The 61534-nt window shown below is 46.5% G+C and overlaps 1 protein-coding gene across 1 annotated transcript; it reads left to right on the forward strand.

The window, feature by feature from the left end:
* The first annotated feature begins 11830 nt into the window (after window positions 1-11830).
* SCNN1G (sodium channel epithelial 1 subunit gamma) lies at window positions 11831-37717 on the forward strand. Its single transcript, XM_045542781.1, has 13 exons — window positions 11831-11919; window positions 14607-14953; window positions 16739-17048; window positions 18697-18887; window positions 19884-19987; window positions 22607-22770; window positions 32371-32469; window positions 34057-34174; window positions 34753-34831; window positions 34942-34999; window positions 35226-35287; window positions 36511-36586; window positions 36835-37717. The coding sequence occupies exons 2-13, from the start codon at window positions 14637-14639 to the stop codon at window positions 37213-37215; spliced, it is 1959 nt and encodes a 652-aa protein (XP_045398737.1). The 5' UTR covers window positions 11831-11919; window positions 14607-14636; the 3' UTR covers window positions 37216-37717.
* Window positions 37718-61534: the final 23817 nt, after the last annotated feature.

Here is a 61534-nt window from a genome sequence, read left to right on the forward strand (position 1 = left end):
GGTTTGAGATATATATTATTTATTGCATTAAAATGGTATCCATTTATTCCTACTTCAGAAAGAGTTATTATCATAAATGGATCTTGAATTTTATCAAATGCCTTCTGGGCGTCAGCAGAGAGGAGCATCTGCTTTTTTCTCCTTTGGCCTCTATATCCATCACAGGTTCTTGGTTGCAAACAACAGAAACTATTTTTACTAACTTAAGCAGAAAAGACGTTCATTGGAAGGAAATCGACAGCTCATAGAACTGTCAGAAAAGCTTCAGAATCAGACTTGGGAAACCAAGGAAGACATTACATAGCCAGGACCCTGCTCCAGAAAATGCTGCTCAAGATGTCATTGTTGGCATCATTGGTGCAGCTGGCATCACCATCAGACAATGGCAGCCACACAGCTTGGCTCTTGGTTCTACTGTAGCCACTGTGAAGAATCTTGATAGTTTTCGATTGCCTCTGAACTTTTACTAACACACCTTCAACATTCCATTCTGAGCTCAAAGTGGAAGCACTCATTGGTTGGGCTAGGTCCTGGGTCTGGTCACTAGCAGAAGTAGGGAAGTAGGGAAAGGACCATCATCTCTCTTCAGCTTCCACGATGGGAGACAGAGCTGCCTTCCAGCTATCTTGAAATTCCCCCTGAAAGGAAGATAATTCAATGCTGGACAGCCAAAACTGATAGATGTTCATGTACAACCTACTCATGAGGGGTATCATATTGATAGCACTCAATGTATTGCTTTATTTGCTAACATTTCATATAGAATTTTTATCTATATTTGTAAGAAAGTCAGCTTGGAGTGTGTGTGTGTGTGTGTGTGTGTGTGTGTGTGTGTGTGTGTGTGTGTGTTATCCACATCAGATTTCAGTTTTACCAGCTTTATAAAAACGACTGTGAAGCATTCCTATTTTCTTTAGGCTCTGGAACAGCTTAAATGATGTATGACTGCACCTGTGACTCTCTTTTCATGACTGCCTTTAGTCTACTGGCATGGCCTTGCAGGCACACACAAAGAGCTGAAAGTGCCTGGCCGTTTGTCTGCTGAGATGGGTCTTGGGCACAGGATTATGGAAGCCAGCTTCCTTGCCTCTAGTCATGGCAACCTCTGAGGTATAACTTCCATGCCAGAGCCCCTGCAGGATTCGGCTGAAGGTACTGTTTCCCCAAATTCCAACTTTGCTTGATTTCTTCTGAGTCCTTGATCTGCCTTCTCTCAGCCCTTACCAGTTTCTTCTGAGTGTGCTTCCTTAGTAAATTCCTTGCACATGAATTCTTATCTCAGAGTCTGGTTCTGGGAAACTGGTCTAAGACAAAGATGATTTAAGTTAGTCTCTGCTCTTAAAGAATGGTGTCCCATCTAATAAATTACACTGTGACACCTGGACACTGTAATAGAGATCCAAATGCAATCCCTAGAAGACGAGGGTAATAACTCAATTTCTATGGTCTGTGGTGCAATTGAATATTTGTGTTCCTCCAAAATTCATATGTTGAAATTCTAACACCCAAGGTGATGGCATTAAGAGGTGGGACATTTGGGAGATAATTAGATCGTGGAGGCAGAGCCCTCATGAATGGGATTACTGCCCTTACAAAAAGCCCTTTTGCTCCTTTTACCATGTAAGGACAAGATTGCTTTATCTATTTGCTAAGACTTCATATAGAGTTTTTATATATATTTATAAGAAAGTCAGCTTGTAGTATGTGTGTGTGCACGTGCATGCTCGCGCGCGCGCACACACACACACACACACACACACGTGCTATGCAAGATGGCACAAGATGAACCAAGATGGTTCAAGATAGCATGCCCCCATGAACCAGAAAGCAGACACCAAATCTGCCAGTACCTTAATCTTGGACTTCCCAGTCTCCAGAACTGTGAAAAATAAATTTCTGCTGTTTATATGCTACTTAGTTTATGGTATTTTTGTTATAGCAGCCCAAATGGATTAAGACAAGAGGAGAAAACTAACACTGCATTTAGGAAGTGTTAGCCAATCTGGGTTTTGAAGGATAAATAGGAGTTTGCCAGATTGAAAAGGTAGTATACAGGTGGGATGTTACGAGCAGAGATCAAATGGGCAAAAACTTACAATTACAAATAACATGTGGTTCCTATGTGTTAGGAATTCAAAATATAGTGAGTGAATTTGGAAAACCAAACAGGTCTCAGAGAAATTATAGTCCAAGGGATAAATAAGAGCTAAAATAAACAAGATGCTGCTGTTCTTGCCTCAGAGAATGGAGCTGGGTCTGGAAGAGAGAGAATGAGCTTTCTAGGCAGATAAGAGAGTGAAGGAACCTCAAGAAGAGAGACTCATATATATAATGACACAGGAACATGAAAAGCCTTGGTGTGTCAAGGAAGTTTGAGGAGTTCAAGGTGGCTCTACAGACTCAGAATAACACAAGAAAAGCATACCTTTTTCATTCATTTCCTTTCAAAAGGAAAACTCCCCTTATGGTGCTAGCAGGTTTTATAACCCTCTGTAACACTTACTAACATCTTTCCTTCTCTATCCCTAAACAGAAATGGAGCAAGTCTCAAGTTCAGAGCCTTCAGCAGGCAACAGTATTGTGGCTGTTTGTATTTCGTAACCCACAGGCTCTTTGACAATCTTGCCACTCCCTGATCAAGAGGTAGAATGTAAGACCCCTCTCTTTTGAATCTTGGTGAGCTTTTGTGACTGCCTCAACTAATAGAATTTGGCAGAAGTGAGACTATGTGACTTCTGGAGCCAGATCATAAAAGGCCATATATATATGCCTTCCATTTGGCGCTCTCTGTCTCAAGATGCTCACCCTTGGAAGCCAGCTGCCATGCTGGGAGGGAACCCAGGCCCACGTGGAAAGGAACCAAGTCCTTAGCCCTGGCTGAGCTCCAGCTGACAACTGGCACCGACTTGCCAGCCATGTGAATGAGCAATCTTGCAAGTGGATCCTTCAGCCCACTGTCTGTTTACCCCAGTGATGCCACATAGTGCAGAGACAAGCCCTCCCTGCCAAGCCCTGCAGATTGCAGATTAGTGAGCAAAATGGGTTATTGTATTATTTTAACCCATTTAGCATTGGGGGTCATTTGTTACCTAGGATTGGGTTGCCAGAACAAATATCTAGATAGATTTGAATTCCATTGTTTTGTTTTATTCTATCTATTTTTACATTTGCCCTGTATTCATAGCAATACTGATCTCCCACTTGCCCCAGTGATGTGAAGTTTTCTTTGAAAATACATTTATCCCTTGAGTGTGAGCTAGACTTTGTGACTTGCTTCCAAAGAACAGAGTATAGAAAGGGGAAAATAATAACTTTAAAGTGGAAAAACCTGGCAGACATGATCTAAACCGAGAGATCAGGGTTAACATTAATAGTGATAAGTCACGTTGATCTCAAGTATCTCCTGATAGGATGTGATGAAGATGGCATTTCATCTCTGTGATATGCTTGACCCAAACCTGTAACCCTAGTCTAATGATGAGGAGAAACATCAGACAAACCTAAATTTAGGGATATTCTGTAGAATTACCTGTTGAGGTCAGAAAAGAGAAGAACCTGAGAAAGTATCACAGATAGAAGAGACTAAAAATATACAAGGACTAAATGGAATATAGTATTTAAGGCTGGATCCTGGAACAGAAAAAGGATATTAGTGGAAAACCTGATGAAGCAGGTTTCATCATAAAATCTGGAGATTAGCTAATAGTATTATACCAAGGTTAATTTCTTAGTCTAATAAATGTACCCTTGGTACTGTGGTTATGTGAAATGTGAACATTAGGGGACGTTGGGTAAAGTGTGGACATGAACTCTCTGTACTATCTTTGCAAGTCTTCTGCAAATCTAAAATTATTACAACTTAAAAGGTTTGTTAAAAATACATTTAACTCTGGAGGCTAAGGCTGGAGCATCGCTTGAGCCCAGGAGTTCAAGACTATCTTATGTTATAGATCGCATCTGTGAATAGCCACTGCACTCCAGCCTGGGCAACATAGCTAGACCCCATCTAAAAAGACAAAAATATATTTAAGTTTAAAAAAATGGAGAAGTCAATTGAAAAATTAATATTGACTCATCATGAGATGAATTTTGTGAGGATGACCTGAGAATGACTGAGGAGATGCTGATTCCTTTGAGGGAGAGGTCACATCTGGGCACCTTGAAAGGCAAGTGATGTGCTTGTTTGGTACAAGGAGCACACAGTGGGGCTCTCAGTTCAGGCCTCTGAGAGCAGAATGGAGGGGAAATCTGGTGACCCTTACTCAGAGAGCAGATTCCTCCTGGGAACCCTAAGACCATCTCAGAAGCAGTCAGGAACAATGGAACAGAGACCCTGGTCCTGTCTAAGAAGTCTTCCAGAGACCTCGGGGAGTCAGATGCTCAAGTGACACCATAACTCCATGGAATGAAAAAATAAAACGTTTAATTTTTTTTTTTTTTTTTTTTGCCAAAAATAACAGAATAGTGAGATTCATTGCAGGGCAAATATTCAACAAACGTCAGAGTGCTTACTATGTGATAGGCACCTGTTCAAGATTCTGGGGATACAGCAGTGAAAATACAAAGTGTTTTCCATTATAGTTGGACATGACAGAAAATAAGCAAATACCATATGCAATATAATTTCAGCTACTGATAATTGCTTTGCATAAAAATAAAACCAAGTAAGGAGCGAGGGAGTAATAGGAGAGAGACTATTTTATGTAAAGCCTTGAAGACAGCCTCTTTGAGGAGGGATATTTGAACAGGGAACTGAATGCAGTAAGGGAACAAGCAGCAATGGAAACCTGGGGACGACTACTCCAGACAGAAGCAAGAGGAAGTACAAGAGCCCTGACTTGGGAATGGGTTTGGCATGTTCCAGAAAGAGTAAGATCAGAGTGGCTGCAGTGAATTGAGCAAAGCAGTGAGGGAAAAGTGCAAGTTCCCCAACACACGAAGAGGACCACTGTGCTGTGCTTGTTCACCAGTGCCCAACAAAATTGTTACAAAATAGATTAAGCAAATGCCAAAAGACAGTTAGTTACCGGGCACAAGAGGTGAGCCTCAGCACTTTCCTGAGGCAAAGGCAACCAGTGTAAACCAGCCCTGACTGCTTTAGAACTGCTTTAGCTTGTCTATAATACCCTTTAGCTAATTGTAATACTAAAATCTCCGCCTAGTGGAGAATTACAGTATCATTAACATAAAATGGGTTGTATGAAGGCGCATGATGATTTGTACTGGGCATGCTTGATTTGTTTCAGTGAAAACATGTGAAAGCTCCACGTCACTCACTGGGAAGAGATTTAAGGCAACACCACTGGTAGGCAGTGCGGATTTTATTCATACTCTCTGAAGAACTTCTCCCACTGCCCCAGAGTATCAGGAAAGTTCCAGTCTTGACCTGGAGTGAATGCTCTTGCAAGTAACCTCTAATAAACTCATCTAAGTCACCAACCTGGACTTGTCTGAGTCATTTTTTGGTCTCTCAGCTCCATCTCAGTTTGGGGGGCATTTTTTCTATGCTGTCCCAAGATTTTCCTAAACAAGCAAGAAAATGCCCAAAGATGCAGTAGGAGAGATAGGGAAGGGGTCAGATAACATAGGACCTAGTGGCCTTGGTGAGGAGTACTGAAGATTCAAATCTGGGCAAAAATGTTGAAGATGTTGTTGGTTATAATTTGGATACGATGCAATGAGTAATGTATAATTGTCTGAATGATTCAGAATTTTGGAAATGAAATTTGATGATAGAGGGATTTCTAGAAAAATAGTGCAAGTTAAACATATCAATTTTCCTCTTTTCCACACCAAAATTTTACTGAAATGAGAGTAAAAGGATAAAAAAGATATAGCTCTACAACAGAGAGATCAGAAGAGGAGGAACCAGTCAATGAGAGGTTATGTAAGTTAAGTTTTCATCAGGGAGATAGAAACCACCTCATATATTTCAAGTAGGAAGTGTTTGAATATGGGGAAGTCCAGGCTCACCCCACCATTGGAAGGCTGGGGGAACGAAGGACAGGCAGTGAACTGCCACCAATCTCAGACTGTAGCTCTGAAGTGACGAAATCGTAAAAGCTCCCCTGGAAATTCTCTGTATCTTAAGGGCTGGGCTGGGACTCAGGTAAGGCTAGTGAGACAGTCTACTTGGAAACAAATTTTTAGGGGGCATCAAAGAATATTTTAATGCAATATATTTTTTACTTTATTTATTTTTAATTGATAAATAATTGTGTATATTTATGGGGTGCAATGTGATGTTTTGACCTAGGTACACATCTTATTATGGAAAGATTCAATCAAGCTAATTAACATTTTAATGTGGTATTTTTCAAAAGCAAACTTAATGCAAAAAAAAAATCCATGATGAACAAAATGTCAAAATTTTAAATGAAAACAAGATTCAACCCTGTACTTGCACAACCCTGCCTCCCTCGCCTCTCCCTAATCCCCGGCTCAAGAGCTCTGGGAGGACTGACTTACTGTCTTCTTAGCAGCTACCCACAGCAATAAAATGGGCCGTTTGCAGCAGGCTGCCTGGAAGCTAATGAGAATGTCAGGTCTGCTAAATATGCATCTGTCTGCCCACAACTGCTGCCAAAGCACAACAGCTTCTTCTCGTTTATCTTCCAAATCTTTATGAATACCCTCCATCGGCAAACTCTACGAAAGAGATTCTTGGAAAGGTAATTCTAGGCTTCTTCCCTGTGATGCAGAGGAAACTATAGAAGAGGGAAGTAATGCTGTCAAGTCACTAACAGACAATCCAGCAGGGAGATGTCAAGAAATTTCAAAAGCTGGCAATCAGCTAACGATGTTAGCAGAACTGAAACATATCAAATACTTGTAGAGAGAAAGACATCAACAAGCAAACCTTTGGAGAATCTCTAAAAGGTCACTGTTGTGGGCTGAATTTTGTTCCCCCAGAATACATATGTTGAAGTTCGACCCCCCTAGCACCTCAGAATGTGATTGTATTTGGATATAGGGTTTTTAAAGAGGGAGTTAAGGTTAAATGAGGTCATTGGGATGGGCCCTAATCCAATATGATCAGCGTCCTTATAAGAAGAGGAGATTAGGACACAGACACACACAGAGAGAAGACCGCAGAGAGGAGATATTACACATATTATACATATTTTACACATTATGCATATTTATATTACACATATATTTCTAACTATCTTACTCCTTATTTTCTAAGCATTTTATTATGAAGTTTTTCAAACATACAAAAAAAGCTGAAAGAATAGTGTATTGAACATCCATTCGTCTTTTTTTATCCAATACAAACAGACCGAATTTCTGCTCTCATAGAGCTTAAATTTAGTAAATGCTAGTTTACATGTTTTTTTCTTCCAGAGCCTGAATTTTCTAACCCATATTCTCAATCTGACTACTGGCTTCTTCTCTGTTAGAAAAGCTCCAAGTCGAACTAGATTCTATTAACGTTTGCTCTAGCAATTCCCCCACCTTTATCAATGTTGTTAAATCCAAGAACTCTGCATATCTAGGACTGGGTACATAATTTGTAGGACCCAGTGAAAATGAAAATACAGGGTCCCTTGTTCAAAAATTACTAAAAATTTCAAGATAGCACAAGCATTAAACCAAGCACAAGAACCTTCCAAGCATAAGCCCTTGGGCAACAGCACAAGTCACATACCCATGAAGCTGGCCCTGTGTGTATCATTTATACTCAAGTTCTAGCCCTCATGTAATATACAAATTGCAATATAACTGTCTCTGGCTGTCTTATTCATCCCTCCAGCCTGCATTTCCATTGTCTGAGACAACCTCTGTGTCTTTAGGCAGAGGCTTCTAGAGACAGGGGAGCCAACCATAACCCAAACTAGAACTGACTCTATTAATTTACTCACTCATTCACTTATAATATATATATTGAGCTCCTATTGTGTGCCAGGCACTGATCTTTACACTAGGGATACAGCAGTGAACAGAATACAAAGATACCTGCTCTCAAGGAGCTTGCATTTTAATGGAGAAAGACAGACCACAAACAAGTAACATATACAGTGTGTCAGATGAAAATTGGTGCTATGGAGAATATAAAGCAGGAAAAATGAACAGAAAATTCATGCGAGGGGGTGAAATTTTAAATAGAGTGGTCATGGAAGGCTTGCCGGGAAGATGACTCCCAGGCAAAGATCTGAGGGAGGTGGAATAAGGAGGAAGGCACAAATTAGGAGGAAGAGCATTCCAAGCAGAGAGGAGCCAGGTGCAAAAGGCTTGAGATGCCTGGGTGCGTCTGAGAAACAGCAAGGAGGCCAGAGTGGCTGGAAGGGAATAAACAAGGGGTGAATAGTAGTATATAAGGTTAGAGTGGTAACTGGTTTAGTGGTACTAAACCATGTAGGGCTCCAGGATAGGCCATAATCATAGACCACAAAATAAGCCCACATAAATTTAAAAGGATTGAAATTATACAATGTATGTATCCTGACCATGATTGAGTGGAATTAGAAATCAGTAAACAGACAGAAATTTGGGAAATTCACAAATAAGTGGAAATTAAACAAGACACTCTGAAATGACCATTGTCTCAAAGAAGAAACCACAAGGGAAATTAGAAAATACTCTAAGATAAATGAAAATGACACAACATATAAAAATTATGAGATGTAGCTTAAGCAGTTATTAGAAGGAAATTAACACCTACATTAAAAAAGAAGAAAGATCTCAAGTCACTAGCCTAATTGTCCTAATTGTCCATCCTCAGATACAAGAAAAGGAAGAACAAACAAAATCATGTAGGGCCTTATGGGCCATTGTAAGGACTTTGGCTTCCATAACCTCTGGGTATCTTTTGTTTATTGAAGGCTGGGGGAAGGTCTAAAAGATGAGGAATCAACCCACACTGGTTTAAAGAAAAATAAAAAATAGAGTCAACTGTCATTATTCGCAGATTCCAAATTTGCAAATTTGTGTACTCACTAAAATCAATATTTGCATGCTTTTACAGACATGTGTAGAGCAGCAGAAAATTTGAGTTTCCCGATGTGTTTGTTCCCAGCTGAGGTCAAATACGGCAACACTCTGCCTTCTTGTTTCAGCTCATATGCCGTAAACAAATGTTCATTTTTGCAGTCTCATTAGTGCCACAGTTTTCACATTTTTGTGCTTTTGTTGGTAAGGTTGCTGTTTACAATGGCTCCCCAAGCATGGTGCTGAAGTGCTAGTATACAAGCACAAGAAAGCTGTGATATGCCTTACTGAGAAAATGTGTGTTAGATAAGTTTTATTCAGGCATGAGTTATGATGTTGTTGGCTATGACTTCAATGTTATTGAATCAACTATACATTAAATAAGGCCACTTTAAGCAGAAACACACGTAAAACAAAGTTATGTATTGATTGGTTGATGGAAATGTTGTGACCGGAGGCTCTTGGGAACCTAACTATGTATTTTGCTTAGGAGCAAATGGTTCAGTATTCACTAATTCATTGCTCATGGCAACTGTATAGAACATAACCACGCCTGTTAGCAAGAATTGAATGTACGTTTCTAGTTTTAAAGGCGACCTAACTGTGATATTTCTCATCCATATAGACTGAATAAGCTGGCTGGAGGATGTCACTTTTACACCTTTATCCTTCTCTCTATATTCATCCTAAAATTTTGAATGGCATTTTATGGAAGATTAGAGCCCCATTAGAGACCTCTGGCATAAAAGAAGCAGCCATGATTGTAGCTATGGCTGCTGTCCACGGTGCTGATCATCTAAAGTCAGCTTCCTTCAAGAGAAGCAGCATCAGAAAGATCATGAAATTCACAAAAGAGAATCTAAAGATCCTTATCCCTGCTCCCCAGTGATCAAGGACAGTATGTTGCCCAAAAAGACTAGATTAATAAGCATGCATGAAGACAGAACCTTGATCTCATCTTGGTGGGGCAAGATAACATTCACAAGAACTGAGGGACATCCTTCCAGAGCTGCAGGAATCCTGGAAAGAGCCAAACTTGGGAGCAAGCTTACTTATCCCCACTGGGTTCCCACACTTAGCCAATTCGGTGCCAGTAAGGCCTAAGACTTAGTATCAGTTTAACCAAGCCTTCTAATCCACTTGACATCTTTAGATCTCCTCTGACTCTCTAGAATATTTAGGGTCTCTTGCTATTTCTTGTGACTAGCATCTGGAGACCCTAAACCACAGCATTGATCTTTTAAACCTAGAAACTCTACAAAGGAATTCCAAAAAGTTCTAAGCAGTATAAATAAATTTCAGAGAAAGTGATGCATCAGCAAAGCCAAGAGAAGAGTTTTTTACTGAGACAATTATCAGTTGCAGGTACCAAAGAAGGCAAAAGTGGGGAAATTACATAAGACTAAATGGTTTTGCAACCCAGAGTTTACTATGATTTTGCTTCAGGAGAACCACCCCTTCCCCATTCTCAGTCCATATGTTTTGGGTGGAGCTGATTCTACCCAGCATGTAATCCAAACCTAAGCCAATCAACTTATTCCATTATCCTAATCACGATGTTCAATTAGAAGTTGAAACATGCCTCAAGCAAGGCAAATAAAGCCCAATTAGGATTGTTCAGAACTAATCCTACAGTCTATGCTTGAGCCACCAGTCTTTCTGGACTCAGACTTCTGTACATGTAGGAGCTGGACCAGTGCAGCCATCTTGTGACTAACTGGACAAAGAATGATGGGAACACTGAGAAAGTAGAGCCAAGACTGAAAGACAAAATTTCAGTGAAACCGCATTACCATGGGTACTCTATGCATGTTTCTTGACCCGTAAGGAATCTGCCTAATAAAATAATAATTCTTACACTAGGAAAATAGTGTTAACCTTTGACAGAAGCATATGTATACACTTTGGGGGAAATAAAAGGTCATAGAAAATCAATGCAACCAGATTTACATTTCTCTAATATCTCAACAATTGATGCTATTGGCCCAAGCTAAGACTATGCACAGAAATATTATCCAGGTCATTGGGAACCAGGGCTTGCTTAATAAATAAGGGTGGTCTTCTAGCATGCCACAACCCCTCATCATTGTGTTTTTTTGGATTCTATAAAAGACCTTTGTTTGCATCCATTGAATAATTTCTCAGTTTTGCTTAAGCTAATTTGAGTCTGTTTCTGTTGCTTGAAACCAAATGACTTTTCCAAGGCTAATTCCGATCATAGTCATATTCTAGGAACAACATAGAAGCCAGTGAGGATGAAGCAGAATGAGCCAGAGTGAGAGTAGCAGGAGAGGAAGGCAGAGTGGGAACAGGGCCTGGTAGACGAGCATAAGGACTTTCGCTTTTACTCTGAATAAAGTAAGAAGCCATCGAATAGGTTTAAGCAGAGAAGTGAAATGATCTAACTTTAATTAATAGTTTAATTTAAACTCATTTCTTGTAGTTAACCTGTGTGAGTTCTTATAAAGAGGCAGTTGAAAAGAGCAAAGGGTGACTGGTCCAGCTGAACAGCCCCACTGCCCACAGCCAGCCCCTGGTGGCACTGAAGCAGCCTCATGCTGAAGGCCCGGAGGGACTCCAGATGGCAAGAGGGGGGCTTCCTGGTGCTGGGGCAGAGGGGCGCCTGTCACCTGGTCCAGAGCGGAAGGCGCGGGGCAGTAACAGGCGGCAGGGGGCGCTGTGAGGTGCCGCGGGGAAGGTGCCGCAGAGTCCGCGGTGAGGCAGGATGCAGAGTGGCCTTGAGGCGGCAGGGGGCGCTGCGGAGTCGCGGCCCGCTCCGGGCAGCCGCAGGTGCTCCGCGGCCCGGGGACTACACCTGGGCAGGTGGGGGCGGGGGCTTAGGGGGCGGGGCTCTAGGGGTGGGGCCCAGGCCCGCCCACAAGAGCCCGTGGCTGTGGCGTCCCGGGGATGCTGGCGCTGCGAGCCGAGCATAAGAGCAGAGTACCGGGATCCCGCGTCCACGAGCCGCGAACTCTTCGGAACTGAGAGGTGAGCTCAGCCGGGTCGGGTGGGACCGGTTCGGGGGGTTCGGGCGGCGGGGAGGCCGCGGGGCGCCGTGGCTTCCCGGACGCCGTCTGCGCGGTCTCTGGCCGTGCAGGCATCAGCCGGTGGCTGCTCCGCGGTGGCCGGGATGCTGGGACACCTTCCCGGGCCGGTCTGGGTCCAGCTCTCCGGCGCCTACCCTTGCCGTGGCCCGGGGCACAGAGCTGGGCGAGAGCCGTTTCCGAGCTACTCAGAAACCGGGTCCCGGGGTCCGGGGGTCGCGGCCGCAGGTCGCTTCTTCTCTCCGCCCAGCACCTGCTCAGCGCCCATCCCGGCCCCTGTGAGCCGCGTGTACTTGACCGCTACTGTTGCCTTTACCCTCCGGAATGCTTTCTCTGGGGGTGGCTGTTGTTGCAGAAAGAAGCAAACACTTGAAGCGGGCTGGCCGGACTCTCTCCGGCGGCTTCAGCCCGGCTCCCCTGAGGCAGACGTGGCTTTGGACACAGGACAGCGGGCGGCGCAGGGGCTGCAGAGTTGCGCAGGGGGCGCTCGGGTCCGGTGCCCGGAGCCGGGGTCTCAAGCGACTTCTGCACAGCGTGTAGACAGGGGTCGCCACCAGGACGGCACTGGTCCCACGCGAACCCGGCCCTAGACTTGGGGCAAGTCCCTCATCCCTCCCCAGGCCTCGGGTTCCTTCACTGTGGCGTAGGGAATAGGCAAGGTCAAGGGTGGGCGAGGGGAGTGCAGTGGAGTCGCTGCCAGGAGCCAGGGCCCTGGAACTCGAAAGAATCCTTTGGATCCTTCCTACCTGTGTAGCCTTGGGCAAATTTACCTAATCTCTTTGCGCCTCAGTTTCCCCCTCTGTGAAATGGGCATAGTAATAATACCTCATATAATTGTAGTAAGGGTTAAATTAAGTAACGTGTGCAAGAGACCGAGTAGGATGCCTGGGAATAGAGTGAGGGATCAATAAATGATAGCTATTATTATTGCTGCTGCTGCTACTGTTGTTGTCATTATTATTACTGAGGAGTAGCATAGCTGGTCCTTAAAAGTGTGGACTCCTGAGTTCAAATCCCAGCTCAGCCACTTTCTAGTGTGACCTCAGGCAAGCTACTTAACCTCTTAGTATCTCAGTTTCATTCATCTAGTGGGGGTAATTGTGATACCCCCCTCAGAAGATTGTTGTGAAGATTAAATGAGGTAAATACCTGTGAAGTACTTAGAAGAGCAAGTGCTGTGTTTCAGCTACTAAGTCTTCTACAAAGGAATCCCATTGCATCCTGGGGACCACCCTGTATACCCTACTCCAAAGTAGAGTGTGTCCTAATTTGCCTTGGTCACTGTGGAAGCCATAGGGGACAGGGTTTGCATATATCCCCTATCTCCAATACTAGTGCTCACAAGCCTTGGTAAGAAGTTGCATTTACTATTCAGAGTTTGGAAATTAAATAGCTCAGGCTCTCTTCTCTTTCCTCCTATCTTTAGTTCCAGGTACTGATAACTGCTTGCTTTGATAGGGATGTGGCAGCACCAATATCAGGCCCCTCAAAGGCATATTCCATAGTGGTTAAGGCTGCAAGATTCCAATCCAGCTTCTCCACTAACTAGCTGTGTGATCTTGCACAAGTTACTCAACCTCTCTGAACTCATTTTCCTCCTCTGTAACATGAAGATAATAAAGGTATGTCTACCTCATGGAATTGTTAAAACATGAAATGAAATATAGGCTCTGCATATATTTATAGAGAGAGACTATAAATATTTATGAGACTAATGAGACTATATTATTATATAAACATTAGATGACTCTATAGTAGATTAGTTCATTTCTGGAATTATTTCACATTGGAAAGTTTGTATAATTGAGATGCATCATCTACATTGATGAATGTGGTAATTTGCTTTCCAATACTGTACTTTCCCCCAAAGCTGTTATTAAATCAAAGGCATTCTCCAAATAAATGGTATCTTAGAATCAAGGAAATATGGCACCGTGCCTGGCAAATATTAGGCGGCCAATAGTTGTAGGCTATTGTTGTCTCAGGTGCTCTAGAAACACTAAAAGCTTGGCTGTAAAGAGAAGAAACAAAATTATTCCACTTGTAATAAAGCAGCAGGGAAAAGCCTAGGAAAAATGAGGCCAGGAACATGATCTAAGGTGGCTGCCAGGAAATTCTCTTGGTAGATTTCATCTGTCGGTAACAATTTGCTGAGCACTTGCTCTGTGCCAGACACTGTGCTAGGCACCAGGGGGCATAATGAGGCAGGAATGCTGCCCTCAAGGAGGGCAGGCCAGTGGAGGTGATAAGGCACGGGTACCCTGTCTGATAAGAGAGCTGCTGGTCAGGTTGCTGGGGAGCGGGGGATGCTCCTGCCCCAGGAACTGGGAGAAAGGTCCTTCAGCCTGTCCAGCCAGTGACTCAGAGGTTAAACCTCACCCAGCCCCCACAGGGCTAAGCCTGGGGGCTGTAAGAGGAGTAGGCAGCTTCTTTGGCAGCTGTGGTGGCCAAAAACAAATATCCTGGAGAAGGGGCCAAGGGCTCAGAGTGCGGACTGTCCAACCCACAGAGGAGCAGGGGAGGGAGCCCTCTAGGGGCACGTGGGCTGGCGTTTCCCAGCCCTGGCCTCCAGGGATGTGGCAGCAGGCTGGTGTGTGCCAGCTCACCTGCTTTTCTTCTCTGCCCTTCCAGCACACCTGCCCTCAAAGTCCCATCCTCACCATGGCTCCCGGAGAGAAGATCAAAGCTAAAATCAAGAAGAATCTGCCAGTGACAGGCCCGCAGGCACCTAACATTAAAGAGCTGATGCAGTGGTACTGCCTCAACACCAACACCCACGGCTGCCGCCGCATCGTGGTGTCCCGTGGCCGCCTCCGGCGCCTCCTGTGGATTGGGTTCACGCTGACGGCTGTGGCCCTTATTTTCTGGCAGTGTGCCCTCCTCGTGTTCTCCTTCTACACTGTCTCTGTCACCATCAAAGTCCACTTCCAAAAGCTGGATTTTCCTGCTGTCACCATCTGCAACATCAACCCCTACAAGTAAGAGGCAGGAGTAGGGTGATGGGAGTGGGAGTCGAGTCCCCTCCAGAGGCCAAAGTCCCCTCCCAAAGGTGACAAACTGGCACAGCCTGGGAGCCAGCGCCCGGCTGCAAACATGTTTTTTAGACATCTGAATTTGTTGCCAAGATTGGTAAACTGCCCTCTCCCGGCTTGCAAATCCGTACCAAGTTTTCAGTCCATCAGCGACTTCTGAGGATGGGCTAGCTCCAGGAAAGCAGGAAGGGGAGGCTGCAAGCATCCGAATGAGCTACACACCTCTGCCCTCCCCCACTAATCCCAGTTTAGCCATTCCCTGCCTTCATCCCGCCCCGGCTCTCCAAACTCACACCCTCACTCTCCCCAGAACGTGAGCTTGAGAGACTGACTCAGCAGTGACACCCAGGTGACTTCCGGGAACATCTCAGGTGCCCTAAACCCTCAGCTGGGTGAACTCAGCCCCATTAATTGAGATCACTGGGCCTTGGGCAGGATCAGCCCTTGCAACTGCCATGGGACCTGTTCCAGTGGGTCATCAGAGTCCTCAGGATTATAGAAAACTAATCCTGGGGGCAGGTCAGAATCGGGCAGAATTTGTCAGGGCAGGTGTGGGGGTGGGGAGAAGGGAAGAACAGGGGAGGGAGATTATCAAGATTATCAAAGGAAACTATAATCTGTGTTCCCGAGTCATCAATGAGACAGTGGCAGCAAAGTCCAAAATCTAAATCGGGTCTAAGACTCATTCTCTACCTCCCAAGCATTTCTCTCTTTTCTTCCTCCCTCCTTCCCACCCCCCTTCCTCCTTCTTTCCTTCTATCCATTACTTGTTCCATCGTCATTTACTCAGCATCTATAAACTATCACACACTGTGCCAGGTTCTGGAGCATAGAACTGAACAACCCAAATACAGTCTTTGCAAGATTCCAATCCAGCTTCTCCACTAACTAGCTGTGTGATCTTGCACAAGTTACTCAACCTTATCTAGTAGTGGAGGACTAAAATATTAACAAATATAATTATACCACTATAATTAATAATAGAGACCACTTAATTCTATATATGTATCTGTGTGTGTGTTTATTGTATATAATAAGCTTATTGAACTTTCCCAACAACCCTGTTTTCCAAAGGACAGAAATTAGATACAAAATGGGTAAGTGACTTGTCCAAGGTCACATGGCCAGTACCAGGGTGGGGAACTTGAACCTAGCTAGTTTGACTCTGGAGTTTCTACTCTCAATCACTGTGCTCTGTTGCCTATGCCTAGAGCAAGGGGGACAACTCCTGTATGATTCTTCTGTGTTCTAGGGGGTCGTCAAGGTAACACCTACACCTCCGCCCGCCCAGCGATGATTCGAGGATAATCTGTGGGCAGGAGCAGAGGGTGCTGGGTGGAGACAGTGCCTGCCCCCTAGGGAGACTCCTGGTCTGCAGTTATTTACTTGTCCTCGCTGTGCTTGGTTTATGGGAGGCACCTGACAGTCACCACTCCAGAAATGCTGGTTGGGACACACTCATCAACACACCCCGAGAGCAAGCAGACAGTGGTGGTAGAGGTGAAGCTGCAGAAAGTCACACAAGGGTCACCCAACGTGTGAGCCTTTCCCTGTTTGCGGAGCTGGAGCCGGTGGTCACTTTGGATGGGGCAACCAGAGAAGGGTCCGGTAGGGAAAGGGGCGGGAAAGGTGGGCTTGAGGCTGACACATGGTGACAGCAGCACAGGGACGTCCCAGTGCTCTGCCAGGGGAGCCTCCCCTGTCCCTGACTCTTCCTTCCCCCCTTGGCAGGTACAGTGTCGTGCGCCCCCTTCTAGCTGACTTGGAACAGGAGACCAAAGAGGCTCTGAAGTCCCTGTATGGCTTATCAGAGATTCAGTCTCGGAAGCGCCGGGAGGCAGAGTCCTGGAGTTCGGCCTGGGACAACACACGGCCCAAATTCCTCCGCCTGGTCCCACTGCTGTTTTTCGATGAGGAAGAGAAGGACAAGGCTAGGGACTTTGTCACAGGGCGGAAGCGGAAAGTCAGCGGGAGCATTATTCCCAAGGCTTCAGAAGTCGTGCAAGTCCAGGAGTCCAGGCAGGTGGTGGGATTCCAACTGGTAAGATTCGCTTCTTCACAGTTTTGGGGTATGGGTGGGCGTGGGGTCCAGAGATTCTTCTCCTTGGCCATTAGCCCCTGTGGTCCTGCTGGAAGAAATACACCCAGATAGGGTGATTCAGAGGCAAGCAACTCAAACCAACTCAGTCTTTCTTTTTTCTTTTCTTTTTCTTTTTTAAATAGAGGCAGGGTCTCACTCTGTAACCCAGGCTGGAGTGCAGTGGTGCGATCATAGCTCACTGCAGCCTTAAACTCCTGGGCTCAAGCGATCCTCCTGCCTCAGTCTCCCAAAGTGCTGGGATTACAGGAGTGAGCCACCGCGTCCAGCCTGACTCGGGCAATCCTAAATGGGGGAAAAATGTCTTAGAAGGCTATCAGTAGCTCATGGAGGCCTCTCAAAAGGGCAAAAATTAGGGAACCCAGGGGTCTAGGTGGCAAGAAATGATGGAAGGTATTTTCAGATATTGCTGCTGGATTACAGAAGCTTCAAGTATTTTTAGTCTTTTTGTTAATGCTTAAGAGTCACATTCCATCTTGAGACTATCTGGTTGGCCAAGCTTGGGTTACTGGCTCACCTCTTGGCTAATGGAGGGTGGGGCATCTGAATAGAAAGTCTCATCAGACCGTATCCAAAGGGAGGAAAGGCAATTCTCTCAAAGCAAAATTGGGGTGCAGACACCAGAAGGAAGAAAATAGTTAATAAACAGCAGAAACACCTATGTTCTCTGCGGTACTTGCCTTCAGGAGGTGTTGTGGCCCGACTTCTCTTCTCCCTCTCTGGTCCCATTTGAGGGACTCTCGAGAAGGAGCCATTCACTGACCATGACTTCTATTGCCTTCCCGGGCAAACCTGCCTGCCACCCTATCTCTCCACGCCCCAGCCACCTCGGGAGGGTGGGAGCTACTTCTACACCTTATGGCTTCGATGCTGATTGTGAGAGCTCCTGGCTCTGGTCCCAGATCCTGAAAAGTAGCCCCTCCTCTGAATCATTGAGACTTCAAAGTCTTCTCAGGTCCTTTCACAGGATCCCCACAAGGTTCCTCTTGATACAAAAATCAATTCTTTGATGTCTGTCCTTTCAGAAGAGTTTCCAAGCCCTGTGTGATGAGAATATCTGCAATGCACCACAATTTCCTTGTTATGCTCTCATTATTATATATTTCAAATGGGGGTCCTCCCAACTACTGTATGAAGTTGGGAAGGGTGGTATTTCAGTCAACATTTTGTACATGCAATAATGGATCTGTAACGCCTTGCCCAAGATCTACAGAGGAGCAATGTTAAGAGTCCAGGCTAGAATCCAGATTTATTGGCTGTTGACATAATAGGAAGTGGGGAGGAATTACACAGTAGCATCGATCAGCTGAACCCTGGGTGTCTGGGGACCCTAAAGAAACTAGATTTGCTTCTTGCCTGGTGGGCAGATGGTAGTAGAGATTTGTGAAAGTGGGACTCTGTGTCTTTCCTTGCTCAGCCCCTTTTTGGTCCTTGAGGCTTGAAGATGTTCCCTCCCAGCCCCCAGAAGTGAAAAGAAACCTGTCCTTGCCTGAGTTTCTGGCCTGGGATCTCAGTCACTCATCCTTACCATCCTTCTAAGGGGTAGTGGTAGGACCGATGGCTTCAGCCTGGTGTCTTCTCTTATTCACAGTGTTCCAATGACACCTCCGACTGTGCCACATACACCTTCAGCTCGGGGGTCAATGCTATTCAGGAGTGGTACAAGCTGCACTACATGAACATCATGGCACAGGTCCCCCTGGAGAAGAAAATCAACATGAGCTATTCTGCCGAGGAGCTGCTGGTTACCTGCTTCTTTGACGGAGTGTCCTGCGATGCCAGGTCAGGAGAGGAAGGCTGCTCTCTCAGCCTCTGAGGACTGGCATCTGCAAGCGCCAGGCCCCTTGCATGCACCTGCAGCTCAACTATAGGTCTTGGGAGCAAAAGGTGGTCGTTTTGCTGACCTTGCCCTTTGGAAACTGCTTATATGGGAGCTGGGCTCTAGAGTCAGTGAGTAAGGCATACACGGTGTAGTGTCAAAATATCTTTAACCTCTTCAAATTACTCATAAAAACAGAGTAGTTGATAGTGTGCGTATCACCTTGTATGTTACCATCATGCATACCAGTGAATAAGAACCTCCGATCTAGTACAAAGGAAGAAAGGAAGAGAAGGAGGGAGGAAGGAAGGAAAGAAGAAAGGCCCATGTTCAAATATGTGAGCTTTCAAACCTTCCCACCTCTAAGATAACACTCAGATCCCTAGTGGTTACTGGGCAGAGGATGGAACATTCTAAAGTATTCCTGCTTGTCTGAAGGGCTTACTTCATTCTTTTTAAATACCAAGTCTTTCTCACGTCTCTGTATTTTAGGAGACAGATTGGTCCTTGTGAAAACTGAGTGACTGGAATCATGTCTCCCTGAGGGTTGGTTCTAAAGTCCCATAAGGGCACATATGATGTGATTCTTTCTCTGGGGGTCATTTCCTAGGACTGAGAATTTGAATGGAAAAGTGTCAAGTGTTGGCTGAGAAATTCAAAAGTAGAGGCATTTGGGGAACAAGGAATGGATGCCAAGTCAGGATGGAGACATGGTAAGAGGAGTAAGACAGAGAACAGAAAGTAGAGAGTCTAATTCTATGCCAACGTGGGCGAAGCTGGATGAGGGACTTTTTTGTGACATTATCAGAGGAAAGCTGGGGAAATGAGTTGTGTCTATCATCCAATCTCCCAAAAGAGAGTTGGCCCCATTAGCATTGCCCTTCCAGGTTTCATCCAAGATACGTGAGGGCAGGCAGTTCCCAACACAGCCCTTTCTGACCTGTTTTCTTCCTCCATAGGAACTTCACGCTGTTCCACCACCCAATGTACGGGAACTGCTACACGTTCAACAAAGGAGACAATGCGACCATCCTCAGCACCTCCATGGGGGGCAGTGAATATGGTAAGGAAACCTGCACCGAGGAAATCTGAGGTCCTCTAACAGTGAGCCTGGTGGCAGCAGGACACTGGGGATGCTTGAGGCTTCCAGAAAGGCGGGATCTCTCCACCTGGCCAGAAACTGGGGACACTGCTTTTCATTGTCAGTGTTCCCATCAGCATTCACGCTGGCTCCTTCCTTCCATATGAGTGTCTGTTTTCCCTTTTGACTTCTCTACCTTTGAAAGAGCGATGGGACATTCTTGAGGTTCCTTCTGCTGGGGAACCACTCTGGTTTAAACTCATAGCTGGGCTGAGGAATGTTGGGCAGGTGGGCTTCCAAATGCAGTTACACCCAGATGTGCTGAACGGGAGACTGGGCGGTAGACACACATTTATCTTAGTTAAGATGACAGATTCTGGAGCCAAAACCCATCTCTGCCACCCACTGTGTGACCCTGGGCAAGTTACCATACTTCATCTATGAAGTGGGAATAATAACAGTATCTCCCATGCAAGGTTACTGAGAGGACTTAAAACACGTAGAGCACTTAGAATAAGACCTGGCACACACTCTGTTAGTCTGCTCAGGCTGCCATAACCAATACCCTAGGCTGGGGGGCTTAGACAATAGGCATTTATTTCTCACAGTTTCAGAGGCTGAGAAGTCCAAGATCAAGGTGCTGGCAAATTCAGTTCTGGTGAGGCTTCTGTCCTTGCGTTGCTAATGTCTGTCTTCTCTCTGTGTCCCTCACGTGGCCTTTCCTCTGTGGTATGTGGAGAGACAGAGTGCTGTGATGGCTCTCCTCTTGTCAGGGCCCCAGTCCTATCAGATTAGAGCCCTCCCTCCCCTGACAACTTCATCTAACCTTACTCAAGGCCCTGCATCCAAGTACCATCAAATTGGGGGTTAGGGTTTCAACATATAAATTTGGGGGGAAAACAACTCAGCCGTAACGCACACGAAACACACAATAAGTGCTAGTTGTTGTCGTTGTCATTCCTACTATGATTACCATTGCTAGCATTGCCACTGGTCACTACCATTGTGTTCCTGCTGCTGGTACTAACTACCACCACCCAGTATACCACTGCTACTTCCAGTGCTACTATTACTATCATTCTACTACTACTCTGTTTGTAGGGAAGGTAGGAACTCAACAGATTGGCCTGGTTTACCCACAAAAGAAATTCTTGAAAGATCCTATGCAAACTGAACGTGATTTGATATGTAGATCTGCTCCCACCAGGAAAGGCAAGGCCCTGTCATGGAGGGAATCCACCCTTGGACTTTTGGCCTTTGTCACTGTGTCGGCTGTGCACTTACTGAGTCTGTAAGAAACCGTAATTCCGAGTGCATATTTCAGTGGGGAGAAGTCACGTGGAAACTGAGAGTGACGAATTGCAGGGTCCTGGCTCTGCTGTGTGTGATGGGCAAATCACTTTCCCCCTCTGGGCTCAGTTCCCTTGTTTACAAGTCGAAGGTCAGAGTAACTCTCAAAGTTCTTTTCTCTCAATCCATGTAGATCCTGCTCATTCACTCCTTCACTTCCCGAACACTTATTGAGCATCTGCTGTATACCAGACCCTCTTCTAGGTGCCAGGCACGTAGCAGTGAATGAGACAGATGCCATCTCTGCTTCTAGGGAACTTACATTCTAGTGGAGAGAGACAGATAAAAAAAATAGTAAACAAGTACACAGACGTTACTTAGTTACAAATCCTGATGAGCGCCTTGAGGAGAAGAAAGTGGCAGGATGGGAAGAGGCCATGGCTGGGTGGAGACAGGGGTTTTAGTTCAGATAAGAAGGTCCAGAAAGGCCTCTGCGAGGAGGTTGTTTAGGGATGAGAAGATCCATGTTGAGATCCACACAAGAACTCTTTAGGGACTAGCAAGTACAAAGGCCCTGAGAAGAAAATGAATGTGATGTGTTCTAGAAACAACAAAAAAAGATCAGTGTGCTTGGAGCTTATTGAGGGAGGGGGGAGGGAGGAGGGGAGGAGGGGGAGCTAGGCAGGGGCTGCAGCATCATCACCTTGACAGCTGCAGTTGAGTTTATTCTATGGCATCCCCATATGTCCCAGGAGGTGCCAATGAAGGGTGTCAGACCAGGGAGTAACCCAATCTGAGTTCCAATATTCAGTCCCTCCAGCTGCCGGGTGCTGAACAGACTGCAGGGGGCAAGAGCAGGAGAATAGAGGGAAGTTGGGCCAATGACCAGATACACCGTTAATGATTTGTCTCTTCCAGGGTGCTCTCCCTGAGGGCATTAGCAGCCCCAGCACCGTACACCCTTTCGATGCTCAGCTGAGCTCCCCATCTCGAAGGGCCACATGGAGACTCATGTCTCAGGCAGAGTAGCAGTTCCCTTATGCTTAGCAAAAATGTATGCTTAGCAAGAGCCGTGACTGTGATACGGTGTTTAGACTCCTGTGTTGGGCTAAGCCCTGGGGGCATAGGAGTGAGCAACTCAGGTTCAACTCCCAACCTCATGGAGCTTCCAATCTAGCCACCGTCCATTTCTCACTTGTTGGAAATGCATTGGTCTTGGATTTGAGGCTCCCAAAGCAGCTGGAGAGGTAGGCTACCCCCAGGGCATGTTTTCCTAGCCTTTGACCACAGCAGGCTGCCTTATCCTCCCAGGGCTGCAAGTCATCTTGTACATAAACGAAGAGGAATACAACCCCTTCCTGGTGTCCTCCTCTGGGGCTAAGGTGATTATCCATCGGCAGGACGAATACCCCTTCATCGAAGACGTGGGAACAGAGATCGAGACAGCAATGGCCACCTCCATCGGAATGCACCTGGTAAGAGGATATTCTGATTTCTGCAGGCTTGGAGAGAAGCACAGATCTTTTCAAGGACAATTAATGAGATGCAGCTTATGGAAAAGGGTGTTTGTTTCCAAAGGGAGTATGGCCCTGGACTTTCCAATGGTCATTCCAATAGTTACACTGAAAGTTATATTTGCATCTTCTGTATGAATAAGAACAGGATGCCATTTTGGAAAAAGAATTTTAAGAAACCTTCCTTGTTTCAAAAAAAGACACCAGCATTTATGGAGCCCATACTGAAAACAAGGCATTAGACACTAATTATATATTTGTCAGTGATATAATATATAAATAGAGCAGATTAACATCTATCTTTCTGGGCTGCCCAGAGGCTCATGTGTGTTGCAAACAACTGTCTTAAAGCCTAATGGAAAATCACTGGGCTATGAAAGGTCTATTTAGCTCATCACATTTCCATCGATTTCACCTCATTTACCAAGAGTCCCTTCTCCCTCCAAGTCTTTGCCCTTCTGTGACCTCACTGGGTCCTGAGAACACTCACACCTGTCAACAGAAGCATACCTGGGCTGCAGACTCCAGTCCCTGAGTCAGCCATGCCCAGTGGGAACAGAAGGGCAGGTGAGAAGTGTGCTCTGATGCCCCTGGTCAATCCACTGCTAGTTTGCAGGCCTGGAGTCTTTTTATACAGGTGTCTGCCTGTCTTTCCACCTGTCTGTCTTTCTCTTGCTTTCATAGAATGACTATTAAGAACTTATTTAAAGGAGCCAAGTGCACACCTGTAGTTGCAGCTACTCGGAAGGCTGAGACAGGAGGATTGCTGTAGCCCAGGAGTTTGAGGTTGCAGTGAGCTATGATGAGGCTACTGCACTCTACCCAGGGTGACAGAGCAAGACTCCATCTCCAAAAAAAAAAAAAAAATGAAAGAAAGAAAAAGAAAAAGAAAAAAAAATGCAGGCTGCATGACAGCACATTATGGGATGCCTGACCTAGGGCTCATTTTTAATGAGGGGAGGGGAGGTTCAAGGACCGCTTTCCTGAGGAAGTAATATTTAAGCTGAGACAGGGGAGATGAGGAAATGAAATGGTGCTACTGCAGAGGAAACTGTGATTCGATCCCTCATGGTGCGCCATCAAAGGGACAACCCTGGACAAGAGAAACCATCAGTGTGGTTGTTCTGGGAACTCAGATGCTCTCAGGGGGCCATGCCGTTTAGGGGCTTGTTCTAACATGGGGGAAAAGGAAGGTGTACCAGCTTGGGCTGTGTGAATGCTGATGGCCCAAGAAAAGAGGAAAAAATCTTGAGCCTCCAACCTGTTTAAACTGTGGCTTGAAAAGACTCTGGGGTACCACTTAAGTACCTAGGCCATTGATTCCCTTGTTCACTGGTAGATGGCAAAAATCCCAGATCACAATAGTGAGCATTTGAATCCAGTAGTTCTCAGGCAGTTTTCTCTGCACCCTGAAGAAGGACGTGGGATTTGCAGCACATCCTCCCCTTATCCTTTCACTGTGTTCCTCTCTTCTGCCTCTCACGGTGTCTGCACATTGGGATGAACTGAAACAGCTTGCAAAAGTACAAGAGCCAAGGAATTCTGCTCTCTGTTTTTTTGCTCTGAGTTTGGAAATACCCAACACATTGTTAAGCAAATGTTCTCTTTAATAATGGTGGGTAAACAAAATTGTGGGTGAGTTTTCTGCTACACCTATTATAATTTGAGATGAAAAAAATCGAAGACACAGAGCAGGGTCTGTCAGCTCTAGGTCAGATTTATGAGCTATTTAGAACAACAATAAAAAATCAGGGATTACTAAGAAGTCAGCAGGGGGTCACTAAGAAAAAGTCCAAACAAATAGACTTCCTTCCTTCCCTTATTTATTTTCTATTTATTTTTTGATAGGTGTGTTAAGCTGGGAGACTCAGGCAGTTGGTTAACAAAACTTCCTTTATTCATTGAGAGACTGTGTGTCCAAAGCACTAAATATTCAACGATGAACACAGCAGAGCTCCTACCTTCAAGGATTTTACCTTTTAGGGGGGCTGACAAATGTCAACACACCTTTGTGATACAGTTGCCATCTCTGTGGAAACAGGAACCTTGTCTGTCTGGTTCCTGGGTTCGGTTCTTAGAACACAGTAGATCTTCACTAAATATTTATGGATGATGGATGGATGAGTGGATGGATGATGGATGGATGAATGGATGGATGAGTGGATGGATGATGGATGGATGATGAATGGATGGATGGATGAATGATGGATGCATGGATGATGGATGGATGGATGATGGATGGATGGATGATGGATACATGGATGCCCAGACAGAACCTATTGGAGAAGGCTTTCTAAATGATGAATTTTTAAAGGACTGAGTATAGGTGAATAGTCTCAGGTAGAGCCAGTCCAGACAAAGGGCATGGCAATGACAAAGGAGTCAGAGAAAGGATCTTAAGCTGTGTAGTGAAAGTTTTTGAAAAAATCAATATACTAGAGGCAGCACATTTATAGAAATTCTAGACAGAAATAATAAGAATCTTAGCTGAGGCAATGTCTGTGGGGATGAGCAGGGGGAATAAATGTTAGGGACATTACAGCAGGGGAGCAACAGGGCTTGACAACCAATGTTAGCGAGAAGGACCTAGGGAAGTTCCACTGGTATTCAGGTCCTGGCTTGGGCAGTGGAGCAGAAGAATGCCAGACTCAGAATTCGGGACTACAAGAGGAGGGGTATATTTGGGGGAGAGGATGACCGCTTCAGTTTGGGACACACCCAATTTGTGGTGCCTTTAGTAAATCACGGTGAAATGAAAATGTCCAGTGACAAAGATGCTACAAACCTGGAGCTCAGGAGAAAATCTTGGAGGTAATTCTGCACATGGAAATGAATGCCATTACCTGAGACCTGAGACAGAACCCTAAAAATGCAAATGTTTAAGGGCTGAGCAGAAAGAAAAGGGAGAAACAGGGGCAGAGAAGTGGGAGGAGAAGCCGGAAAGAGTTGGTTTCAGATAAATCAAGGAAGGGAGTTTCAAGGAAGGCATGACCAAACACGCCAAATGCAGTTGAGAGGTAGAGCAAGGTAAAGTGTGAACTTGGGGTTTGGCAACCAAGAGGTCACCAGTGTTCTTTGCCAGAGCGGTTTTCAGCAGAAGGAGTGGAACAGAATCCAAAGTACAATGGGCTGAGTAGTGAATGGGAGACGAGGAAGTGGATGAGGGTGGACCACTCACCCAGGCAGGTGTGGGGCCGGGCCCTGGACAGTGGGGAGACTCCTCTGTCATTGCAAGCCCTACTGTTTCTTTTTATCCTAAAGCACATACGTGACTTCTTTTCACAAGTACAGTATGTGTACCACAGGGATTATAAGAGCTCAGACGGCTGAGATTCAAACCCCAGCTTTGCACTTGGTGGTGTCATCTCTGTGCCTCAGTTACCTCATCTGTAAAATGGGGATGATAATCATAATGTGCTACCTTATAGCTGGTGAGAATTCAATGAGTGCATCTGAAATGCTTAGAAAAGTGCTTGGCGTGTAGTAAGTGCTCAAAAAATATTGGTTATTACTATACATTTTTTAAGAAAAGGGATGCAAAAGGAAGGAAAAATAAGTTTGAAGCAAAAAGGGGGGTTAGGGAAGGTTTTTCCTTGCATTTTTTGACACCCCTCTCCTTTATGAGTGAGAGACACATACAAATAAAATATATGACATATATTATTCCATAATAACGTATTAGCATATCATATATAAAAGATACTAATTATACATATATAAAGGATACTAATTATTTGCCGTATGTGTCACAAATATCTTTCCCAGCTTCTGCTTTCTTTTTCGTTTTCTTTGTGATACTTTCTCATATGCAAAACATCAAATGTTTACATAGTCTAGGTCTTTGTTTTCTTCTTTGGTTCTTATGTGTATTGAGGGTTTTCCTTCTTTGAGATCAGATACCGAATTGAGTTTGCTTCCAGTTATTTTATGATTTCACTTAGAATTGTTTTCAGCAGGATGTGAAGTGGAGATCAAATTTACTTCTTCCTTCAAGTACTTAACAAAATGGCCTAACTTTAAAAATTGAGTAATTCTTTCGCCATTGATTAGAAGTGCAAACTTTATCATGCACAAATAACATTTATAATCTATTACAAAGAAAAACAAAACAAAAGAGAGTTAAACTACCCATAATCCCATTGAGGGCACAGTCCTTCCACTCTCTTTTCTAATTTTTTTGCTTATTTGTTTTGTTTTGTTTTTATGAAAATGGGACCCCACTGAGCATGTGCTTTGTAATCTGCTTTTATTCCCCTACTCAAAACATATCATCGTCTTTCCATGGCATTAAATGGTCTTCCACAGTCCCAGTTTTAATGACAGTATACTATTTTCCTATATGAATGTAGAGTTTACCATTATATACTAAATTCGTGTAGTATATGCTTTTTTTTTTTGAGATAGCATCTCTCTCTGTCACCTGAGCTACAGTACAGTGGCGTCATCATAGCTCACTGCAATCCCAAATTCCTGGGCTTAAGTGATCCTCCTGCCTCAGCCTCCAGAGTAGCTGGGCCCACAGGCACACACCACCACATCCAGCTAATTTTTCTATTTTTTGTAGGGATAGAGTTTCCAGTCTTGCTCAGGCTGGTCTCAAACTCCTGAGCTCAAGCAATCCTGCCAGCTCAGCCTCCCAGATTGCTAGGATTACAGGCGTGAGCCACTGCAGCCAGCCTTTTAGACTTTTAATTACATGTTCAGTATCTGTTTTCCCTGTACTGCAGGGCCTGGAGCATTTTAAGCTCACTGTTGAAGTGACTGTCTCTGTTGAATTGAGATGAATTGAGTGAGAGGTGGAACTTGCAAAGTAGACTGAGGCCCGCTAAGGAACGCATTGAAGGTTGGACTGTTGCCTTTGGACTTGAGGTCAGCAGGAAGTGGAGAGCAGTGATAGGACCAGATCTGGGATTCAGGTGGTCACATGGTAGGGGTGCATGAGATACCGAGGGTGGGGGGAAAGTGTGAAGACCTGCAGACCTATGGGGACACTTTTAATAGTCCAGGAAGATGAGAGCCCAGTTCAGACAGCGAGCAGCAATGACGAGGACCTCACTAACTCAAGAGATACTTCTAAGCATCCCTTGATGACTACATGGGATGCCTACATGGGATGAAAGGGAGAAGTTTCTAGAATGACGCCCAGATTTCTAGCTTGGACAACGGGATAGATGGAGTGCCATTAGTTGATATGAAAAATACAGGAGATTGAACAGGTTTTAGGTGGGGAGAGATGCTGAGTTCAGTTTTAGACATCATGTCAGTTAGCTTTTGCTGCATACAAACCATCCCAAAACTTAGTGGCTTTAAACAAGAACCGTTTAATTAGCTCCCAAGCTGTGGGTTGGCAATTTGAGTTGGGTACATCTGGGCAGCTCTTCTGATCTAGACCAGGCTCAGCTGATCTCAACCTGTGCTTGGTCATGGCGTTTGAGGGCAAATGCCAAGTCTGCAGGCACACCTTGGTTCTCCCCAATGCAGCCTCTCCCCGATGCACCAGCTGGCTGGCTTGAACCTGTTCACCTAGCGGTCTCAGGTTCCAAGCTCGGAAAGAGAAGGCAAGTTCCAATGATCAAGCCCTTTTCAAGCCTCTGCTTGCATCATATGTGTTAATATCCCACTGGCCAAAGTTTAAGTCCTACAACTAACCCAGATTCAAGGGCTGGAAAATAGACTTTATCTCTTTATGGGTTGGTAGGATTTAGGCCACTTTTGCAAGCTTCCACAGACATGGTGTGTTTAAAGTATGCATGGGCCACCGAGATAGAAATGACCAGCGGTCAGGTCAGTTGGGTCTCAGGTGAAAGATTTGGGCTGGAGGTCAGATTTGGGGGCATCCGTCATTCATGTTGCTGTATCAGCAGCGGATGAGGTCATGCATGGAGGGCATACATATTTTAATAATTACCCTTCATGGAGAAGTTTCTATGTGGTAGACACTGTGCTAAGCACTTGGCTCACTTAATCCCCACAACAGTGCTTAGAGGTGCGTGGTTGAGAGAATGAACTCTGGGTTTGAATCCCGGCTCTGTCTCCTACCTGCCACATTACCTTAGGCAAGTTATCTTATCTCTCGGTCTCACTTCCCTCTTCTGCAGACTGAGCCTGTTGTCAAGGTTAAATGAGTGGATACATGTAAGGTGCTCATCAGAGTGTCTGGCACACTGTAAGCTCTTGGTCAAGGTAAACTGTTGTTGTTTAATCAAAATCAAATAGCTACTAGGCCTGTACTTCAGATGCCTTAGCTAACCTGCCTGGCACCACTGGTTATTTAGGGGCGATTGATCAATGATCATAACACGGTGCTTCCAGAGGAAGCCCTTTAGGAGGGCTCAGAAGCCCACCCACCTATGCCCACAGTAGAGGGGACAGTCAGGGTAGGGCCTGAGGCAGCCTAGACACCCAAAGCAACCAAAGCCTCCCCAATAACGAGCTCTCCCAGGGCTGCACAGGTTCAAGAAAGAAACCATCCACCTGTTCCATCCCCAGCCCAGCTCTCACTGCTGTCCTCTCCCCAGAAGCAGCAGCCCATTCTGAGAAATAAGGACAGTGCTTGGCCACTGAAGGAAGGAAGGGGCCCCCACTTACCTGCAGAGCCAGACCCGGGCTCCTGTTGCTGGGGCCTTTTGGCCGGGGCTGGTGGATGTGTCCGCTGCGTCCTTGGTGGCTGGGGACTGAGGGTCCTCTTTGCTATGGGGAGAATCTTTCATTAGAAGGAAATCTTACCCCAAAATGTCCACAGTGGAAACAGAGAACTGCAGGACCACTCTGGGTGAGCCTGGGAGACCAGCCTGCTGACCGCCCACCCCTCTGTGACGGGCCCTGAAACAGGGTGCAGACGGAACACAGTCTGAAAACCTCTGAGCTGTGGCGAAGCCGTCTCCCTAAGAAGGTGGCTTGGGGGGGTTGCTGGCTTTACCACTGAACTGTGAAAACAATCGTCCAACAGCCACCCTGTCTGGGAATAGCCTGGCTGGGCTGACACCTCATAGATGAGGAGTGATTGTGCCGGTTGGAAGCTCCCAGGATTGCAAGAAGACAGGAGCTGCCTCTCCAACCCCAGAAACCGTGGGAGCTTGATAAAGTCCTCCCCTCCCCTCCCCTCCCCTCCTCCCTGCCCCACACACTCTGCAGCCGCCTGGGCTTCCCCCGGGCACAGTTCATACCTTTCAAGAGGTGAGCTAAGGACTCCTATGCAACTGCTTCCCTCCCGCAGGGTTCTCAGAAGGAAGCTTAAAAGGCCTGGCTTGATAAAAATGGGTCCCATGTCCCATCATGTATATATGCATATATGCACACGTACACTCATGCCCGCCCACACAAACCTGTGTGTGCACACACTCTTATGTGGACATGTGTATGCACAGATACACATACATACTCACATACATGCACATATATACACACATAATTTGCATATTCACACACACATATACACAATTTTGGTTTTGTGCCCCTAGGGGTCAGGATAGAAGCCAAAATGTCTCCCCACTCCCCACAAGCCAGCATTTCTGGAAAACTCAAAGTTCGGGTGGGAGCAGAGCGCTCTGTCAAAGTTCATCCAGTTTAGGCTTCGAGAAGCTCCAGATCTCTGTCCCACTCAGAAAAGACCACTTGCCCCGTTTGCCCTGCCCCAGGTTGCTTCAGAAAGCACCCGCGCCACCTGAGAGCTCCGAGTTCAGTGAGCCTCACTGCAGAGTAAAGGGCTCCTGGGTGCTCAGAAAGCGTAGAAATCAAAATGGTTTCTCACAATCGGTTTCCTGGAAGTGGCCCATCGGCTGGTGCTCAAGGGACAGGGAGCCCCAGCCACCTTTGCTGGCCGCACACGGATGCCAGGCTGTCGCGCTTTCCTGCCCGGGGCAGGCAGAGCCCATAGCTGACACTCTAGGCTCTGGGAGCAAGTCAGCAGGACCTGGGGACCCAAAGGAACATCTGCCCAGGGAGTCGGCTGCCTGGAGAATCTCAGAGGATGGTACAGAATCGAGGTGCCCTCGAGGAAAGCCACTGCTTGGCACCTTTGCGTCTCAGTTCCCAGCCCAGCCCTGGTGGGCACTAGAGACTCTACACGTGTCTGCTCTCCAGCTATTAAGTCTCTCTGTTCTGTACTGACACGGAAAGATGCTGCCTTTGTTAGTGGGCAGGGCAGACTGCAGGGCGCAGTGAATGTGTGAGTCTATGTCCTGTCGGAGATGCAGGATCTGACCTGTTAGCACCCCTGGGGAAGAGGGGAGACCCCACGGCTACTTTCCCTTTGTTTGCTTCTGTTGTTTAAACATTTTCAAATGAGCACTGTCAATAGCCCTTGAGGTTCTTGCAGCTAATCGAGGAAGACTGATGGGCCAGCAGATGAGCTGTGATACAAGCAGAAAGGAATTAGAGCCACTGGAGATGGCTGCGCTTCCACCTGCGTCAAACCTCTCGATTCCTTTTCCCCCCAGTTTATCATTCTTTCTTCAAAGAGAAAAGAATGTTCTACCCTCCCACAAATCTGCCATCCTTTTTCCTTTTACCCTATCTCCCCGCCACCCCCTGAAATGCTCGTGCATGGGCACATGACCACGCACACACAGCCCCTGGAACTGTGCCATAAGCTGGCCACCATTTATGTTCCATTATTGCTCCCCCTTTGAAGATGTTATCCACCAATCCTTTTTTTTTTTTTTTTTTTTGCACTTGTTTGGCTTGTCTGAGTTGTTTATTTGCAATGACAAATATTCAGCTAAAAACAAACAGTGAACTATAATAAGACATAATTGAACAAGGTTTCCGAGTTTTAGGTGAGGATGTTTTTACCTCCTCTGATGATCAGGTTGTCATTCTACTCTGTTGGGCTTCCCTTTCTAAGTCAGATTTTTCCAAGTCAATGTCTAGGGCTGGAAGACGAGGAAATGGGTCTTTCGCAGGGACGGGAATCCCAGGCAGCTGACAGTCCCTGCTCGGCTTCCTCATCCCCCCTCCCGCCTCCCGGTGTGGATTTGCCAGCTGCTTATTACTGCTCAGAAAACCAAATCCAGATTTCTCAGCTCGGCACGATTTGGCCTCATCCTCCCTCTCTGACATCATTTCCAGTGATTTCTGTCTTTTGCCATGCTCCTGCCTCGAGCCTCTGCGGCCTTCTCTGCCCAATCCTTTTCTATCCATTTCTGGACAAGGCCGTTCCTTTCTGGCCATTCCATGCTGAGCCTACAGGGTCTCTTTCCCAGAGACACCTTCTCTGATCCCTCAATGGGAAAACTGTCCCCTCCTCGCACGCCCCACCAGTCTGCCCACTTTGTTTCATGGATCACCATCCAAAATTATCCAAAATCATCTTATTTATTGATTTGCTTGTCGATCATCTGTTTACCCCACCGGAATGTAGGCTCATGAGAGCAGGGAGCTTGTCTGTCTTAGTTGCTAATGATCCTATAGTGTCTGCAATGGCGCCCGGCACCTAGTAGGTGCTCAATAACTTCCTGTTCAGTGAATGACTAAATGGCTGCTCAGCTCCCAAGGGCACTCGAGAAGCCTCCTGTCTGGGCCCGGGGGAGGCAGGCTGAATGTGGGCTGCTGTGATTGCAGACGGAGTCCTTCAAGCTGAGTGAACCCTACAGCCAATGCACCGAGGACGGCAGTGATGTGCCAGTCAGGAACATCTATAACGCTGCCTACTCCCTCCAGGTACAGGGGGGTGGCGGGGGCGCCCTGGGTGATGGCTTGGACCCAGGAGGCAAAGTTCTATTTAGGCTGGGGTGCGGCTGGGACCAGGAACTCTGCTGAGGATCCCTGGGGTTCCTCCAGAGACCTCAAGAACAAACGATGCCGGCTGGTTCCAGTCCTCTGAATCCGTCTGTAACCAGAGCTTAATTGATTCACTGAGGTTTGCGTGGAACACAATGTACAGCTGGGACAGGCCCACTTCCCAAATAGGGCTTGGCAGGTCAGGGACAGGAGAGAAGCAGTCCAGGACAGAAATGACTGAGAGGTGAAGAGCTCGGCTTCCAGGCCCATGTGCCGTCACTCGCTCATGGCCTTGGGCAAGTTGTGTCTCAGCAATCACAGGAGTGGGGGGGTTGCATCCGGGGCTGCTAATCGGCAGCTCCCAGCCCCCTTCCAGACAGCACACTTGGGGGTTTCTTTAGCCTGGATGGTATTTAAAAGTCAGGGAATTTCACAAGAAAATGCAGATTTTTCACTTCTCTTGAAAAACAAGACAATATGGCAACATTGAGCCCATATTCCTGCAGGATAGAAAGTGGGTGGAGCCACCCTGTAAACCAGGCTCATGTTCTCTGGCCCCTGCAGTGTCACCACCCCCCAATATGTCACTTACATCACTGCCCTCTGTGGGCATTTGGGTTTTCAACCCTCACATTCCAGGAGTCTGCAGTTCACACCCACCCAGGTGCCCACAGAATTCATGAAGATTGTCCCAGCAGAGCAGAGGGACCAGGCACCCTCAGCACGGAGTCCTCCAGCTTACGTGAGAGCAGAGCAGAAAGGTGGTGGTGACACTGAGGAAAAACCTTAGTCAGAGATTGTCTGCTTATAAGAAACAGAAACACTTTGCACCCATTAAAGTAGAGCAAAAAAAAGAAAGAAACAATCAAATGGACTTTAAGACACAATAAAATAAAATAAAAGGTGAGCTCATTAGAGCATAAAAACAATTCATTTCATGCTCACAACAATCTCATGAATTATATGTTATACTTATTTCAAAGACAAAGACAGCAAAGCATCTGAGAGGTTAAGTAACTTGCCTGAGGTCACACAGCAGGTAGGTGGCAAAGCTGGGATTTGCTGAGTAGCCTGCCTTCAGAGCCCCTGCCGTTAGCTTCCTGCAGCTAAAGCAAAGCAAAGTAAGGCAAAAGCCATTAGCTTTTTTTGCTATAAGCTTCATGGATACCGTGGCAGTTTATGATGCCCTGAGATCCAGTGTGGAGGGCTTGGACCTGAGAATTGGACTATGTTTCTTTCCCTCTGTTTCTTGGCAACTGCTCCAATTTCCCCACCTGTCTCTGCGTGGGCACCCACATGATGGAAAACGACCACCCCGGCCCCGGTTCAACTCAGTCTCTGTGTCTCAGTTAATCCAAACTCTCAGATTGGGTCCTCTAGAGTCAGGGGATCACCGCCGGCCCAGTGGGCACACGGGGCACATCCATGCAGCCTGCCAGGGCTCTGGGAAGAGGGATATGCATGCAGGGAGCGCTCTGGCATCTGCGTGCAAGGAGCCTAAGGCAATGTCTGGGTTTCCTCTTTCAGATCTGCCTTCACTCGTGCTTCCAGGCGAAGATGGTGGAGAAATGTGGGTGTGCGCAGTACAGCCAGCCCCTGCCTCCTGCAGCCAACTACTGCAACTACCAGCAGCACCCCAACTGGAGTGAGTGCCCCCCACCCAGCCTTGCACGCCCCAGGAGCGGGGCCCCCTGGTGCCAGGCTGTGCTAGGACACTCCTGGGCCCCTACCTTTATTGTCTTTTGCCCGAGGGAGATATTGGTAGAGAGCTGTTTACTAGTGTTTTGCATCTGTTGTCAAGCAGGGCTTTTATTATACTTCCCAGTTAAGGACCAAATGCTACACCCAGTCTGTGTTAACAGCTTGAGCACCTCAGTCAACTCCAGTAGGTGGGAACGACTGATGGATAGTTACCTTTCACAGAATAGGTAAACAAGGCTCGGAAAGGTTAGGCAGCTTGCCCAAAGTCACACAGTCAGGGAGTAACAGAATTGGACCCAAACCAAGGGCTGCCTAACCCTTAACTCACGTCCTTAACCACCACCATATTCTGTTTCCCAATGTCACAAAGTAGCATGTGTTTCTAGGGAACCCCAGTGTTTGTAGAAAGTGGGAGGAGAAATAATTAAAATGAGACTGTAGGGGCACCATTGGTGACCTGGGGACTCCCGGGAAGGGTCTTGTGGCCCCCAAGCTTATGCCACCCTCTCCCTTGTCCCTCAGTGTATTGCTACTACCAACTGCACCAGGCCTTTGTCCAGGAAGAGCTGGGCTGCCAGTCAGTGTGCCGGGAGGCCTGCAGGTGAGGGGACCCTGAGGGGTGGGGCAGCTGAGGGGACCTGGGGGGATGGGACGAGCAGGGCTGGCCTGAGCCTGGCAGCCCACGCTCACTCTGTCCCCTCTTCCCCTTAGCTTTAAGGAGTGGACACTGACCACCAGCCTGGCACAGTGGCCGTCTGTGGTTTCGGAGGTAGGATCTTCTGCCCACTCCTCCCCCTTGAGCCCCAGGCTGGAGCCTCACTGCCATCTGTGCTGTGTCTTCTGCCTGGGGCATGGCGGGGGGGAAGGGAGGTGTCTTGCTGAGGCCAGGGGACAGGGTGGGGGTGGGGAGTGGGGAGCAGGAGGAGGCTGTGGAGGGAGGGCTGCCCTGGCCTCTGCAGGTGTCTTCAGTCCCCCTCTTGCTTTATCTGTCACAGAAGTGGTTGCTGCCTGTTCTCACTTGGGACCAAAGCCGGCAAATAAACAAAAAGCTCAACAAGTAAGTTTCCCTCCACCTGTTTCCTCCGTCTCTGCCCACTGCAGGCCCAGCCTCCCGCTTGCTTCCTCCTGGCCAAACCCTCTCCTTGCCATTCCCTCACTCATTCATGTATTCAGAGCCGGCAGAGGGTGAGCCCACATCTGTGACTCATGGCTGTGTGAACTCAACGTCCCTCTGGGCCATCCCCGTCTCCACAATGCCTGTGGCTGGGCCTGGCCCCGGTGGGAGCCGATTTGGCCTCCAACATTCATAGAGCATCCACGCCAGGCACTTTGTGGGGTGCTGGGGGGACCAAGAAAACCAAGCAGATGTGGTCTCTGCCCCCACGGTGCTCACAGTCCAGTGATAAAGACAGACTGTGACCAAGCAATTGCAAACCATTAAACCAACTATTGCAAACCAGTGACCTCTAGGTCAGATCTAGCCCCACAAAAGTAACCCATTATTTTCAGGTTTTTCTGAAAGATCGACATTTCTAGGAATAGTGACCCTCCGTTCTTGCGCAGCACCAAACAGCTGAGCAAGAGCGGCCCCTTTGGAATGAGCCACAGTCTGGTTCACCATAGTCTTGGCGATCAAGAGGCAGTTTAGTCCAACAGTCGAGATACAGACTTTGAAGCCAGGTCTCTCTGGGTTTGGATCCTGGCTTGAACAATTATGAACTGTGTTGTCTTGGGCTAGTTACTTAACCAGTCTGTGTCTCAGTTTCCACATCTGTAAAATGATGATTAAAACACACCTACCCACCTCGTAGGATTGTTGTGAAAATTAAATGAGTTAATTCACATAAAGTTTTTACAGCAGTGCCTGGCAACACAGGAAGTGGCCAATAAATGCTAGCTGCCATTCTGGCTGTTATCGTATTACCTTACACCCAGCCTGCCTGGCTCCTGGGCATGACCTGCCTGGCTCCCACATGTACTTGAGATCGCAATCAAACAATTACAAATGCCAGCGTTTGATGAAGAGCAGGGTACAGGGGGAGTATGGCTGGGAAGACTGGCTTTGTTTGGAGGCTGAGAAACAGTTTTTGAGTGAATGAATGGCCTGAGAACCAGACCCAGGCTGGAGGTCTGCTCTGGGATAGAGACGGAGCCCAGGGGAGAGGTTCTCACAGCCCCAAGGAGCTCAGAGGGCTGGGGCAGGAGGGGACAGCCATGTCAAGGAGCTGGTCATTTGGTAGAACGCTGAGGTTCCCAACTCACCTGCTGGAATTTCTACAGGACAGACTTGGCCAAACTGTTGATATTCTACAAAGACCTGAACCAGAGATCCATCATGGAGAACCCAGCCAACAGTGTGAGTGGCTTCCTTCTGGGACCTGGCCTGGGTCTACGAATGTGCCCTTCTGCCTGGCCTTGGGAGCAGCTGCTCCAGGCCAGCGGGGCCTTGGGTTAGAACACAGAGTAAGAGACGACAGGAAGCCCTCCTGCTTCCTCCTCCAAGCCTGTGCAGGGCCGGGGCTAGCCAGTGGGAATGAGGGTCCCTGCATGAGGTCAACTGGGGCGAGGGGCCTTCTTCACAGTGGGGCTTGGCCTCCCTTACAGATCGAGATGCTTCTGTCCAACTTCGGCGGCCAGCTGGGCCTGTGGATGAGCTGCTCTGTCGTCTGCGTCATTGAGATCATTGAGGTCTTCTTCATCGACTTCTTCTCTATCATCGCCCGTCGCCAGTGGCAAAAAGCCAAGGAGTGGTGGGCCCTGAGGCAGGCCCCTCCCTGCCCCGAGGCTCCCCCCAGCCCACGGGGCCAGGACAATCCGGTCCTCGATATAGACGATGACCTGCCCACCTTCACCTCCGCTCTGCGCCTGCCGCCGGCCCCCGGGGCCCAGGTGCCCGGCACACCGCCCCCCAGATACAATACCTTGCGCTTGGAGAGGGCCTTCTCCACCCAGCTCTCAGATACCCAGCTGCCGGGGGAGCCCTGAGGTGAGGCTGGGAAGAAAGATCTAGTCAGGACCACCAGCCGTGGTCTGAGAACTTAGACCCGGCGTCCCAGACACAGAGGGGACCCTCTGCCCCCAGTCTGGGCTTTTCAGAGACGCTGACTAAAAGCCTGCTTTGAGCAACAAGATGGGGCCTGGGCATGTGCAGGGGACCCGCTGGGCCCTGCCCAGCGACACTCAACAACTGCCAGGCCCAAGCTCTTGGCGCATGGCTAGAGAGATACCGGGGGGTCCCAAGGAAATGGTGCCGGCCCCGGGCGGAGGCCGGAGGGAGGACTGATGGAGCTCTTCGCCAGGTCGTGAGAGAGAAGGACTCCTCCGAAGCCCCAAGCCAAGGCTTTCACCCATCCTCTAGCCTGGGCTGGGGCCCAAGGATGTGACCTTGAGTGTCAAGGCTGGACAACTACTGCCTGATGCCAAAGATAGGAGGAAATGCCAGCCCTGGAGCTGGAGCTATTTGTCAATAAACTGTTCTTAGTCACTGACATTGGGGCAAGGTCTGCTCTGTGCCTGCAGGCAGGGAGCTGGCCCAGGGCCGTTGGAGTGTGTGAGGCGTGTACTCCTCCGGGGGAGGTCTGGGGCCGTGTCAGGGTGTCCTCAGTCTGGGGCAAGGGTGGGGCTGTGCTCTGGACAGCCCAAGACCAGCGCGTTGGGTACTGTTCTAAGCACTTACATGGATGAGCAAAGGGGACCACACACTATGGCCCTCAGGCCAAATCCATGAGCTAGGAATTTTTATTTTCACTTTTAAGTCACAAAAGAAGAATATTTTGTGATTCATGAAATTTCGGTGTCTATAAATAAAGTTTTATTGAACACAGCCATGCCTGTTTATTCACATGCTGTTTGAGGCTGCTTGTGCACCGCAACAGCAGAGTTGAGTCGCTGTAACAAATGCACAAAGCCAGCACAGCCCAAACTATTTCCTCTCTGGCCCTTTACAGAAAGAATTTGCTGACCCCTGGATTATTAGCACGTTAAATAGTTATGATTACCCCATTTTGTAGATGAGGAAACCGAAGCATAGAAAGATTAAGTTACCTGCCCAACATGACACAACGAGGAAGGGAGATTTGAAGAGAGATGGCCGAGCTGGGATTTGAATCCAGGTTGTCTGACTCCAGAGCCTGAACATTTTATCACTCCATCATTTTGCATCCAGTTTGTGTCTGTACCTTTTAAGAGTGAGGCTGATGTCATTTCAGGACTAAGCCCTGAACAGGGATAGCCGCTAGAAGAGGTGAGAGTCTTGGTGAAAGAGAGGGGCTGTGGGGACCCTGCCTGGACCCCCGGGGACACCTGGTTCAACCCCACCCCAGGCCTGTGGCTGGAATAGCCATCCCTGCCCCATGTGGTGTCTCCACTAGCCCTCGTGGGGCAGGGCACTGCCAAGAGGCACCTCAGCCAGTAAGGAAGAGGTCATGGTGACCCAGGCTGGATGGAGCTCCCTTGGGGAGTGGCTCAGAAGCAGGGCTGATGTAGGCAAGCATTGGGTGACAGAGGGCATGGGCCTGGCTTCTGTCTGTGCTGGGCTCAGGTGGCTTCAGCCAGTCCCAACAGGGAACTTGCTTTTGATGCCTACCTGGGCACCGCCCAGAGAGGAGCTTCCTCCTCCTCCCTCATGGCAGGGCGGGGTGGGGGGAGCTGTGCCCTCAGATTCATGGAATTGAGCAGCTCTGGCATGATGTCACAGACAGGGACACTTCTAGTGAGGCTTGTCAAAGGCGAGGCCACAGCCTCTGGAGCCAACAGCTGCTCAATCCTCCCCCAGCACACGGGCGTGCACACCCTGCGGTCCAGCCATCGCCACTCCTGCCTGGCTCCTGCAATGCTCAGCAGGTACAAATGTCACCACCTCTCTGAAACCTGCCCTGACTCTTCCCTTGCCCCAAGAAGCTGGAGCTTCCATCATTGTGGAATTTTCTCCCCTTGATATAATTTTTTAATCCATGTGTCTGTCCCCCTCATTAGACCGTGAGCTCTGCGAAGGCAGGAAGTGCCTCTCATCTCTTTGTCCCTGTATGGGGACAGGACTGAGTATAATGTTGGCATATAGGAAAAGTTTGTGGAGCTAATAAAAAACAAAAACAACAATGGCTAATGTTTACTGAGCACTTCGTGTTTGCCAGGGGTTCTGCTAAGCACCTTCACACCCATCAGCCCTGGGAGTCTCACAGCTCAGGTGCTCTCGTGAATGAAGAAACCGAGGCACCAAGAGTTCTCTTCTTGGCCACACTCCTAGCAACCGGCGGACCCAGGCCAGCGGCCAGAGCCTGTGCCCTTGACCACTGTGCAAACTGCCTTTCGCATGGAAGCCTCTCCCCGGAGGCTGTTTGTTGGCCCCTGAGGGAGTTTCTCCCGTCCTCTCCGGCTTCAGATCCAGCCTGCTCAGCTGAACGGCCTTCTTCTCCCAGGACAAAGGCGAGGGCAGAGTAGAATAACTTTATTCCAAGACCCTTTCGATAAGCAGACTGCAAGGGACAACGATGCCATTTGCAGGCCATGGGAATGTTTGTTCTTAATGTGCCCCTGGTCTTCTCAAACTGAGCTACCACCCTCTCCGGTCCTCGGACTTCCCCTCTCGGGCCACTGAGTCCCAGCCCCAAGAGTCCTGCCGCCCACAGACCATCTCCCTGGCGAGTCAGAGTCAACTCACCTGCAGCACAGCCCTGGCCCCCAAGGGGAGATCCTGGATAAAGACTCCAACCTCTCCTGGGGCTGGAATCTCAGAAGAGGGTTCTGAGCTGGATGAAGACATGTGGGAGTCAAGCCGAGGGTGTAGCTTAGGTCACCGTGCAGGAAAGCAGGTCAAAAGGGTCAAGGATGGAAACCCTGAGACCTGGGAGTTCAGGAAGGAACCTGGACAAAAGATGAAGCCACAGGAGGCTCCGCTCGTCCTCATGAACCTCCGGCTCCCAGCTCTCCTTCCCTGCTTCCTACTCCAGGCTACGCCAGGAGGACGTCTCCCTGCTTAGACCCTCTGGCAGCTCCCCATCACCTCGGCCACGATTCTCAGGTTGCAGGACTCACCCTACGGCGATAATTTCAGACTTAACTGCTGTGCCAAATGCCGCCCTCTCTCTTCCTCCATTCACCCTCCACTCATGCGTGCCTCCTTCAAGACCAGGTACACATGTTGCCATTTCTTTACAGTCTTCCCTCGCCCCAGCAGGTTGGAGCATTAAATATCATTGACCAACAGAATAAGAAGACCATTTTTCAATATGCAAAAAACAAAGTCCCAGTTTGGTGCTCATGGGTCTTTAATACTCTCTAACACTGTTGATCTCTCTTTTCTGACAGAGAGCGAGCTGCCTCAGAGCCTGGGGCTCTCCAGCTATCTAACGTGAAGTTAACAGCATCACTTTTTCACTGCATTTTCTCAGTGACCTTCTACTTACTGTAAGCATCACTGCCGTCTCCTTTAGTCACTTGTTTAACAAGCACTTACTCATTCAACAAATGTTTATTGAGTGTTCTTTTAGTTTCCTATGGATGTTATAACAAATCACCACCAAACTTAGTGGCTTAAAACAACAAAAATTTATTCTCCTATAGTTCTGGAGGCCAGAACTCTGAAATGAGACTTATGGGGCTAAAATCAAGGTGTCATCAGGGCCAAACTCCCTCCAGAAGTTCTAGGGAAGAACCTATTTTTTAACCTTTTCCAACTTCTAGAACTGCATTCCTTGGCTCTGGGCCTCTTCCTCCTCTACCTTTAAAGCCAGCAGAGTAGCATCTTGCTTTAGTTCTCACATTGACTTCTTTGGATGTTGCCAAATCTCCCTCGTTTTTATAAGGACACTTGTGATTACATTTAGGGTCCACCCAGATAATCCAGGACGTTTGCACCATCTGAAGATCTTTAACTTAATCCCATCTGCAAAGTCTCTTTTTGTGCCATAAAAGGTAACATTCCCAGGTTCCAGGGATGAGGATGTAGATATTTGGGGGGAATATTCCACCTCTCACAAGTGCTTACTACGTGCCAGGCACTGTTGTAGGATTTGGGGATGCATCTGTGATTCAGACAGAAAAAAACCCTTGCCCTTGTGGAACTCTCATGATGACTGGAGGGAGAGAAAACCACAAAACAATCAAGATAAGACATAAGTGGATTACATAGCAGCAGGCAGTAAAATACTATGGAAGAAAGAAAATGTAGAATAGCCAGGGGCCCTGAGGGGACAGGGGCAGGCAGAGGAAGTAGTCACAGTACTATCGGGTCAGGGGAGACCTTGAGGGGGTATTATCTGAGCAACTGAAGGGAATCATCCAGATATATCTGGAAGAAGAATGTTCTGGGCAGAAGGGAAAGCCAGTGGTGATGAACAAGTTTCCTTTTAAAATAAGATTATTCCCAGTGAATATTATTCACCCATTAAAAGAAATGAACTATTGACCTATGGATGAACCTCAAAAACCTTATTGCTAACGGAAAGAAACTAGCAGACAGAAAAGATCAAATATTGTATCATTCCACTTTATGAAATACTCAGAATAGATAATTCCTAGAGACGGAAAGCAGACTAAGAGGAGCGGGAATGCTGAGTTATTTTTCAATGGGTACCAGGTCTCTTTTGTGGAAAATGAAAATATTTTGGAACTAGATAGAGGTGGTGGTTTCAGAGTACCATTCTGTGAACTTACTAAATGCCATTGAACTATGTACTTTAAAATGCTAAAATGTGAATTCTACCCAAATAAAAATTTCAAAAAATAAATTTATTTAAATAAAGAGCATGAGTTGACTTAAAGAAAAATAACAAATGGAACTATGAAGAAAAGCAAAATGCACTGATCCTAGAAGTCAGAAGAACAGAAACTTCTGGGCTAGGAGTGGGGCGGGGAGAGCAGAAGTGCTCAGAGGCGCACGGGGCATTTGCAAAACTGGCTAGCAAGGAGCCATTTCCCATCTTAAGTGGCAGTACAAACACGGGTGTTTGCGTTCCTATTTTTTGAAACCACACATATGTCTTTTATGCATTCTTCTACGTGTCTTTTATGCATTCTTCTATAGTGCATGATTTTCACAATTTAAAAAATCTCAGAAAAGAAAGAAAATGATGAGTGGGTGGTAACATAGGTGTCGTGGATGTTTACAGCATCCTCAAAGCAAATGGCAGTCAAGGAAATGCCCCTAGGGTGCACATATCTCTCTAGTTCTGTCCCCTCCCTCCTCTACTTAGGCAGCCCAAGAACCAGGCATCCCCCAGGGTGGGTGCCCTGGGAATGTCCCCTGCAGGCCCAGCTCTAGCTCACACAGCCACTGCCACCTCGCAGCACACTGAGGAACTGTTCCAGCGCCTTCTCTCCTGGGGCAGGACCAGCCCAGGGTAGAGAAGCGGCCTGGATCAACAGGATTTCTGCAACCCGTGCTCTGATTGCAGGCTGCAGACTGAAGGAGCCTCATTGTGCCCAGCTGGAAGGAGAAAGAGGAGGAGTTGAAACAGAACTGATTGTTAAAACGCTCCTTCGCCCTCCTCCAGGAACATTCCTGGAGCGATCTTCCCAGCCTCATCTGCTTACATATCTCCGGCCAGACTGGCAGGTGTTTGTATGACAAACCCTGTTGTCCAATAGCTGTCTGTTAAATGATTGCATGTACTCGGGAATGTGACAGTTGTCTTTTGTTCTTTTTAAATAACATTAATAAAAATAGATTTTTATTTGTATTTATACAAAGGTGGTAAATATTTTGTTAGGAATTTTGTCTGCAAGTGATAGAAACCTAAGTCACATTGGATGAAGAAAAAAGTAAATCCATTTAACTGAATGGATTTCATTTATAAATCACATAACTGAAAAGTCCATGGGACTCTAGCTTCAGGTATGGCTGGATCCAGGGACTCAAAAGATAAGATCAGAACTCTCAGTTCCCTCTCTCATCTGTGTTTTCCTTTGTGTTAGCTCCATGCTCAGACACACTTGCCTCACAGTGTCAAGATGTATACTAAAAGCCCTAGGCATGTGTTCCATCCCTCAGTACCCCCAAATGGAAGAGATCTTCTCTCTTATAACTACTTAAAAAAAAAACTATCAAATGGGCTTCTATGGGACATACTTGGGCCATGGGTCCTTTCTTTTTTATTTTATTTTTGTTTTTTAAATTTTTTGGCTCCCTGTCGGGGAACCGAATGCTGGTCTCCCAAGTGACAGGCAGAGATACGCACTACTATACAAACAAGAAGATGGGCCCTTTCTTGAACCAATGAGTCAGTGATGTATTTGAGAGAAATTTCCAAGTGAGAATCAAACAAAACTAAAGCCAAAACTGAGTGCTAATTCTCATTGCAAACCTCTCCCATACCTCAACCTTAACCTTGACCTAAACTCCAACACCAATGCCATAACTATTGTACTCATCAAAAGTGCTGTGGTGACAACAGACGGAAACCTCATTCAAGCCATCATAAGCTAAGAAGGGCATTTTTTGTTTTGTGTAACTGAAAATTTCAGAGAAAGACGAATCAGACTTCAGGCATCTCTTAATCCAGGGGCTCAAATGATCTCACTAGGACTGTATTTCTTTCTCAGTTTTTCAGAAAGTCTCTCTTAATTCTGGTGGACAAGATGACTCAAAGCAGCCCAAGACTCATGCCCTAAAAGCTTGACAGCCCCAGAGCAAAGAATCTCCAGCACCCAAGTACTGAATCCATCCCTAAAGCAATTACCATAGCCAGGTTGGTAGAAAGTTCTGATTGGCCAGGCAGGCAGGTGTGTCTCATTTTTATCTACATAAATGGTATCAAATCATACATATGCTGGTTTTAAAATATGTCCAGAAATTCCTTGACATATTTGAAAGTTGGAGCCTGTTTCTCTTCCCTTAAATGTGGACCAAACTTAGTGACTTATTCCTAATGAATAGAATGTGGCAGAAGTGATGGTGTGTGAGTTCCAGGGCTAGGTCATAAAAAACATTGCTACTTCTGCCTTGCTCTCTATCAGATTGCTCACACCGGGAGTGGTCAGCTGCCGTGTCATGAGGATGCCCAAGTAGCCCTGTGGAGGAAGCTCACGTGGGGAGAAACTCAGGCCTTCCATAAATAATCAGCACCAGCTTGACAGTGCCATGAGTAAGCCTCCTGAGTAATGGATCCTCCAGCCCCAATCAAGTCTTCGGATGACTACAGCCCCAGCTGACATCTCCTCTGCATCTCCATGAGAAACCCCAAACCAGCACCTCCCAACTAAGCTATGCCTAAATTCATGACTCACAGAAACTGTGGAGAGAACCAATGTTTCTTATTGCTTAAAGCCACTAAGTTTTGGGGGTATTTTGTTATGTGACAGTAGACGACTAAAACACATATCATTCCACATCATGCTTTTTTCAGTTGATTCTATGTTTCTTAGCTCTGTCATACTGACACATGTAGATCAGGTTATTTATTTTGACAGCTACAACCCTATTTGGTTCAACTGTTCCCTTATTGCTAGACATCTAGGGGGTCTCCAGGTTTTTTTTTTTTTTTTGCTATTACAAACCATGCTGCAATGAACAGACCTGTACATGCTTCCTCATGTACATGCATAAGAGCTTTTTTGGCAACACACTAAGATTTTTCTGGATAGTGCTAATTTGTTCTCCAAAGTAAATATCCCAAGAGAGTTCCCCACGCTCTGTGTTTGAGAGTCTCATTCCCCACAGTCCTGACAGCACTGATATTGTACGCCTCTCACACTTGCTGCCATGCTGGAGAGGAAGAAGCATCTCCTTGTTGTAATTGGCCTTTCGTTGATAACCAGTGAGTAGCCCTGTGCTATCTGGTCATGCAGAGCCTTTAGCAATACTGGACGCGAAGGTCATCAGATCACTTCTTCATCTCCCAAGGGGTCTCCCATGATCCTTCACTCCCTGAGCAGATTCGGGTCTTTGTCACTGGCCCAAGCAACCCCTCAGCTATTTTCAGAAAGCATGCTGACTGCAGACTGCAGCGCAGAATCACCCAGTTCCAGGACTGAGGGCTGGCTCCACCCTCTCTCTTGCCCTCAGGAAGTGTGACAGCCTACGGCAAGGGGCGGCTGCCAGCTTGGAGCTTAGCCAGGGTACAGAGGCTTCCATTAAAAGTGCCCAAGAATTCTGCCCTCTGGAGGGTGGCCCAATGGAGCACAGGGGAAGGGGAGGGAGGAGACATCCATAAGTTTCCTGGCCCCAGCTTCAGGCCGCAGGCTAGTCCCATATACCCCTGCTTATGCCCTGGGGACCTGCCCAGTGGGAACACAGGAATGGGGCCTGGCCTTGGGTTTCCCTCAGACCTGGGCTGGTCTCACAGGGCCCTAGGACCAGCCCAGGCCTCCAGCAGGTCTCCTCTGCTTTCAGGGCGAATCACACCATCCTAGCTGCCAAGTTGGCCATCCCACCATCCTGGGCCGCTTCCTCCAGCTTCAGGGACCCCGCCTGGTGTCTGCAGTATGGTACATGGTTCATCAGAGTTCCGTCATTTACAAGGCACCTTAACAAGCTTTTGTTATATCCACATGCCATTGCACAATTACTTGTGCACAATTATTAAAAACATCTACCAACTCTTTTACATTTATACACATTAATGGTAAAAGGGAACTTTATATCCCTACCCAGCATCAATTGTCAAAAAAGAGAAGGCAACGGTAAGATAAGATAAAAATTAAATAATGTTAGTAAGTTCTACTAAACATTATCATCTGTTCTCTTTGTTAAAAAAAAAAAAGCTAGTAAAAGAAGAGAAGTGTTAAAGAACTTCTTTAGCACCAAATTGAAATTTTCTCTGTGATTCAGTATTGTTCAATGTCTGTAAGCTACTTTGGGAAAGAAACCAGTAGCTTTTCACCAAAATTCATTCTCACCTCCCACAGTAATAGAGTAGTGGTTGTTCAGTGATTAGAACCTCATTTTCCAGCCCTCCCCTTGTGGTTTAGTGGGGACTGGGTTGTTCTGAATAGAATGTGAGTGGTTGCAACTTCTAAGCTAAGGGCTTCAAGACAGCAGGTGCCTCCTCCGTGCCCTTTCTCCTTCCAGCTCACTGAGCTAGTGACATCTTGGAAGCCACATGCTGAAGATGACAGAGTCACCTACCACCGTGAGGTCTTTATGGAAGAGAGCCGCCCCCACCCCTGAACAGCCATCAAGGACTATTAAATGAACAAGAAATGCATTTTCATTTCATTTGTGCTACTGCTTATCTGGGTCTATTTGTTACAGCTGCTTAGACAACTATAATACTCACCAAAACCTACAAGCAATGATATTCGTTCCACACTTTAGGAAGAATGTTTTGCAATGATTAACAGTATGAAGCTGGGCATGTGGCAGACCTGTATTTAAGTCCTGGCTCTGCCGCTTGCTAGATATGTAAACTTTTACAGTTAGTTAACCTCACACCATAAAATGGGCTTAACAACCATAACTACCACATAATGTTTTTGTTAAGAATTAAATGAGGCTGGGCGCGGTGGCTCATGCTGGTAGTCCCAGCTACTCGGGAGGCTGAGGCAGGAGGATCGTTTGAGCCCAGGAGTTTGGGGCTGCAGTGAGCTCTGATCATGCCACTACTCTCTAGCCAGGGCAACAGAGCAAGACTCTATCTCAAAAAAGAATTAAATGAGAAAGTGTCCCATATTTACTGCATTTCTAAGGCATATGTGTATTTTGGCTTTTGTTTTATATATTTGTTTTAGTGTTTCTGAAATCTAGGTGTGTCGTATATTATATTAATATGTAATATTCACATATTATGTTTTATAACATATATTTTATATGATATTATAATAGATGAATACATATAATATGGTAGTTTCTTTTCTTTCCCTTTTATTTTTTCTTCTTCTCCTGGAAAGCTGCTGTTATATAAATGGTGTGGATGGCATCTTAGAACTGAGGACATACCTTAAGTAAAAGTCCCAGCAAGTGCCCAACAAAGAGTAGCTGTTGTTTTTACTGTGACAGCGCCATCAGACAGTGCTTCTGGAATGATTCATTCAACCATTAAACCAGAGGTTGCAAACAAGAGGCCTGGTGGCCAAATCTGACCCAAGGGCATGTTTTGATTGGCCCGTTTCATTTGAATGAATTGCCAAAATTTGAAAATTGAAAGGCTTCATAGAGCTGTCTGGATTTCTGGCTTCTTTTTTAAAAATTTGGAAAATGTGACTTCCCTGGTCTGCATTAATCAGCTAGAGCCACACACAACTGCCCTCTTCAGAAGCCAGTTTACTACAATCCCACAAGGTCTTACTGCGATACGGGACATTCTCACTTATTTATGTAACCCACCTGGCCCCTGCAGGCATTTAACTGTGGGATCTCTGAGATAAATAAGAAGTATTGGGGAACTGGTGTGTATTTCTGCTCTTTCAATTGAACTAGGAAGCAGTCTGGTGGGTTGGGGCAGGGGCAGGTGGTCTTACTGTGTTTCTGCATCAGAACAAAAAGAATCCAGGTGTGGTTTGCAGAGTCTTTTGCAGTTAGGAAACAAGGTGATGAAGAAGACCTTGGTGTGGCAGTCACTCTTTTAAAAATCTTATTTTTCCTTATTCAAGTGTAACATACGTACAGAAAGGTGCATTTTGTAAATGTACAGCATAATGAATTATGGCAGTCTGAACATAACTGTATAGCCAACACCTAGATCGAGAAGGAGAATGTCACCAGCAACCCCCCAAAAGTCTGCTTCATGTCCCCCTTTCAATCACCTAACGCTCCCCTCCCCACCCATCCCCCAACAAGGTCACCACTATCCTGACTTTTGACAGCATGGGTTGATTTCTACTGTTTCTATATTTTATACAAATGTAAGCATACAGTATGTATTATTCAGTTTCTTTTGCTCAACGTTGGGTTTAAGATGCATATATGTTGTTGCATGTACTTGTAGGGTGTTCACTCTCATTGGTACATAGTATTCCCTTGTAGGAATATATCACAATTTATTTATCCATTCTCCCGTTGATAGGCAGTTGGTAGCTTCCACTTTGGGTAATTACAAATAGGGCCACCATGAATATTCTAGCACATGTCTTTTGTTGAATAAATAAATAAACACATATGTATATTTCTGTGTATAGTTTTTCCTTTGCTGGGTATTTTTGCTGAAAGTAGAATTGCTAAGTCACAGAGTATGCATGAGTCCAGCTTTAGTAGATATTACTAAAATGATTGCACCAATTTTTACTCCAAACAGCAGAGTATAAGAGTTCCAGTTGTTCTATATCCCCCCAATACTTGGTAATTTCCATCTTTCATTGTAGTCATGCTGGTGGATGTACGACACTAAGTCACGTGGTTTTAGTGGATATTTCCCTGAGGACTAGTGGTGGTGAGTACGTTTTCAAATGTTGAGGGACAATCTGGATACTCTCCTTTGTGAAGTGACTCGTGTGTGTGTGTATGTGTGTGTGTGTGTGTGTGTGTGTGTGTGTGTGGTGTGTGTGTAAAATTTGCCTGTTTTCTTCTATCGGGTTGCTTGTCTTTAACTTGCTGATTTGTGGGTCTTTGTATATTCTTGATACAACTCCTTCGTCAGCATCTCTTTTCCCAATGCTGTTTGCCTTTTCAGTCTCTTTATGGCGTTACCTGGTGAACAGACAGAAGCTCTTGATTTTGATACAGTCCAATTGATCATGTTTTGTTGTTGTTTTTATTGTTCTGTTTGGCTGGTGGTCGTACTGCTGCCTTTTGTGTTCTGGCAGACACTTGAAGTTGTCTGTAAATATCCATGCTTCGTCTTTCCTTGGAAAGGTGTGCAGCTAAGTAACTTGCAGAGAGGATGGCCATATGGCACAGCTCTGGCCAAGAAGATATGAGCAGAAGCTTGCGGTGTGTGGGGCTGGGTGGGGACGGGGCTCTGGGAAAATTTCTCTTTCCTAATAGAACGAGAGAGCTGTGGCTGTTCCTCCCCTCCCCTCCAAGTTGTGCTTCGAAGGCAAAGAGTGCGTGTGGCGCTGCCGCAGCCGCCCTGCAGCCTGAGAGGGAAAGGTCAAGAGCACAGCAATGACATCAGCCCCAGCATCAACAAGCAGCTAAAACGACACTAGTACCTGCTATTTCTGGACTTCTTGTTCTCTGATAGAAGTGAATCCCTATGTATAGCTTTCTGTGACTTGTAACCAAATTCATTCCTAACTGATAACATAACAAGGTCCTTTATCTCCCCCTTTAATTGTTCCCATTACCTTTGCCTCTGTGCTGACTTTCAAAGGCCTCCAAAACCTGACCACAGCCTCTGTCTCCAACTCTGTCTGCCATTCATTTCTGATCCACACAATTCACTCCTATTCCTCATTCTCCCGCCGTTTCATTCTCCACTTGCAATGTCAATAGGTTGTTGAATTCTATATCCAGTTGGAATATTGCTCATGCGTAAAGAGAACTGAAAGACATCCTCAAATAAGGAAGAACTCGGGTGTTAGAGCACTATCACTCATTCTGGATAAATCTTCTTGAGGACACAGTGCAGCCAACCAGAAGATGAACAAAACGAAGAGCAAATGCGCGAAGAATATTTAATGTCACAGGACTAGTAGTGAGTGCTATACCCCAATAAACACAGAATGACGTCTAAAAGGGACCTAATACTACAGCTGAAAAAAATAAAGTTCAGCAATTGTTATAAAAACCGAAAGAAACATCTTCATGATAATTACTTAATCACTTTCCACTGGGAATACCACTTGCAGGATATGTTAAGCAAAATAGATAATATTGTTTACATATTTATAAGAGCTCTTATAAATTAATGAAAAAAGTATGAAACAAATGAGGACGCAAACTGTCAAAGTCACAACCAGTCAATTCAAGGAGTAAAAATGACTGAAAAATACACCAAAAGATACTCAACCTTACTAATGATGAAGTATATGCAAGCTGGAACAAACGATAATTTTTTTGTTGTTGTTAAATTTCACCTATTGGATTGGCAAAGAAGAAAATTTGGTAGTACCCAGCGCTTGAGAGGATGAAGAGGAACAGGCTCTCTGATTGGCTGTTGGTATTTCTACAAATGGGTTCAACCTTTGGGGAGGGCTTCTTACAGTTTCTAGTAAAATGTTTAATACGTGCAAGGAGGAGGTCTCCAGAAATCTCCAGGCTATGCCTACCAAGAAAGTTGCATTTTGTAAATGTTCAAACTATAATGACCACAGTCCCCAGCTTTCCCAGCTAGCAGAAGTGCAGTCTTTCCTGTGCCCTATCTGGTCCTCTTTAATGCTCAGAAGTTCCGTTCCCGGGTCCTTTGCTGGTGCCACCAGCCCGCCTTGCTCTGAACTGCTGCTGCTCAGGACTTGGCAGTTCATCTTGAGTCATCTGTTCTCGGGTCCCCACACCATCCCAATTACAGACACAGGCTTAACCTTAACCTTAACCCCCTTTCAAAGCACAATGAAGGTACTAAACCAAATTTAACTGAATGCTTGGGGAAAAACAAAAATCCCAGGCAGAAGTTGGCTGACACTGACCTCCAAGTAATTGTTCCTGGGAACCACAAGCCCAAACCCAACCCCTGGGGACTTTCTACTTCCCAACAGGTTTCCATTGGGTGAAGGAAAGCCCAGCCCCCATTCAAGAAAGAAGAGTTCAAGTCCCCTGGCTTGAATATAAGACATTTCTTTTCCTATGGTGCACAGTTCTCCAAACATTTAAATTTGCATAAGGATGACGTTTTGCCTTATGATCAGGAAAACATATACACACATGATGAAACTATGTAAGAAAAAAAATCTATCCAGGATTTATAGGTGGCTCTAACAAACAAAGATAGTCAAGATTCTGGTGTCCAGAACGGGCAGTTCAGTTAAGGAACACCCTTCCTCGGGTACACCTTGTTCCTGTCTGGGTGTGTCACATGTTACAGATACTCAATAAATGTTTGTTGAATGAATAAATTAATGTTGCCCCCCACCCACCCAAATGACCTTATGAGATAAAGTCCAGACTCATTTGCATGGATTCCAAGCCTGCATGTCCTGGCCTGACACTGTCATCATTCTACTCCGGACACACTGCTGTGTTCACTGAGTCTTTGCCTGTCCTATCTCAGCCTTTCCTCAAGGCCCAGATCAAATCTCACTTCTTCCTGAGAAGTCTGACCGGTCTCTGACATCCCCATATCCATACCCAGCCCTCCTTCCTCAAGCCTTATATCTGCTTCCTCTTCATCACATTTTATTCTATGTACTAAATATACATTTATATACTAGTTCTTTTTCTATACATGCAAATCTTGTCTCCTTAAGAAGGTAAATGCCAGAAGGAAGTCCTCTCCTGCTCTTGTTTCTTCCATACAATTGGTGATCAATAAATACTTATTGATTCCTGCTTTGGTTCTGTTTTTGAGATGGGGGTCTCACTATGTTGCCCAGGCTAGTCTCAAACTCCTGGGTTCGAATGATCCTCCCACCTCGACCTCCTGCGTAGCTGGGACTATAGACCCACACCATCATGCTCAGCTGTGTGGAAATGATTTGTTAGGAAGTGTTTCTAGAAAAAAATTGGTAGGGACGTGTGGAAGTGGAGAGAGGAGAGAAAGAATTGGGTCAAGCCGGGTGTTTTATCACCTAAAGTCACACAGAGTGTTACGGAGGCTCACCCCTCCCAGGGAACTTTGGGGACAGCATGGGTCATACCCTAGAGTTGTTTCATTCATACCCCCACACTGTCAGGCATGGGTTAGGGGCTGTCCCTGGGGCATAGAAACTTTCAGGTATTTCTGGTTTTCTTGGACATGCAGGAAAAGCAGCTCCTGGCACCCTGAGGGCAGCCCTTCCACAAAGAGATGCACGTACTGACCGTTGGATCAGAAAATACATAGGCGCCAACGGTATGCAAAAATGATAAAATAACCCGGAGTGTGGGCGAGCTGATGGCATCTACACATTCTTTCAGCAGATATTTACTGGATATCTATGAAATCGTAGGCGCTCCGTGGAAATTGTTGACGCACAACCTTTGCCTTCAGAGATCCAATCCTGATGTCTGGGATGGGAGGCGATCACACGTGGGCTAGTCCCATCCAGGGTGTGTCCTGCAACCACAGAGGTATGCGGGTGCCCAGAGAGGAGATGTATCAACTGTGCCCAAGTGATTTCCGGGAGTGATGGAGGATTTTAAAGGATGAGTAAGGGGGGGAAAAGTATTCCTAGCTAAAGGGACAGCATGTACAAAGGCAGAGAAACAAAGTGCACGTTTGTTTGGAAATGGGGAGTAGTTTGCTGTGGCTGGAACACAGGGCGTGGGAGAAAAGAAGACATCGGGGCCGCTGGGGTTGTAAAGAGAGGCTGGGGTGAGGTGGGGAAGAGCCTTTTACGCCCTGCTAAGGAGACAGTAAAATTTTAAGAGGAGTCTGGCCATAATTAGAGAGGTGTTTAGGAAGAGGGCGGCCATATAAACCACACGTTGGATACCAGGTGTTCTAGCAGCCTGGCGCCCACGACCCTAGCCACGATGACTAGTCCAGGGTTAGGCACGTGGCCAAGCCAGACAGAGGACAGTCGAGTCTGGAGCTCTCGCCAATGAGAGCTGCTGGGGAAGAGGTTTGCAGAGCTGCACACTGGGTGGAGGGGCGTGGAGACGTAGGGAAGGGCCTCCGTGCACATCAGCTCAGCACCTCGTCCAGCCAGACACAGCATGTCAATGTTCCCTAGATGATGAACAGCAGTTCATTCCAATAAATTTCCTTTTCTGGCTTAAGCCAGTTTGAGTAGGGTTTTTGTCACATTAAGTGAATGAGTCCCCACTAACACAGAATGTATGTTTTAAAACCAGAATGTGAACAAACAAAAAAATCCTTCCAGGTTGGGTGCAGTGGCTCACACCTGTAATCCTAGCACTTTGGGAGGCTGAGGTAGGAGGATCGCTTGAGGCCAGGAGTTTGAGACCAGCCTGAGCAAGAGCCAGACTCTGTCTTTACCAAAATTAGAAAAAATTAGCTGGGCGTGGTGGTGGGTGCCTGTAGTCCCAGCTACTCGGGAGGCTGAGGCAGGAGTTTTCTAGCTGAGAAAATTGAATGAATGAAGGAATCACTAACAATAGCAACCAAAGCTACAAAATACCTAGGAATTAGTACACTAGGATAGCCAAGACACTTTTGGAAAACAAATGGGTTCAATGTTGGTGGACAGGAAATTGGCCGTACCAGATATCAAAATCCACCATCAAGCTACTGTCCTTAACACAGTGTCACCCAGCAGCTCTGTGTGGAACACTACTCAACAATAAAAGGAAAAAAAATAATAAAAGTAAAAAAAATCATTGATACGCCTAACAACTTGTATAAATCTCAAAGACATCATGCTGAGTGGTCGAAGCCAGTCTCAAAGGTTGCCAACTACATGATTCCATCTATGTGACATTCTGGAAAAGACAAAACTATGTTCGTAGAGAATAGATCAGTCGCCAGGGTCACAAGTGGAAGGAGGATGTGACTACGCAGGGGTGGCATGAGGGAGTTTTTCAGGGTGATGGTTGCAGTGGCGGTCATACAAACTATACACATGTGTAAAATTCATAAAACTGTACACCAAATAGAGTGAATTTTACTGTATGATAACTTAAAAAATAAATACACAAAGCAGTGTAGTGGTAGTCTAGTACTAAACAAATAGATGAATGAAACCGGAAGTAGTCTATATGTATAGGGCTACTGGGAAAAAAAAAAGCTTTTCAGGAGATTGGTTACACAACAGTGTGAATGTGCTTAACACTACCAAACTGTATACTTGAAAATAGTCCAGCTGGTGAATTTTATGTTATGTTTTATTTGACCACAATTTTTTTGGAAAAAGATTGGCCCTACAGTGATAAGTGTTGAAGTTGGGGGTTAATATGTCTTTATGCTACTTTTGTATAATTTGACATTTCTCATAATTTAAAAGTTTTCTTTGTAAAAAGTGTTTTTTCAAAGCAGTGGTGAAATGCTAATAAAAGTATGGAGACATTTGATTTCTTGTTTAGAAATAAAAAGATCCTACCCTCAAACAGTTTTAAAAACCAGTTAGATTTAAATTTTTACATTAAAAAAAAACCATAAGAACATGGAAGAAATAAAGCAAAGTAGGGGAAGGCAATCTTATAACCTGGGAGAAAGGAAGGCTTTGCAAAGCCTGGCAGGAAACCCAGAAGCCATAAAAGAAAAGACCATAGATTTGATAAAAACTCAAACTGATGGATGGTAGAGGATACCACAAACAAAGTGATTAAAAGCAACGATGTAAACTAGGGGAAAAAATATTTGTCAAAATCCCCCCAGGTTTCTTCACCCATTAAGAAACCTACCCTGGAGGTCTCCGAGTTTTGTATCTTGTGATACAAATCTTCCTTTTTAGTTCATGATAACTAAGGATGAAAAAAACAAACCCAGATGTAACAGAGAGATACGCCCTGCTGCCTGTCAGTGACATCAGGCTTGGACCCAGAGGCACTCAGCTGTATAAACTATGGCTCTCCCACTAAACCTCCCAGAACCTCAATTTCTCCATTTGTAAATGGGGTTAGTGATGGAGCCTCCCCGGTAGAGTGCCTAGCCCAGTGCCTGGCATGTGGTAAGAACTACAGAAACGTTAGCTATCCATTATCTATTACGGCAGGTGGTAGGTTTACGGATCGTGGTGGTAGCCTGGTTGGGAGTTTATTTTATTCTGTATAAATTTCTGTGTTTCCCAAATACTGGACAACGATGAGGTATTACTATTATAAGCAAGAAAAGGCTATTTACATTTTGTCTTATTCCTTCTTTTTTTTTTTTTTTAAGAGGTGACTCAGAGGTTTACCTAAATCTCTGGAGGAGAGATCAAAGGAGGATAACCCTAGGATGTTTGGGCTGGTCCTTAATCTCTGGGAGTGATCATGTTCCCTCCCTAAAGTCCTTATCCCAAGTGGACACAAGGACGACCAAGACACCAGCCCTGCATGTGAGCGGCTCACCGTCTACTCTGGGTGGCAGTGGAGGCAGACAGGCAGGAAGCTTAACACAGTCAGTACAGGCTGAGGGACGTCAGGATGTGATTACAGAGGGTGTTCGTTGTCACCTGAGTCACTAGAGAAAGTCTTGCAGGGGTGACGTTGCAGCTGAATCTCAAAAGCTGACAAGGCATTCACCAGGTATGGGGCGTGAGCATCCAGGAAGAGGGCACAGCACACAAAATGCTCACAGGCACAGAAGGGCATGGCCACACTGGGGTGAAGCAAGATGTCCCAACGGACTCCCTTGGGAGTAGGGGTGCAACTTAGGCTGGAATGGCGGACTGAGGCTTGGGAGGTCTTGAAGGGGGTTTGACTCATCCGATAGCCAAACGGAGACAAATAAAGGCACCTGGGCTAGGGGATGATGCGATCAGAGCCCCATTTTAGAAAGATATCACTGACACGAAGCAGGGCTGGACTGGAGCAGAGACATTTTATTCATTCGATTCCCCAACTATTCACCGATAGCCCCTGCTGAATTAGTTTCCTACTCCCGCTGGAACAAACTGCCGCACTTAGTGGCTTAAAACAACACAGCTTTGTTATTTACAAATTGTGGAGGTCAAAAGTCTCAACTGAGTCTCATGGGGTTGCAATCAAGGTGTCCACATGGCTGCATTTCCTCTGGAGGCTGGAGGGGAGGATTCGTTTCCTGACTTTCCCAGCTTCTAGAGGCTGCCTGTGTCCTTGCCTCACGTCCTCTTCCAACTTCAAAGCTGGAAATGCCCCATCCAGTCTTTCTAATGATGCCATTCCTCAGTCCTGATCCTTCCGCCTCCCTCTGCCCCATTTAAGGACCCTTGTGATTACACTGGGCACACCCAGATAATGCAGGAAAATCTCCCGTCTCAAGGTCAAATGATTAGCAGCCTTAATTCCAGCAGCAAACTTAACTGACATTACCATGTCACATAACATATTTACAGGTCCCGGGAATTAGGATATGGACATCTTTGGGAGCCATTATTCTGCCCACCACACAGACCAGTCATGGTACAGCGTGGGAGGGGACCACCCAAGGACACAAATACCAGGAGTTGTAGATCACGTGGGGAGGTGGGGGGGGCATTCACGACTCCCCTTAGATTTCCAGTTTGAGGTCAGGCATGACAATGCGTCACAAGAGATGAGAGACACTACATCCTAGGCAAGAGACACCAATGGAAATTAACGTTCAATTTGGTTATCTGGTCATAATGATCTGTCTGCATCTTCTTGTTCACCATCTGAGCCCAGGTCCCCTCCAGAGGAAGACTATCATGGCGCCGGGGGCACGGGTGGGGAAGTTTGGGTTTCATGAAACTACACCACCACCACCTGGTGCTGTCTCATTACACCTGGCTTCTTCAAACCAAGGACACCTGGGAAAGTCCTAATGTGACATTGCTCTTCCCATCCCTCCCTAATCTCTTCCTCCCCAGAGAGCGGGTAAATCCATCCTTTGTTCTACACAGTGGACAAAACAAAACAAGACACAAAAAGCAGGTGGGAACTGAAGGAACATCTGATGTTGGGACAACTCAGTTGTAAGGGTTAAGGGTTTTCGTTTCAAGGTGGCAAGCACAGGGTGTCTGATTTCGCAGCCTCATGCCACCCCGGTCTTGTTACGAGATGTGCCCTCATGCTGAGAGATCAGAGGAGTGTTTTCCACAGCTACCCTCCGTTTACACTGCATCTTCCAGCTGTATTTTCAACAGGAGGTTTCTGGTTATGCAATAAGCATCTTAGGATGTGGAAACAGGTCAGGCAGGAGGAAAGGTCAGCTTAAGGTCATAGTCAAACTGGTTGCAGGCAACTTTCTGGGCTGTTTGGTCCACACCAGGGCACCGGCTATTCAAAGAAAACGTTTTTAAAATAAGTCCAAGGATTCCTGGAATGGGGCTGGCTCCAATACTCTACTCCACTGCCAATATCCTGGATCGGTAACCAAGATCTGCTACTCTAGTCCCCTGAACATCCCTAGAGTCTGTCTTCTCTCCATCCTGCCAGCTACTACCCTCTGCCACCTGGACTCTTCCAATATCCTCTCAGTGAGCGGCCTCACATCCTCTCTATCTTTATCCCAGTCTAAAGATCTTTTAAAAACATAAATCTTGTCCTTATGCCTCCCCTTAATCTACCCCACCCAATATACTGCCTTGCTGCTGTTTTTAACACAAAGACTTAAATCCTCCCATAGCCAAAAAGACCCTTATGACCGGGCCCCTTTCTACCTGTCTCTGCACTTCAGCCACTGACCTTTCTATAATGGAGGCTACACCCTCTCCCCCGGCCTCACCACCTCCGTGCACACCTGCTGACTTCCAGCTGCCAGCACTTGCTTTATTTAGCCCAAGAGCTGCCTCTGGTCTCTGAAACTCCCTGCCTACCTGCCTCCCACCCCACAGCACCCCTCAAACAATGAGAGTTGTGGTGTCAACATCCCAGGTCCCTCACCTTGCCCGGGCAGGTCATTCTGAGGTGTGTTCCGTGCCGTCTCCCAGAGCTCCCCAGCAGGGTGACACCCCAGATGCCCACAGTAGTCACTGGCTTGAGAGTTGTGATGGTTCATTTTATATGTCCGCTTGGCTAGGCTACATCCAGTTATTCAACTAAGGCTACTCAAAGTGTGGCTGTGAAGGACTTTGGTAGACATCATTTAACATCTACAATCCACTGACTATGAGTAAAGGAGATTACCCTGAATAAGGTGAGTGGGCTTCAATCAGTTAAAAGTAAACCAAGGATTCCCTAAGAAGAAATCCCATCTCAAGACTGCATCAGCTCCTGCCTGAGTTTCCAGCCTGCTATCCTGCCCTGCAGATTTTGGACGTGCCAGCCCCCACAATCACATGAGCTAATTCCTTAATATAAATAAATATCTGTATCTATCAATCTACCCATATCTTTTATTTATATAAAGATATAGCTGCACCTGGCTTGATGGTCACATCTGTGATCCTAGCAACTCAGGAGGTTGAGGAAGGCGGATTGCTTGAGCCCAGGAGTTCTATCATGTGTCCACACTAAGTTTGGCATCATATGGTGACCTCCTGGGAGCAGGGGACCATCAGTTTGCCTAAGGAGTGGTGAATGGGCCCAGGTCAGAAATGGAGCGGGTTGGCTGGGCGTGGTGACTCAGGCCTGAAATCCTAGCACTCTGACAGGCTGAGGCAGGAGGATCCCTTGAAGTCAGGAGTTCGAGACCAGCCTGAGCAAGACTGAGACCTCATCTCTACTGAGAATAGAAAAAATTAGCCGGGCATGGTGGCACACGCCTGTAGTCCCAGCTACTCTGGAGGCTGAGGCAGGAGGATTGACTGAACCCAGGAGTTTGAGGTTGCTGTGAGCTAGGCTGATCCCATGGCACTCACCCCGGGGGCCGAGTGAGACTCTGTCTGAAAAACAGGGAAAAAAAAAGAAAGAAAGAAAGAAATGGAGCAGGTTGAAGCTCCCATGATGATCAGTAGTGGGATGGGATGGCACCTGCGAATAGCCACTGCTCTCCAGCCTGGGCAACATTGTAAGCCCCCATCTCTTATTAATAAATAAAAGGATATAGATAGATAGATGATATAAAGACAGATTATATATATATGTTCCTACTGGTTCTATTTCTCTGATACAAGAGTGCACCCTGTGTTGGCCTTCTCTTCCCTGTCTTGTTTCCCTTCTCCTCTACTTTTTCACTTCCCAAATAAATTACTTGCTCTTGACTCCTCTTTCTCACGGTTTGCATCTGAGGAAACTCACCCTAAGAGGATCTAGCTCTGTCTCCCAGGCTAGAGTGCGGTGGCATCATCATAGCTCACAGCAGCCTCAAACTCCTGGGCTCAAGTGACCCTCCCACCTCAGCCTCTCGAATAGCTGGGACTACAGGCGTGCACCACCATGCCCAGCTCATTTTTCTACTTTTTATAGAGAGAGGGTCTCACTCTTGCTGAGGCTGGTCTCGAACTCCAGGTCTCAAGTGATCCTCCTGCCTCAGTCTCCCAAAGTGCTGGGATTACAGGCTTGAGCCACCACACCCAGCCACTTCACCAGGTGCTTGAAGGTGCCATGCAGGGTGACCAACTCGTCCCAATTTGCCCAGGACTTTCCCATTATTAGAACTGAAAGTCCTGTGTCCCTGAAAGCCCCCACCCCTCAAGTCCCAGTTTTAAACCTGAAAATCTGGTGCCCAGAACCCACCCCAGCCAGTCAGTCTCAGGTACCCTACATGCTTCATCAAGCTGCCATCAAGCCTCTGCACATGCTGTTCCCTCTGCCTGGGAAACCTTCCTCCACTTCTCTGTTTAATTTCTAATACTCATCCATTCAGACCTCACCCACATGTCATTTCCTCCAGGAAGCCTTCCCTGACCTCCCAAACCAAGGTGAAATCTCCCTGTTCAAATGCTCTGTGCACCGTGAGCCCCATCCTCATAAAATTCCCTCGTGATTACAATTTTACATTTACCGGCATAACAGTTTATCAATGTCTGTCTCACGTACTCGTATGGGCACTCCTATAAAGGAGGCTTGTTCTGTCTTCTTTTATGTGCTAGTCAGGTGTGGCCACAAGAGGGGACAGAGTGAGGCTCAGGAGGCCAAAGTGTATTTGTACTCACGGGTTCTAGAAACAGGAGGCAAGGTTCACCACGCAAGGCCACATGGGGGAACCTCAGGATGATCTGGGAACAGAAAGCTGGAGCAGCGAAAGCCCAGGCTGGAGCTTTCATTGGGGTTCCCCCAGGGCAGGCATTGGGGTTCCCCCAGGGCAGGCATTGGGGTCCCCCCAGGGCAGGCATTGGGGTTCCCCCAGGGCAGGCAAGGCAGGGCCGGGTAAACAGTTCAGGACTGACTACTGTGAATACCTTCAGTGGGCTCTAAATTACAGGCGTGGTCCCTCGTTTCCTGGGGCCTGGCCCTGGGAGTATTTCGTTTGGGGCCAGATAAAGGAGAAGGGCTCTGGATTGCCTTATTTGCATATCAAAGGCATGCTCCCCACCCAGCCCTCTGCTGTCTCTAAAAAGGAGTTAGACCCTGGGCAGGGCAGTCCCTCCAAGAGCCGGGAGGTTTTTAAGAGGTCAAAACATCATAATATTCAAAAAATAAAATATACAAACCATACAAAGCTACATTCGGGTTTCCCTCCACTGATCTCCTGACACATAGTAGGTGCAATAAATATGTGTTGAATTAATGCATTTCTAAGACAGTAAAGGACTGTCTCACGTACCTTCCTTCCAAAGGCTGTCCTGCAGAGAGGGTGTTTATATTTATAAACTGGGTGGGGCAATGAAGCCAGAAATAAAAATATAGGAAAGACCTCAGAAGGCAGAGGGAAGAGAGTTTACAAACATTAAATACCACTAAAGGAAGAATTGACTTTCTTCGAAATCCTTTGTTGTTATACAGGTGATAAGTTCAGATAACCCAAAGAGAGAAAATAAAAATTGCCTGTGATGCCTGTACCTGTGTAATAATAGCAATAGTGTGTAAGATATCACCATTGGGAGAAGCTGGAGGAGGTATATGTGGGGTCTTCCTCTACTCTTTCTGCAATTTCTCTTGAGTCAAAGTATTTCAAAACAAAAAGTCACAATAAAAATTTGCTTATAATCCTACCCTCTAAAGACAGCTATTGCTCATATTTTGTCGTTTTTCCTTCCAGACTCTTTCTATGCATATATATTTGTGTTTTATAAATTATAAGGTATACGTTTCTTTGAAATCAGCTTTTTTCCCTCATGTAGCACAATGATTCTTAACTGTAGCTATAATTTGGAATTACCTGGTTAGCCTTAAAAAAAAAAAATACTGGTGACTTCCACTTCCAAAAAGATGGAATAGAAGTTCTTCTTCCTCTTCTTCCTACTAAGTATAATTAAAAACCCTGAATATTGAATATAATACCAACATTAGAAGACTGCCAGGTAGACAGAAGAAAGTAGACAGGCTGGGGACATCAGAACCCAGGAAATGACACAGTGTTGAGTTTCCTGGGTTATGTTTTGCCTCATGTATCCCAGAACTGGAGCTGAAGAACCTGGAACCTCAAAATGTGAACAGACTCAGAATCCTCCCCCCACTAAAAAAAACCCCCAGCAGACGCTTGCTCTCTCTAGCCAGAGGGGGGAACAAAAGTAGCAGCCTAGCAGGACACAACACTTTTAGATAATAACTGATTTTCTCCAGCCAAATGCCACAGAAAAAGCTGTGGACCCACCCACATCCACTCCAGCGAAGGCCCAGTAGGAAGCCAGGACTTCTACTCTCACCTGGTAACAACAAGGCATCCCTCTGACTCCCTACTGGGGTGGCATCAGAGGACGTCCAGTGGAAGGTCAGGACATTTGCCATCACCCAGTGGTATCAAGGCCACCCCCTTGTGGTGTCAGT

This window comes from Lemur catta, chromosome 2, assembly GCF_020740605.2.
Source record: "Lemur catta isolate mLemCat1 chromosome 2, mLemCat1.pri, whole genome shotgun sequence".
NCBI classification, from domain to species: domain Eukaryota; kingdom Metazoa; phylum Chordata; class Mammalia; order Primates; family Lemuridae; genus Lemur; species Lemur catta.

Excerpts from the sequence above, each read along its gene's own strand:
- SCNN1G (XM_045542781.1), top strand. The coding sequence starts at position 14,637 with ATGGCTCCCGGAGAGAAGATCAAAGCTAAAATCAAGAAGAATCTGCCA. Across the intron at positions 17,049-18,696 it reads AGGTGGTGGGATTCCAACTG|TGTTCCAATGACACCTCCGA; the intron begins GTAAGATTCGCT and ends TCTTATTCACAG. Across the intron at positions 34,175-34,752 it reads CCAGCAGCACCCCAACTGGA|TGTATTGCTACTACCAACTG; the intron begins GTGAGTGCCCCC and ends CTTGTCCCTCAG.